We start from the raw sequence: 70,034 nt of genomic DNA, 5'->3' as shown, positions 1-70,034 counted from the left end.
GTGTGTGTGTGTGTGTCTTTATGTGCGCATATGTGTCCTTTTGTCTTGTTTACCTTTCTGTTTCCATGTCCCCCCTCCTCATGTTCATTCCATGTTTCCCCAGCCCATCATGTCCCTCACCCTCTCTCATCCCCTCTCACTCTCTTGTGCTCTTTCACCCTTGGTTCCTTGCTCCCTCGCTCTCTCTCTCTCTCTTTGTGTCTCATCTCCCTTAACTGTTTCCATGTCCCTCTCGTTATCTTCTCCCATTATCTTCTTAGTCCATCTCGTTTCCCTAAGTGTTCTGTTCTCCCAGCTCCTGTGTCATGTTGTGTGAATTAGTCTGCATCTTAGTGCTTCCTGTTTTACTTACAGTCTCCTGTCTGGTGTTAGTTACCTGTATTCTCCAATTCAATTTTATTTCTTCAACATTCCAGCAATAAAGCTGCCTGCTGCATTTTGCGCCCTATTCTGCCTGCTTCATGCAGCCAGTCCATGACACTTAGGAAATATCTATATGAAGTTTTTCAGAGGTATTTCCTGTTTCACCATATTTCTCTATGGTGATAGTTTTAGCATTTTGCTTTTTGTTCTAACTAATTCGCAATCATCCAATGACAGTCCACATGGTGGGAATCATAAAGGTTTTTAACTGGGGGAAAAATAGAACATTTGCACAATGACTGCTGACTACCTCCACTGTGTCAAGACGACGTCCCAGAACAGAGCTGGTCTTCTTCATCAGACTGTTCAGTTTCTTTCATTTACAATTATTACATTTAATTGTTCCACTGATATTTTGTGTCATCAGATCAGAATGTATGTATTCTTTTTATAATTCAAGTCTATGTAGTAAACAAACTATCTAATACATTATAGCAAAATGTGGGTATTTTAGTTACAAGATTGCAAACATTTAACATGGTATTAGTCTTATTAATCAATCAAAAAATAAGTCCAATCTCTAACTTTCCTGTGCTTTTAAAAACATATACTGTATCATTTGTGTTGTTTTTCACTTGTGTGATTGATTTATTGAGGTTGGCAGTACCTAAAGAAGCAAAAAAGCCAGGATCATTTTATTACAGTTACTCTAAAGATCAGAGCAAAAACAAAAATACTGAGTGAGTCAAAACCAGGACTGTAAAATCTTTGAAATGTTCTTTGAAAAACTGCTGAGCACAAACTGAACCTAAGAAATTTTTTGTGTTAATGGAGGTTTAATAAAAGTCAATATTAATAATGATAATAAAGATCAGTTTAAATGCTGACCATGTTGAAGAGAGTCGTTTACATGAGTTTCATTCTGGTTGACTCCATGATTTGTGGAGGAGCCCGGACTGTGACTCTCAGACTGGATCGACCTAAAACATGAAATAAAAACAATAAACTCAAAAGTAACTGATGTTTGTTTAAAATAATAATAAAAAGTATTTTACCAACCTGGTGAAGCAGGAATCTGTGAAAGAGACATATGATAAGTCTCAGAGTTTAAACAAAGTATAGAAATTTAATTCTTCTTTGTCAGCCTGTTCAGTTTCATTCGTTTACAGCATTTTGTGATATATAAATTGTTCCACTGATATTTTGTGTCATGAGATCAGAATACATGTATATGTGTGAATAATTAAAGTGTATGTAGTAAATAAACTCTCTAATACAGCATGAAAAGAAGAGGCTCTTACACTTGGACTGTCAGCGATACAACAAGAGCAGGAGAATAATAATGAGAGAGACTCCACAAACCAGTCCAACCATCAACCACACAGGAGATGAAGAGCTGTCAGCTCCTGACACAGTTACTGTAACAACAAACAATAATTAATTATTAATAAAGTATAATTATATGGGATATTTTACAAAAGTTCTCCCAAAAAATATCCTGGTGACTTCAAAGCTTAAATAAAGAATCTGTTGTTATTTCTCTGTCATCAAAATTATTTGTAAAAATACATCAACACCTGCTAATCTCTTCTAAACTCCCTGACTAGCTCTGGACTGAGGAGAACTCACACACAGCAAAACCTTTGACAGAACTGCACCTTTTTTACATGATGATCTTGAGGAATAACACTTTGATGACAGAGATATTGAGCTTTCATTGGTTTATTACAAAAAATATATATAAAATACTTTTATTTATATATATAGAAGTATAAAATACTACTGTTGTCTGCACGTTTGGAGAATCTGGATTATGAAGAGATCGAATGAAATGAGACCAACAACAAACAATATTTTCCAAATAAAATTACTTCACATACAGCAAAGCTGGGACAAATGTTCATGTGACGTCTAAATCATTCAAATCCAAGAAGTAAATGTATAATAACATACTCTGTACAGTGATGTTGACTGCACTGCTGAACTCTCCTGATCCAGACTCACACCAGTACACTGCAGTATCTGACTTTGATGTGTTGATGTTACATGTGGATCCAGTCATTCTCCTACAGTCAGAGAGTCGGCCGTCCTCAGAGAACTTCCTCACTCTCCACTCAGTGAAGTTTCCCTCACAGGTCAGTGAGACAGAGTCAGAGGTGAAGTGTTGCACTCTGTCAGGACTCACTGTGAGAGACGCTGCTGAATGAACATCTGGAAACAACATGCAGTGAAGACACAAAGCTCACAGACGTTAGGATTCAAAATATCACAGTGAAAATATTCCTTTGTTTTTTTTTTTCTCAAGATCAGCAAATAATTCAATGAGATTCAGTATTTATTTGGTCAAAGCCAATTTTTTGGATTGAACACATTATATTTTTAGCACCTTTATATCAGATTCATGGTTCAGAATTTATTACGACAGATCACCAGGAATACAGAGAACGTGCTCAAAGCCTTTCCATCTTCACCCTCAATTTGAGGCCACTTTGATGCCTTTTCGATTAGTGTGATAGCGACCTTTTGCTGGTTTTCATATTTATCTTGAAGCAGCTCCAGGGCGCTTTCATAAACCCAATGTTCAGGCATATGCTTCACCTGATCACAAGATTTGCCTTGGGTATGCTACTCCAGAAAGTAGAGCTTGTCTGAGTTGCTCTCAGCAACACCAGGATTCATCCAAGATGCAGACCTCTCTATCTGTTTGGCTTCCTGGTGTGTTTTTCACATTGCCATGTCTGTTTTCATCATTCATCGTAAAAAAGTCAAGATATGGCATTACTGTAGGTCTGGTATCACTCACCTTAGCCCCTTCACGTTATTCATAAACTTTCATTTTGGCAGCAGACACTGCAATAGCTGTTTCAATTTCCAGGTATCATGTCTGATATTATTTTACACACCAAAAGCAGAAAATGTGTGAAGGAGCTGCTGGAAACCAGCACTACCAGGACTAAAGACCCTGATTACACAATGTGGTTCACAGGAGTCCTGCCAGTTATGCAGCCAGTTTTACAGACTTTCAACTTTCTTCCCGAGATCCTTAGACTACGATGACCCGGATCACTGAGAACCTTCACAGTATATCCTTGATTTTTAACATAACACTCAGTGATGCAGCCAAGACCAGAACAAAAGTGACCCATTTAGACTGCTTTTTAGTTGCCTTGTTTTCCACTGAGTTATCAATTTTCTCAGACACAATTAAATAAATGATCATTTGTCAGAGCAGGGAGGGCCCCATTTTGTAAATTAGTCTTCATACATGTAGTGTTTCATGACCAGTTAAAGTGCACATGTTAATGATGCAAAAAAAATGGAACATCTGAATATTCCGCAGTTATTTTATTTGACTTTTAATTTACTCCAAAGAAGGCTTGTGCATGTGATTCATTTTTATACAAAAGAAGACTTTTTCCTACCTAAAATAATGAATAAAACCTCATCAGGCAATATAAACTAACAAAATAAAAATCAATATAAAGTAAGGCTTTTCTTAGTGAGTCAGTGCCATTCAAACAATCAGAAGTGTACTTACAGAAAAAGCCTATCTTGCAGAGCAGAGAGTGCCCCATCATCACATCCAGTCCTGCTACACTCTGATCCACAGATAATGTGAAAACAGTTTTACTGCAGAAAATGAGAGAAGTTGTGTTTAGTTTAGGTGTTAAAAGACTTTTTCCAGAGTTTCTTGTTCTGATTGGTCTCTCTGTGTTTCCTTCCCTTTTACGCAGCTTCTATTCACTGCAAACATAGAAGCTTGTTCCTTGTGTTGTCATCTTTCACTTTGATATACAAAGCTGTTCTGTTGCTTTAATTCAGGGAACATATTTTGTCAGGTCGTTTTTGCAGCGTCCATTGGATCATTGTTGTGCTACAATATTCCTCTTCCAGCAGACTGGGAGTCACTGGGATTGAATGAGACTAAAATATTGTATGTATGTATGGTATGCTTTTCATTCTGTACATGGTCTTTAAATTTCTTTAAAATATGCACTCATTCAAATTACTTTCTGATTTCCATGAAAGTTATAGGAATATAAACAACTGACCGAAACATTAATTCAATTTGCTTCCCACCAGACATTTCCCAGTCAAGAGCAGAGGGTCCTGTGCAGCCTATCCTTAGGGTTTTCCCCAAGACACAACATGGACACAGCAAGAGGGCATTCATTTGTGGTACAGAGACTACACATGGTTAGAGCACTCCATCAGTAGAGACTCTGGCAGAAAGTGTTCAAGAGGAAATAAAAAGGGAAGTTAAACAAAGTTGGGAGTTAAGTGTAATAGCTGATAAAACCAAAGACCTTCAGAAAAAAGATCAAACGTCACTGATCATCAGATAAACGTTTCAGAGAGGTCATACATGAGGGCTTTCTTGAAAGCTGACAGCTCAGATGCAGCAGAGCTCGCTGCTTTGATAATAAAATGACTTGAAAAACATGGGCTATAATATCGCAACAACCTGGTTGGTCAGGGCTCCAAGCACTTTACCCTCAAAGCATCACCTTTTTGCAAAAAGATACTCTTTTTTCCTTTGCTAATGTTTTTTTATTTAAATGTTGATGACTTGGCCAACCAGCTGAGGGGCGAAACACTTCTAGACATTGTACAATTACTAGGACCATTCGAGGAGGTGTTTCATAAATTGTTGAGCCTTGGAAAAATAGTCAATAGTCAAGGAGTTATTACCAGCGAGCAGTGCTTCATGTGAGCGCAGCTTTTCAGCCCCAGGTTTGATTAAAAATCATTTACGAAGAACAATGGCACATGAGCGTTTGAATCATCTTGATGTCATGGTCAGGTGAATCTGTGGTTAGGTTTTGGTTATTCTTTATTTTGGTTCTTTGTCATGGTTTTGGCTTTTGTATTTGGTGTTTCTTAGTTATTCTATTGCACCGCTGTGATTTTCTAGCATTAAGGTTTTGTCTCTGCGCCTCTCTCGTGTTCCTTGTGTTGTGTCTTGTGTTCCTGAGTTGACGTTTGCGTTATTTCCTGTTTTACTTTAACGGTCCCATGTATTATATCTAATTAATCCCAGCTGTGTTTCCCTCCTGTTTCCCGTTCACTCATTACTCCTTTGTATATTTAAGCGCTGTGCTTTCCATTGCCCTTTTCTGCGTCGTACCCTCGTAGCTGTGTGGTTTTCCTGTGCTCAGTGTTCTCTAGTCTTAGCTTAAGTTTTCCAGGTTAGGTTTTGTTTTGTAGTATCCTAATGTTTAACAGCAAAATAAAGCTGCCTTTTTAAGTTCATCCCTGTATGTACCGAGTCCTGCATTTGGGTCCTTCCTCCTGCCTGCCACAGCACGACATGACAAAACAACATGACCAAGACATGGAACCAAGGAGAGCGATCTGACCCGCATCCTAAGACTGTGGAGGAGAGTTTCCCATGTCTCGGAGACAAGAACAATGTCTGTTGGGATTAATGCCATCGAGGCAATTCTTGTAGTTGAACTAAAGACCTGTATGGGGTTTTTTTGTTTTGTTTTTTTAAAGTAACAAAGGCAGCAAATAAATTTAAGGTTAACTTTATTATCTGTTGATATATCAAAACAAAGCAGAAGCTCGTTTATTCTGAATTTTTTGTCTTGCTTTGACATGTATGTGTGCAAATGCACACTGAATGTCACATTGATTAAATTTAAACACAATAAAAGAAAAATTAACAGATGATTTGAAACACTGACTGAAACACTGCAATATGATATATGTAATATTGATGTTTGTGTTGAACACTACATATTGCCAATCCAGATCAGTTTAAAAAGCAGAACCAAATGTAGATCAGGACTCAGTACTAAACAAAAGTGACCTTTATGATAAAGCTGAGCGCTTCAGGCCACAATGGTAACAAATGATGAAAAGACAGTTATAGAGAACTGATCACAGGAACACAAACACTTACCTGTGGGGCATAACAAATGCTTCTGTTTGGTCTCTGTTCAGGTTGCAAAGGTTTTGACTTATACAAACAAGAAAAACCAAAATAGTAGTTTAGTAAATTGTTTACACAGGGTGAAAAACAGAGGAGTGAGATGGAGACAGGAAGTCAGGTGCCTGGTATTTTTGGTCCAGGCCATACATCTCTATAATATACACATATCTATATAACAACTTCAATAAACCATGTGTTGCTTCATCGTGTTAAATACTTCACTTATAATGGGACCAAATTGTCAGCTCTTCTTTGTACTAGGTTTAATAGCAAGAATAAGACATTAGAGTTAACAGGTTTTTAAATGGGTTTTAGAGCAGTGGGTTGATGTGGATGTGCGTGTGTCTTTGTGCATGTATGTGCCTGAGGCCGTCCTCAGTTCGTGCTGGCCTCTGGTATGCTCAGCTTTTTGGGTGTGGGCGCTCTGTCTGGTGCTTTCATCTTCTTTCTGCTCTCTTTCACGATCGCCCCGATCGTGGCTCAAGAGTTGGGAGTTCGCCTTGTAATCGGAAGGTTGCCGGTTCGAGCCCCAGCTTGGACAGTCTCGGTCGTTGTGTCCTTGGGCAAGATACTTCACCCGTTGCCTACTGGTGGTGGTCACGGGGCCTGGTGTCAGTGTCCGGCAACCTCGCCTCTGTCAGTGCACCCCAGGGTGGCTGTGGTTACACTGTAGCTTGCCATCACCAGTGTGTGAATGGGTGGATGACTGGTTGTGCAAAGCGCTTTGGGGTGCTTAGGGACTAGTAAAGCGCCAGACAAATACAGGCCATTTACCATTCAAGGGGGTTGTTTCTTTATCCGTTGTGCTTTGTTCTTTTTTCCTCATTTCCTCCTTTTTATTTTCCTTTCTTTCTTCTCCTTTCCTCTTCATGATCTGCACCTCCCAAATGTCCTGTCTGACACTGTTACACTACACGTGCCTGTGTAGGTTCTCAGTCATTGAAGTCATGTTTCTCTAAGTAGCTTGGGGGGGGAAAGTGACTGGACTTGTTTCTTGAAGACGTTTCACCTCTCATCTGAGAAGGTTCTTCACTTCTAAGGTCAAATGTTGGAAAGTCCGAGACTTTAACCCCTAGTGGGAGTGTCCCTAGGAGGGTCGTTGACTCACTACTGATCATGGGCCTTAATAGAGTTCGAGAATGTGACGTCATTTCGGGGGTAAAACCGCAAAGGATTGTAGGTACAAGTGGCTAGCGCACGAGCTATTATAAGACAACAATCACACAGAGATAAACAGAGACAGAGAATGGCAAGAAGCTGTTGTGTTATTAACTACCATAGCCGGTCGCATGACAGCCATGGGAAGCCGACGGGTGAAGAGATCGTTTTTTATCGGATTGCTTCATGGAAGAAAAATTGTTCAAGTCATGTTTCCAAAGTCACGAAGAGGCGACGGAGGGCCTGGATTGCGGGGTAAGTCCCGAGACACACCGTCCTACAAGAAATCCCTTTCACTGGAAGGAACAGTGACTATTGCTGCCCTCTCTCTCTTCCAGTACTCCGGAGCGAAGAGACAGACAGGGCAGCCGGGGACATCGCCAGGTTTTCTGTGCCCCGCTCCGATTTGAGCGGATTTTAATGCTGTCGCTGATGCCGCTGGACTTTTAGTGTTGTTTTTATGTTTTAAGTTGGGCAGCACACTAACGTCTTAGTCTGCTCTGTATGCTCGTATGGGTCTAATCCTTTCACTCCTTTGATTTTTTTTGCCTCATACCTTCTTTTTGCCTTTTCGTCAAGTCTGTCTTTGTACGGACCTGCTGTGTTGTCCTTCGTTTTGTTCATGTACTGTTTTTCTGCAAATGAAATAAAAGTAGGGATTAAAACGGCAGAATGAATGGTTACCAGTGCTGGAAATGCTAGCACTTGATGCAGTGTTTTGATTTTTCTGCCTACAATGCAATGCGCACAAGTCACGTGGTCTGTCGATCTCTATACATGAGCCAAGGTGTGAGAAGAGGTGTGGGTCATTACCAGCAGAGGTTTTGGGTGAAGCCATTGTGAGACCCTGCCTTACCTTGTCATTTGACCTAATGAGATCACACTGACACAAAATGTGAGTGGGCGTTTAGGCAACTGGGAAGGGATCTCAAAACTGGAAGTGGCAGACAGCTGGTTTTGTGAGACACCCCCTCTGTTCAAGGATGATCATTCACAGTGGACATAGATGGCTTATTTCATTCCCCTTTCAAACCATCTCTTTTCTCTGTCCAAAATGTGAACTTTGGCATCTTCCAGAGTGACCTTTATCCTTTAGACATAGAATATAGAATGCCTTTACTGTCACTATACAGATGTACAATGAGATACAGAGCATCTCCTACTCAGTACAAACATGTAGGGGGGGGGGGGATCTTCTGTGCTGCCGTACCATACTGTGATGCAGTATGTAAGCAAGCTCTCAGTGGACGAGCAGTAGAAGGTCACCAGCAGGTTGGAGCCCAGTTTTTTGTTTTTGTTTTTGTTTTTATTTATGCAAGTTTCAAAAATGTTTACACACAGTCACAAACAGCAGGACAGAAGAACAAAGACAATAAAGAGAGCAAAATGAAAATCAAAACCAAAAACAGACAAGAAAAAAAAAATGGCCAGCACTTATTAAGAACAGCAGAGAAGGAAAAAGCAAATGGTATACATGTCAGTCAACTCATAATTCAGTGAGTCCAATCCACATTGAAGATCGAATCCAGAGATCCAACACTAGGAGGAGCCGATTCATAGCAGGTATGGGCAACAGCTCAGAATAGTAATAGTTAAGACAACGTAGTCAGGACCCAGGTTGTGGACTGTCTTTCTTAATGTGATCTATAAAGGGACCCCATATCTTCCTGAACTTCTCCATGGAGTCAGATGTAGACAGTGTTGGGGAGTAACGGAATACATGTACTGCCGTTACGTATTTAAAATACAAAATATGAGTAACTGTATTCCGTTACAGTTACCATTTAAAAAGGTGGTATTTAGAATACAGTTACTTTGTTGAAATAAATGGATTACACGGCGGTATTTTCCTGTTTCATATTGTCGCAGGTCAGGACTGTTTGGGTTTTGTTTGACAGCTACGTTCTGATGTTCCAGGCGGCAGCGTTACGGTTGACACGCGCTCTCTCTGCGACTGTGTGTTTCCTGGATGAGAGAGCGCCTGTTTGTTGTTGTTGGAAGTTTAGTTCCCTGCCTTCTCTGCTTTTGTTTGTTTCGACTTCCACTGTAAATAAACTCATTCACAGTTACTCAGTTGTCAGTGCCTGCACTTGGGTCCACACTCCTCATCTCCTGACGATCTGCCTCGCATATCGTGATAGTTTTATTTCATTTCATTTTATTTTTTGTTGCAATAATTGGACTACAAGAAATTACTTATAACCATTGTTTTGAATATGGATGTTAACCGACCGGGTATGGAAATTTACAGTTTAATGAATCAAATGTGCTATTGAGATATTTAAGTATATTTCATATCTTTAGTGTTTGATATTCTTTTTCAAGTGATTTCTTTTGGTACTTTTTGAATAATAACAGTGTAGTGTGTTATTGGTGGAGGTCAAGAAAATATTGTTAAACTGACGAAATGTACTTAAGCTTTTAAATATAGTAGTACTTACTGCAATCTGAGGCAATTAGCTTTCTTAATTTTTTAAAATTTTGTGTGGCATGTTTTTGAGCTTTCAATATCCAGATGTTTGACTTTTGTTTAATTAAAAAGAATTACAAAAGTCAACAATAAATACAGAGTTTTGCTAAACTGAAAAAGAAACTCTGTTGTACTCATTTCTTTTAAGTTATATCAACACATTCCAATGGGAGACATGAATGAAAATTTTAAGGCTACGACTACACTAATCCGGATAAATTAAAAACTAAAAACGCTCCGCATCCACACTATCGTTTTTGAAGAGTTGTAAATCCACACTGACGCTTAAGTTCCTGTACTGCTCATGCGTGAAATGCAAGACGATTCGACCTGCGACATTTCCGTCTGCCGTTTATTTGCTTATTTGCTTTTGAAACGTTGCGGCAAAATTTCAGATTTATCCACTTTGGAGAGTGTTTTCAAAAAGCTCAGTTTTCCTTGACCAAAAACATCGTCTCAGTGTGGACAGTAGAGAAAAACATGTGTTTTCAATTGAAAATGTATTAGTGTGGACATGGTCTAAACTCTTTGCTGACTTTAAGGACACCCAATTAGGATAACCGCACGTTTAACTCCCTCCTCTTTGACTCCCATCACCCTCTGGAACACAAACTTGGAGTAATTAGGACCCTACACCACCGGGCAGAACATGTTCCCTCTAAGCCTGAAGGAAAAAAAGAAGGAACACACACATGTAAAGGAAGCACTCAAAACGTGCGGCTATCCTAAATGGGCGTTCTTAAAGTCAGCAAAGAGGCACAAAAAAGAAGATCAGACACCAGCGAGGGAGGATAAGAAGGACAGACGCAACAACATTGTCATCCCCTGTGTAGCCGGTGTATCAGAAAAACTCGGGAGAGTTTTCTCCAAGCATGACATCCTGGTGCATTTCAGACCCAGCAACACGCTCAGACAAAAACTGGTTCACCCGAAAGACAAAACTCCAAAACACAGACTTAACAATGTGGTGTATGCTGTACAGTGGAGCGAGGAATGCCCAGACCTCTACATTGGAGAGACCAAACAGCCACTTCACAAGCGCATGGCACAACATAGAAGAGCCACCTCCACAGGACAAGACTCAGCTGTCCATCTGCATCTTAAGGATAAAGGTCACTCTTTCGAGGATGCCAATGTTCACATTTTGGACAGAGAGGACAGATGGTTTGAAAGAGGAGTGAAAGAAGCCATCTATGTCCACTGTGAGTGACCATCTTTGAACAGAGGCGGGGGTTTACGACACCAACTGTCTGCCATCTATAATCCAGTTTTGAGTTCCCTCCCCAGACGCCTTAACGCCCACTCACATCCTGGGCCATCTGACCTCAGGAATTCGCATGATAAGGTGGGGCCAGGTTTCACAATGAGCTCACCCGAAACCCTGGCTGATTGGGACCCACACCCAGTTTCACACCTTGGCTCAGGCGATTAGAGGATCATCAGGGGGTCCTTTTGTCCCTCTGCGGGGGGATACTCCCACTAGGTTTAAATCTGGGACTCTCCACCATTTGACCTTAGAACTGAAGAAGCTTCTCAGATGAGAGGTGAAACATCTTCAAGCAACTTAAAGAAGTCCAGACGCTTTTCTTTGCAAGCTCCTTTGACAACCCAAGAGGAGTAAACGATGTTTGGGCAGCTTTTTCAAAAAGGCTCCGCTCAGCCTGGCCCAGCTGCCCTCACTGACAGAGAAGTGATTGAAATAGAGCTTAAGAGTTACCTGCAGGCACTGGATGACGAAGGAGACGCTGACCCACTGGATTGGTGGAAGTTGCACCAGGCTAATTTTCCCAGGGTGGCAAGCCTAGCCAGGAAATACCTTTGCATTCCTGGCACGAGTGCCCCCTCAGAAAGGGCAGTCAGCACCAGTGGTAACATAGTAACATGCCACCAATCTGCACTGAAGCCCGAGACTGTTGACAAACTTGTGTTCCTGGCGAACAACCTCTGATGTGCACACAAGGACCATAAACACTGATGTTTTGTTTGTATTTGTGCTACATATTGCAAGTTTGAAATTTGTTGTTCCCTATTTAACAGACAAGAAACCTGTTAAACTTAAAGGGTTTTCAATTCAAATATGTGCAGCTCTATTTTTGTGCAATATAAATAATTAATCAAGACAGCAGGAATAATTGTAATGTTTATTTATTTACATTTTGTACTTTATTTTAAACAACTTAGAATTTTGTGTTTTAGTGATATTTTACCTGCATTTTTTTTATTCAAAAATGTTTGTGCATTTATCTTCATTTTTATTTGTTATTTAAGAATTTTGTTTTACATTGTTTGGAAAAAAGTTGAAAAGTTTTGCAATTTAAACATTCTTCTTTAAGTTTTGCACAATAAATGTTCTCGAAATGGCATTCTGTACGGTTTTGAAGTGTGTTTATTATTCTGCAATGTATCTGGTATCCAAGTATGTTCAGTCATTATGAGAAGAGATATAAGATAGATATATCACAATATATCGTTACCGCACATGCTTCAAATTATAATGCGACATAGATTTTAGGCTATATCGCCCAGCCCTAGGAGACGCCCCCTAGGACAGCAACATCAGCAACATCACCTGATGTTGCTTTCATCTATCACTACGGCCATCTTCTTCTGTTTGTATACTATGTCCGGTTGGTTAGCCATCACAATTTTGTCCGTCTGTATCTGGGAGTCCCACAGGATCTTAGCACCCTAGGGGGTGTCTCCTATGGGCTGGGCAATATAGCCTAAAATCTATATTGCGGTATAATTTGAAGCATATATATATATATATATATAGATATATATATAGATATAGATAGATATAGATATATATAGATACATACATACATACATACATACATACATACATACATACAAGAAATGTTTATCGTTTAAACTTTCATGGCTGCAGAAAAATATTCAGTAACTTCAGTAATATTCAGTAACTTTGTGAGCGCTTGCTTATTTTCCAGCAAAGATCTGAAGTTGAACTTGTGGCCTTAAAGATTTCATTTCAACTCTGTTGAGTTGGAAATTGTGACACCTTGTGGACAAATACTAATAGTGCAGGTTAGTGCTTTACAAATGCTTTACACGTGGAATTCTATTAGCATTGCATTCCATATAAATGTTAAAAATAATATTTCAGTGTGTGCTGGTTATTACAATAATTGTTTATATTCATCATTTCTATAAACATATTATATCTTAACAGTATTTCCTGAAAACCCTCTCTTGTCCTGTCATTTTTGCATAACATTTAAATTTACTGTAAGGGATTAAACAGCAGCGGGGAATACATTTCATCACAACAGATGTCTGTCTGAAAGTGCTGTAACTAAGTTTAAAGATGTAAATCTTGAAAATGATGAAAATCTTAGAAATATGGTATCTAACCAGATTCTTACTCTGGATGGCATTACCATGGCCTCCAGTAACACTGTGAGGAACCTTGGAGTCATTATTGACCAGGATATGTCCTTCAACGCACATATTAAACTAATATGTAGGACTGCTTTCTTCCATTTGCACAATATTTCTAAAATTAGAAATATCCTGTCTTAGAGTGACGCTGAAAAACAAATTGATTCATTTATTACTTCTAGGCTGTAATTCATTATCAGGAGGTCCTAAAAACCGAAAAGCCTTCAGTCTATCAAAATGCTGCAGGAAGAGTACTGACAAGAGAGAGCATATTTCTCCTATATTGGCTTACCTTCGTTGGCTCCCTGCAGAATTGAATTCAAAATCTTGCTCTTCACATACAAAGTCTTGAATAATCAGGCCCCATCTTAATGGTCTTATAAACCATATTACCCCATTTATACACCTCTACGCATTAAATCATTACTTATTATTAATCTCTGGCTCTCATCATCTCACCAAATCAGCAATCTCTCCTCACTGCCCTCCATTAATAAACTCACCTTCATACTTTGGAATAACGCATCTCTCCCTCTTTTACAGTGGTCCCCACTCCTGTGAAGCTTTCTCCCTGCCATTGCGGTGACCCCTGTGTTAAATCAGCTTTTGCTTAATAGAAAGAAACTGTTTTGGGGTCCTCTTTTGCACACTGACCTTATGGCCCTGACGTCTGGCAGCTTTAGTAATCAGAATCATGATCTGAATTCATTGTAGAGCCAAATATGTTTGCTTTTCCAAGTCAAGCTTTGTAAACACTACATGCTCCTGTTTGTATTTTTTTCTTTTATTCAGTCATTCTTTGATATTATTATTATTCATGATTATGCATGTTATATAGCAATGCAAGAGGAGACAGGAGCATTATAAGAGAAATGGAGATTGTAAAAAGGACAAAGGGTAAGAATAAAAGTCAGAGCACAAGTAGAAAAACACAACGAATTACCAACTGCTGTACCTGCAAGAGAACAATCCAAGTAAAGCACCTGAGTGAAACAAAAATGGACACACAAACCAACAATTGCATGTGTGTGTCCATCCCAGCCTCCTTTTCATATTGTCTTTTCCATGTATTGATTTGAAGACATCATTAGGATGACAGACAGTACCACAGTTTATTTAAATGTGTTCTGAATACAAATCTTATATTGCATTATTTTATATACAATAAATAAAATAAAACATTTTTATCACTGAAACCTGATATTGCTACCCCATTATTAGTGTACAAATCTTTAACTATGTGTAAGTAATGTAAATACATTGTAATTTCAAAGAAAATTCCCATTAATTTGAGTGGAATTACACTCTTAGTCAAGGGCCATATCATAAAGTGTTTCCAAACTTTATCTTTATCTTTGCTCTCAGGCTCTAATATTGTGAACCAAACCATATTCTACAGACTACGCTTTAAAAAGCCAAACTGTAATTAATTCATCCACCTTAAGGAAGTGTTTTCCTGCTGACGTGGGTGAAAATTGGTGATGAGATTACAGACTGACATGTTTTAATCCTTGCACAACAAGTGCTTTTGACTCTTTTCGCCTCTCTCTATTGATATTTGTTTGTACTTGTCATAGAACACAAAGTATTACAGCAAATACACAAAACCAAACAGTGAAAATAACCATCAGAGTCCAATTCTTAATGTTTTCATTTTTAATCACTATGTGGGGAAAATACATCACAAATCATTCGTCAGTGGTACGATTAATGCTGCATCCACTTTTTGCACTGATTTTTGACATAAACTGATATTTTATCTCGTTACTCAAAAAGTTATTCAGAAAGATCAGCAATCGTCTGTCTTCTGATTCTACTTCACTGAAAAACATGGCATTTTTATTTAAAAAACAAAACAAAACATATTTACCACTTTATATGTCCCCAAAGTGTTATTCTACTTCTACATCTACATGGTGGTCTTTCTAAAAGATATCAGCCTGTTTCAAACATGACTGGCATTTTCTTGAAAATGTGTCAATTCTACACCAGATGTCCTTTTTAAAGTTTCATGAAAAGTCAACAGGAAAATTTAAAGCCATACCAAAGACCTTATGGGAGACAGTTTGGCCAAAAGGTGGTGCCCTGCATCTACTTGACTCTTACCTACTATATTAAAACCTATTAGAGACACATTGCACCACACATAACATTTATTCATTGTGTTGCTGGGGCCAAACCTGTGGAACATCTGGACCAATCGCAAGTGGCACACAGACTAGGAAGCATTGTGCTGCCAAATCACTGAATCTGTGGAGTAACAAAGAGAATAGTATTACCAAGAGAGGGAACCTTTAGGCTCAGGTTTCACAACAGTGCCAGAGCAGCATGTGCAGTACAGTACATGATGATGATGATGATGATAAATGCCAGAGCCAAGTGGAGCTTTTTTGAGAGCATTTATGTTCTCATAACAACTCTTGATGTTTTGCTGATATTACATATTTGATATTTTCCAGGTGACTTCCAACAGCCAAAACAAAGTTCATATCATGTACAGAGAACAATGAAAAAGAAAAAAAAATGTATATTTGCACGGAATAAGAATATGCACAAAGATAAAAAGGGGCTGAAAATGGCATGGCTACTATGAACTTATTCATAGCATTGTTTTCAATTTCACACCTGAACTCTGCAAATTAAAAAAAACTTCCTGCTTTTAAAAGGTTTTTAGTGTTCAGAGATAAAATGGTATACTACAAAGATGAATATTTCAATTAAAAGTTGTGACAACATAATATCCATTTACTTTTCAATAAAGTTTCAGTCCCCTCCATGAATCGCTACCTTATCGTGTTGGAGAGGTTTGTGTGTCCCAGGGAACCCAGGGGGTTTGTTGTCAGGGAGCTAGACCCCAAGGTAGGGGTCTCCCATGGCAAATTGGTTCTGGGCTAGGGACCAGACAGGAAAGGGGGGTTGCACCGAATCATAGTTGTTATTAATCTCTGTCTCTCTTTCACAGCATGTCTTTTGTCCTGACTTCCTTTTCTCACCCCAACCGGTCGCAGCAGATGAGCCTGGTTCTGATGGAGTTTTTTTCCTGTTAAAAGGGAGTTTTCCATCCCACTGTCATCAAAGTGCTTCCTCATAGGGGGTCATGTGATCGTTGGGTTTTTCTGTAAAGAGCTTTGAGGCGACTGTTGTTGTGATTTGGCGCTATATAAATAAAACTGAATTGAATTGAATTGAGTTAGGCCATCTGAGAGGGGCTCGGAGCAGCTACTCCTCCACATTAAAAGGAGCCAGTTAAGGTGTTCTGGGCATGTCCCACTGGGGGGAGGCCCTGGGATAGACCCAGGACACGCTGGAGAGATTATATCTCTTGGCTGGCCTAGGAGCACCTTGATGTTCTCCCAGAAATTATCAGTAACAGGCATGATCTAAATAAGTGGTGTGTTTTTAACACAAGGAAGTCCTACTTGATTACACAGCATCAGTACTGCCTCCTGCATGCATGTCAAACAACATGTGTCAGATAGAATAATTTATATTTATTTATTAAAACACTTTATAACCAGAAATTGCTTAAAAGGACAAGATTCACTGCCACTAGGTTGTTCTGGTTAAAAATAGCACCTCAAAAAAATACTTAATCAATTTGGCTAAAGACAGGCCACGTGGGGAGGCAACCCACAGGGAGGAGTGCCCAAGGGGTGCCACCAGTTACTCACCCGTGACGTCGCACTGCAACCTAAATGGTGCTTTATAGTTGTATCCCGGCGTTTACACTCACAATGCTTAAGAGGGAACCTCACCAAACGTGTCTACTAAAAGTTTCACAGCCAAATAATTTTCTGGGGAAATTAATCCGATCTGCAACGCAAATGTTATCGTCGCCATCTACGACAGAAATGAGTCCCAAACACTTAAATCCTCTGATTAGACAACTAGGGGAGGGGTGAATCTTCATGCTGCGACACCATGCAGGAAAAGAAGATCTACAAAAGCAAGCTCACTACACCTGCATTATGTCCTCAAACAAAATGCAGACATGTAAATGTAGTTCATAAAAACAAACAGAGCTTCAGTCTAATGAGATGCATCTTATTCAGTGTATAATGTTTATATTCATCATTTCACCCTGTCAAAAAAATAATAATATGTCGAATTATTATATGCACTATATATTTTTATAGTGTGCTAAATAAAAAAGGTCAGCAGTTAAGACTTCCGGATATATTTTTTACAAATAGGTCACTCTGACACATTATTATTATGTATTGTTATATATCATTATTATGACACATGTCAGAGTGTCACAGTAAAGATTAATAAGCCTAAATAACCGTGATGCAGAGTCCAGTTTTCATCTTCTTGTTCTTCGTGGTCTCGTCTTCATCATCTCCTCAGCAGCAGGAGTAGCACTGTGTGGATGATGGACGTGTTTGATCCCATAACAGCAACATCCGCCCTCAACACCACCCGGATGTCACCAGCTGAGGAGAAGCAGAGAGCAAAGCTTATAACGGTAAACACAGAGAAAAGTCAGTCAGTTTGAGTGGAAACAGCATCAGCACAGAGATTGATGAGTGATTCGTCTGACTGCAGGGCCGATCGATATACTGTACTTTATTATATTTTTATTATTGAAAATGTGTTAACACCAAAGGAATTTCTCAGAAAGGCGAAAGTTGCACATCTTTGACTCTTCACAGATTCTGTTCTTCAGTTTACAGTGACGCTCTTCATCAGTGTGGACTTCCCTCTGACATTCACCTTCACAGACGGACCTACCTGTGCTCCAGGTGTATTCTCCGCCCACAGAGGTCCTCCTCCTGTTACCTGGAATGTCGCGCCTCACTTTGGCACACAGTCTTGTGCAACCGGAGAGTTACAGCCCCGTAACTGAAAATCACGTGATTTCAGTAAATGAAACCAGTAACCGCGTGTGTGTCCGTTGCCGCTCACCTGTGGAGATAAACGTGGCAAAGATGGGCAACAGCGAGACAAAGAAAAGAACGACCGCAGACTACACAGGACCCCAGAGCAACCAAGCGAGAGTTAAAAGGAGCTTAACTTTAAATCCTCAGAAGAGAAAACAGTCCGTCCGACTGAAAAACCGCCCTGCTAGTATAGATGGAAGCACCGGGCTTTGGGATGATTTTGATCCCTCAAGGCGCAGATACTTGGAAACTGACCTGGACCTTTACCACGAACTGCAGAACCATCTGGAAAATGCACGGCGGAGGATGAGAGATAAGGGCAAAAAAGACGTTTCTGGAGGTCTGGACGTCAGTTTGGTGACTGGAGAGGAGAAATGTTACGACCCAAACGACACCACCCTTACATTTGTTGAAGGAGACGATGATATGGACTGTAAGTAGTCAAAGAACCAGATAAATACTTTCAGATTTGACAGCATGGGCTTAAAAGATTTTTATAAGTTAAGTCTTCCTTTTTGTCTCATAGTTGAGGGCAGAGATTATAAATCTCTGAGAGCCCGGATGTCCTGCGGTCATTCTGTCACCCCCATGTCTCTCACCAGCTGGTGTCACCAGTTGCTGGACCAGGTACCACATGTTTATTATTAATCAGATTCTGAAGTATTAGTTCTCCATTGTCTCTATTTGTCCTTCTTGCACATTTATCTTCCCAAATTTCCACATAAATTATGAAATTTATTTTACATAATTTAAAATCTATTTCTAAATCTATTATAAACTCATTGGCCAATTTGTTAAGTACACCTTGTTAGACTTGCTTTTGCCTTCAGAGGTTTTGAAGGAAAAGTTTAAAAGAATATAATTCGACAGGTGGAAACATTCCTTGGATGTTTTGGTCTATATTGACTCAACAGCATCACACAGTTGCTGCAGATCCTGTGATGGGAATCTTCCATTCCACCACATCCCAAAGTACTTTATTGAATTGAGATCTGGTGGCTGGTTGCAAAATGGGCAAGAAAATATCCCATGTGGATTGTGGCCTCAGTTTCCCATTCATAGCTGGCAGGTGTGGTCTTCTGCTGCCCATGTGCTTCAGGGTTCAGTGTGTGGTGCATTCAGAGATGCTCTTCTGCATAACTTGGTTGTAACAAGGGTTGTTGCCTTCCTATCAACATAACAAAGTTTGGCCATTCCCCTCTAACCTCTGACATCACCAAGACATTTTCACCCAGAGAACTGATGCTCACTGGATATTTTCCATTTTTTTATTCTCTGTAAACTCTAGAGTTGGTCAGCAGTAGATCAGTCCGTTTGGCACCAAAACCCATGCCACTTTCAAAATCAATTAAATTAAATTTCTTTCTCATTCCGATGTTCAGTTTGAACCTCGGCAGCTTGTTTTGACCATGTCAGCATGCTTAGATGCAATTAACTGATTTCTTTTTGATCCCTCAGGGTGAGAGCCGATTTGTGTGCGGCCAGCCTGACTGCAATGCTGAGTGGTCACATGAAGAGGTCTGTAAAATGGCTCTTCTGACTCCTGAAGAAATCAAATACTTTGAAAAAAAGATGCTCAGCAGCACTGTCATGAATTACCTGGAGGTCAGCGATGTATCAGCAAGCCGTGGGAAATCGTGAACACAACATCGGCGTCAGGGATGTGAGGAATGTGGGATCCTGGCTGTGCCTCAGTCTAAGCCCATTCAAAAAGGGGCTTACTGGTGGTGCATGATGGCACTAAGAGTAAAAACATTTCCTGTCCTCGCTGCAGGGTGGAGCTCTGTTTTGCTTGCCTGAGGCTCACTGCAGACCGTGCTTCACCTTCTAATGCTTGTTCACTGGTGTAGCTCGAGGACAACCCTTTAAAGCAGGCTGTGTGGGCTTCAACATTTAATGGTTTGATTTTGTGATTTCAAGAAATGAAACACGTTTTGTACTTTTCTATTATTTAAAAATATCTTTTGGATGCTGATTTTCTCATTTAAATGGGATAAGATAGACAGACTCTGATTAGCCGCTGACAGTATTTGAAAAAGGCTTGAAAACTGATTAGATAGGTCAAAACCTAAGACTGGAACCAGCTGCGTTTCCAGTCCACTGTGACTTTTTTATATTTTCTCTCTGATGACCTCACTCTGACGCTGCTCTCCTCTCTGATCTAGCCACAAATAAAGAGATGATATTTATTAATTATAACAACAATACAACTTTTTATTTTGCTATTTTTTAAAGCAGTGAGAGAAGAAGTTAGAATAAACATTTGTGGTAATTTAGCAAAAACTAATTTTTACTAATAAAGAATATTAGTTGTTAAACTAGACCTCTGTTCAATACAACCTGCTTGTGTCTCGTTTTCAATATCCCTGTGTGCCTGAAAGCATAAATACATGTATGAAGACAGTACGGACATGTGTTTGACAGTTTCTGATTAGCCTGTGAAAGAGGACATCAATGCTTTCAATTCTGTGACACAACATTAAGCTGGGAAATCACTGCGTCCACCTTCTGGTAAATATAAAGATTGGGATAAAGGGCTACTTCAGAAATTGTCTTTGGTTCATTCAAATGTTTAAGCATTATTTATTTTCCTTTACTTGTTTGATACATATTATGCTAAATCAATTTTTTTCTTTAATTGTTTGTCTTTAACAACTTCAGGCATGTGCATCACTGTGCAAAAGTCTTGAACCACCATAACTTTTGCTCTCAGCTTCTGTTGGTGTGACCCAAACTATATTCTACAGGCTGAGATTTAAAAAGCACAAGTTTAATTCAATCATGTTCGTGTTGGGTCACAGCACTAGGAAGCAGCAGCTTTCTGCCAAACTGGTTTCAAAGTATCTGTCAGTTTGCCAGCAGGTGTTTGTTCTGTCACGTCCCTTCGTGATGAATGACAACAAAGAACCTCGAGGTGGGAAAACAGGCTGACTTTGTGTCCTGTAAGTCTCGGCAAGTCTGGGCACGCGTTTTTCCAAGGAATGTCATGACATTCATATCTACATTTGCATCTTGTGGAAATAATATGCTCACTTACAATAACAATCACAGGTCATTTTTCATCTGTGTCACTCCTGTGAGATGACAAAACTGTTCTAGAGGAAGTGTTTTAAAGGAAATTGCTCGTTCGATTCTGCTGGATCAGCAGTAAGACTATCTCTAAATTACTGAACCTAAATGTTCAAAAGTAAAGATGGGGATAGTTTGGAGGTTTAATCAGTGCAAAAAAATCAAAATACAGTTAAAAATTGACAATTTGTTACCATATATTTGATTATTTTACTGTTTACCCTCATCCTCTTTGAATTTACATTGTATTTAATGCCATAAACAAGTGTAGGTTAGAGAAATATCCATGACAGGGAAATGATTTTGATGGACGAAACTAACATTTAGTCGTCAAAATCACATTTGACAAAAATGAAAACTGATTTATGGAAGTATAAATCCAGCTTCTCCATCTCTGTGGCTTGGGTTTTCCCCTGCTGATAGAGAACTCCACAGCGAGACAATCAAAGGTAGAACATAAAAACACCCCAGGAAATAAAAGTAAAAGCAGTTTTTTAATTTACTTTAAAATTAAAAATTTAGTCTTTGCCCATTCCTAAGAACAGGCTTTCTACAGATGACCCTGCTGGTCAGGGGCCACCATGCGTGTTCTGAACATACATGAGCGACATTTCCAGCAGGACACCATCAGTGCAGCCAGCAGACACGCTGCAGCAGTGAAGCACAGCGCTGTGGATACAGGTGGGTCTGTGGGTGGTCTGAGGGGAGACCAGGTCCCATCATGGGCTGAGGTAGAAATCTCACTACACAGACAAAGAGAAATTAAAATGAAGTATATGTTGCTTTAACAGACGCCGGGGCATGTTTGAAGTTGTACTCACCATCTGATGCATGCAGGAAGTGTCCTGACATCATCTAAGGGAGGAGTCACATCAGGGTACAGACATAACCTCCTGTCAGGGCAGAAAACTGCACCATTGTATCCTTTAATCTGATGCAAAAATAAATCATTTTTATACATATGAGATGTTGACTGTATTATCCATTAGGATGTTTTTATACCAAGATGCTCTTAATCATATAAATGTGGTAATAATAGAAACATCTGTATGAATGAAACAGTTTAAATGCACAAAAACTGCAAGTTTTAACTCTCTGAATTAATGCTCATCCAAAAACACATAACACTGTAATAAGCCTTTATGTTATTATACCTGAATGTTGCCCCCTGCTGGACAGTCCACCCACTCAGAGCCAAACACCTGGATCTGATACCTGTTTGGTCCGGTACACCTGTGCCTATAACACCGGCCCTCCACAGAGCTGCTGACCTGACTCTGGTTCTGAAAGACAGACGAGAAGTTACAAAGGATTCAAAAGAAAGGGTGAAGAGAGTACAGGGGAGGACCACACACACACACACACACACACACACACACACACACACACACACACACACACACACACCTGTGTGCTGAGGCTGGAGAGAAAGCATCTGCTGTCAAAGCCAAAACTCTCCCCGCTCAGTTCATCTTCAGCTGTCCACCTGCTGCTTTCTTTTTTCCAGCATTCACTCTGAAGTGCGAGATTCAAAACGTGTACTAAAGATAAATACATAACAATAATAATAATAATAATAATAATAATGTCCTCTCATCTTCAGTGTTTAGTGTGAATGCACGAAGATGCTGAGCTTACTCCATTCTGCAGGGGTTTATACACTCGACAGCCCTCCAGGTATTGGTCAGTCTGGCACTCCCCCTTGTGGAGATGAAGAAAATGACATCCACGTCCACTGAGTACAAATAACACAAACATTTAAGACAAAGTGACAGAATTTCTGTATGAAAATATATGTTAACACTATTACTTTAATTTACCTTCCAGTGCAGAAGAAGGATGAGGAGTTATCTTGGCAGGTTGACAGGGAGCCAAACATGGCTCCTTCACCTATTAATAAGTCATAAAAAAATGTTTATTATTTTAAAAGTATGATCACAGAGTGTCTATGTTCAGCTTTTGTTAAGTCTCCTGTTATGATGATGCAGTTTTCAGTGCATTTTCTTCATATTTCAGTTTCCTTACCGTCTCCCCAGACCAGACTCTGAGCCCGGCTCAGGTCGACGGTGTACCACCCCGTGTCCTGTAATGCAGCTAAGGTCACTGGGTCGATCCGAACTGTGCTAGGATCCCCGAGCACTGCCGACATAATGGAGCCCTGCAGGATCCGGGACTCCCAGTGTGAGGACACCCTGCCTGGAGCTGCGTCCTGAGGGGTGAAAGCACCGTTAGGTTTCCTTTTTAGTTTGTTAAAGTTTTCTGCACTTGAAGCTGTGCAGTACCAGGTTCTCCAGTGGCCCTCCCAGCTCCGGATCGCTGGACACCAGGTGCTTCTGCAGGGCTGAAATGACGGACGGGGTGTAAATCCTCATGTGGCCGGATCCGTCAGAGTGACTCGCTTTGCCTCGAGGAGAACAATCAGCACCCACTGCAGGATCCAGCAAAGAAATCGCTGATAAAGAACCACCTTCTGACCAAAGCATGTGATCTTTAATGAAGGTCAGACTCAATACACTCTAACTTATTTTAATGAAATAGTTTTTTTCTTCATTTTAATCAGATTTGAGTGTTCTTCTTTGTGCGTCACCACTTAATATTTGCATTTTTAATTCCCAATTTTTGTTCTTCGTCCACACTTTGCACAGTTTCAAAGTAAAGTAAACACACTTTTGAAGACACCAGCGCATGTGTGGTTAAGTAAGGATGAATGCTTATATAATATCAATCGTGGTTAGATTTTATTATAATAACCTCACTCACACACATTAAGAAAAATGAATTTTTACACAATTATTACACACTCACCATGTGTGGTTAAATTACAGTTAAAAAAAGGATAAAGTGGTGTAAATGATGTGTTTAAAAACCTTGGGAAGAGGAGGAGGAGTAACAGTCTCTCCAGGTGCTGAAGAGATCCTTAGAAAATCCAAGTGCATGGAACAATTCATGAATGACAGTCTGGAGAACAGAAGAATATAATCTGTCATCATGATCCATCCTTCTCTGTTAAAACAGCCACAGAAACCTCACTTTTCACATCATGTATCCATAAAAGTAATCGTACCTGTACTGTAGTCTGGTGGCTGTATGTGGCTCCTGTCAGCCGGTCCCTGCAGATGACCACCACCCCAGCTACAGGTCGCCCGTGACTGTCCGTCTGGCAGTGAACAGCGTAGGCCAACACACTGGGCTGAGGAACAAGAAGATACACTGAGGAGGACGTGAAAGCCATGTGGGCGAAGTTTAATTTAGACGCTTTAAAAAAAAAATTCTTATAAGAAAGTGGAGAAATATATGATCAAATAGAGCAACAATTTACTGCTGTTTTCAATCATGAATAGAAACTTAATGAAGAAATGTCAAAATGTTTTAGGACTGCTGGGATTTGAGTGGAAAAAAATGAAGTAAAACTAACTTTCAATGGTTTTATATCAAAGATTTTTCTGTTATCTGTAGGTTTGCACCTCTGCTCTGCACTTGTCTGTGTCCTGTACATGGAGGTAAAGCAGGAAGTCGGTATCAGGGACTCCAGCACCTTCAGGTCTGAGAACAGTCCTTTTGTGTGAATCGGCCTCGGGGTAAATATCACATCCAGCCAGGTGGTCGTCTGGGATCTACTGATGTTGGTACTGTATTATTCAGAAGCAGCAGTCTAGTACATGCTGTGTGTGGCAGCAAAAACATTTGATACTCACGGTCGCATCCAGGCAAGTTTCATTTCCGTAGTTTTTGTTGGCTCTACCACACCTGGGAGAATAAAAAGTCTGCTTATTTCCATTTATTTGAATAAGTTAACAGCTGATAGAGCTCAGAGATACGGGATAGTACGAGTGAGCAAATACAAACCTGTTGGTGACTTTAAATACATAGTTACTTGCACTAATGTGTACATTTCCTTTTAAAGAGTGAGAGCATTCATTAACTTTGAAACATGGTGCGTTATCCTGCTGGAAGCAGCCAACAGAAGGTTAGCAACAATACTCAAATGATACTCAGCTTTTATTAAAAAGTCGTCTGGATATTTTCTCTTTTCTGGATAATTATCTGTAAACTCTGGTTTTGTGGTTTGTGGGAAAAATATAGAAATATTTAGATAAGCTGCCTGACACCAACAACCATGCCACCTTCAAAGTCACTTAAATCACCTTTCCTCCTCGTTCTGATACTCAGTTAAATTTCAAGAGTGCCTTTTACCCATGTGTACATGTCTAACTGCATGTCATATGATTGGCTGGTTGGATTTTTGTGTTGTATGTAAAATAAGAATATAGGGGAAAAAATCATTTTAACGACTCAAATCTTGCCAGAGATGTTTGTTTGAGGGACTGGAGCTACACTCGTGTGCACTTACCTGTTGTAGTTGATAGTATTTGAATCCCTCCAGAGAAACTTGCAGTATTTGTTGATGTCTCTGCTGAGCAGTAAAGGGCCCGGCACTCTGTTCACTGTTAAAATGTCAGCAGATTATGAGAGTGTGTGTGTGTGTGTGTGTGTGTGTGTGTGTGTGTGTGTGTGTGTGTGTGTGTGTGTGCGTGTGTGTGTGTGTTCAGATCCGAGATTTACTATATTGTCACTGAGCACTACCTCAAAGACACAATGCAGAATGAAATTACGCTGCACAAGCTCACATAAAGACATAAAAATGTCAGTACAGTTTAGAAAGAGGCAAGAGTAATAAATAAATGAATATAAACTCAGTGTTACTTATTTAAAAAACACAAACACAAATATTCAGTTATCGCACAAGACAATGTTGATTGCAATGAAATTTCTTTGTTGTCAGATTTGTGGAGTGTAATAATCTACAGCAGCGGTCTCCAACCTTTTTTGCGCCACGAACCGGTTTATGCCCGACAATATTTTCATGGACCGGCCTTTAAGGTGTCGCGGATAAAAACAACAAAATAAAACTAGTACCGGTACCGAAAAAAATAAAATTTATTCATAACACACGTGAAAAGACCCAGGAAAACCGATTAAACGATAAAAACGATAACAAAATAACGCTGAAAACTGATAAAAACCCTGAAAACCATACATTTCACACCTGAGCCTCAACTCTCGCGGCCCGGTACCAAACGACTCACGGTACCGGTCCGAGGCCCGGGGGTTGGGGACCGCTGATCTACAGCACACCAGCTGTTTCTGTTCAACAGTCACCTGACAGTAAAGAAGACACCACTCTCACAGCTTCTTCCACCGCTGCCTCCAGCCTTCCTTTCTCAGCCTCTGATAGGCTGTCGCTCTCTCTCGGAATCCAGGTCCGGATCCTCATTGGCTGTGGTGAGGTAGGAGTAGGTGAGCCAGATTTTCCCAGGATGCTCCTCTGCTCCTCTGACCTTCTGAGCCTGAGCTCCTTGGGTGGGCTGTCTGTAGCTCTGACCACTCTGACCTGAACCTGAAGCTCATCAAAGACGCACCTCTGCAGGGCTCCTGGGAGCTCCACCACGACCACCATTACAACCAGCACCATCCCCACCCAGAGGTTCGAGGATGGAGGGGAAGCCATAATTATGGTGGAAACCTATTTCAGGGTAACAGTGAGGAAGAGGAGATGATGTAATGTTTCAGATGGCCGCTGAGGCTCCCAAAATATGGCCGTGAATTTATTTGATTTTATTTATTTCTGTCATTGTGTCATGTATTTGTACTGATTATAAAAAAGGATCAATAGTATTATTCTGACAATTTGGGGTTAACTGTAACATCATTAACTCCAGCTCCTCCTCTGTCTCCAAACCATACATCATAGCAAATCTTGCTGCCATGTTGCAAACAGAACAGTTAAAATAATAAAGTAACTGTAAACACCGAGTTCTTCTGTCTGCAGCTTTGAGCTTTCTTAGGTCAGTAATGACCAATCAGAGGTCCACAGAAGCAGCTACATGGATAGATTCACTCAAACTATTTAAATAATAGTAAATTACAGTTTAAAACTTTCAGAGTCTCTAGAGAACAAGTTTGGGCTGGCACGATTAACTAAAATAAATACTTCATCAGTAGAAATAGTTAAAACAAACAAATCAAGGTTTTGAGGTTTCAGCTCACTAAAAGCTGGCTAATAGCTGCAACTGTTTAATAAACATACTGAACAGAAAGTGGTTACTAAATGAAGTGAAAAGCTGTTAAAGAAGAAAGTAGTGAATGGAAATCATAATGAACAGCTATGGATAAGCAGTTGAGTTTGCTAAGCACAAACACTAAGCAGTAAACAGGAAGCAGTCCAGATCCTGTTTGATGCTGGTTCAAGTTTAAACATGAAAGGCAGTGATGAAGAAAGAGTGCATGAGTCAATCTGACAGGGCTCACAGAAAGGTTGGGAAACCTCATCATGAATAATCTGAAGTAAGTAAGGTTTTTCCTCAAACAGGTGTGTAACTAGACTGTGTGGTGCAGGGTTTTGTAGAGTGTGAGGTCTGTTAAACAGGAATGTAATGCAGAGCGTTTAGATCTTGCTTTCTTTAGATGTAAAGGAGATTGAGTCATCCATCAGGCCACAACAGAGGTTATCGCGTTGAAACTTGCACGTGGGGTGCTGTGTAGAAAACCGCTTCAATAATTAAATGGAGTCAGTATTATTACCTGGTAGACGGCTGCGACCTCAGTCCATCTGTGGAGTTTCAGAGCTCTAAAGTAAAAGCATTTTCCTTTTATCCTCCAAACCAGAGCAATGAGCACAACTTCTGCACCCACCAAGAACAGCTCTCTCCTTCTCTCTGTGGGGAGTCTGTGTGAATTACCACAGATCCTTTGAATACAGAGCACAAAGAAACATCTCTGACATGTCTCACTGAGGTGTCAGGTGGCACCCCCACAGCGGATATCCCCAAAAAGAAAACACAAAAAAGACAAAAAAATATAAAACTAAAAGTGCAAATCGTTTAATCTCAGCCATATTTTTTTACTTATATACAGTGAAGTTGACCCAAATAACCCCCCCCCCATTTATCTGTAAATTTAAAACTGTCCCTCCCCAAAAAATACATTCAACAAAGCAAAACAGGAACAATTTAAGGAAACAGAGACAAAACCTGCTAAAAGAAAAAAAAAAAAAAAAGACCACAAAACTCGTAATAATAATAATATTAATATTAATATTACAAATGGCACACCACAAGTCTGCTGAGTCGAAATGTGACCGAATGCTGTTGAGTCTCGTCAGATGTGAGGTTCTTTTGTGAATTTGGAGGCCCCCCCTCGACCCTTTTTATCACTAGGGTGCCTCATCTTCCTGTGCACACCTACACACATCATAAAATCAGGCACCAAAGAGATTGTCTTTTGATACGTTTGCTTTTTGTTTTTTTGAAGGTTACATTCATTCACCGGGGGAAGAAGTATTTAAACACGCAGTAATGTTGGAATCGATGTGCACTAGAACGAGTGTATCCAAAAAGTTATTGCCAGCTTGAAGAGTACACATGCAGTTTTTTTAAATCCGTTTTGGAGTGAAGTCACCATGACGACGTGAGGAAAAAGTGACCCTCATTGTGTGCGTGTGTGTTTCTGCATGCAGTGTGTGTTCAGGAATTCTCAACATCCTTGAGGTCTCTGCAGGAGGCTCCTTAAAGGCACTTAAAAAGGGGGGAATTTGTTTCGTGATATATCATGAGACTGGGTTCAAGTGAAGACACTCCTCATGTGCAATCACACTCCGCTGTCTACGCGAGACTAAAACGCAGTTGCATTCACACAGTCGCAGTCACACAAACACAACAATTTCCATTATAAGAGCTATAATCATTCAACCTGACAGTAGCCTGCCTCAGTATCTGGATAGGGAAGATTTTTCTGTGCAAAAAAATAAAAGTTCACCTTCTACGTGCAGCCCAGCGTTCAGTAAGTGCTCACGCATAATACTCATCTGCGCTTCTTCATCGGCCGTGCCGTTCGTCTGCATTTTCTTAAGGAAGTCTTTTTTTCTTTCTTTAAAAATACTCTATTCATATATGTCAGCAACGCAAAGCGATTTAAAAAAAAAAAAAAAAGGCACCAGACTGGCACAGAGAGGAAGAGTCCCACCGCCGGCCGCTCCTGTGTTTCAGTTCAAACGAATGTGGAAAGACTGGTGGGAGGTAAAGTAAGAGGGAGGGGGTGGGAAGGGGTGGGTGAGGAAGTCGTTCAGGTGAGCATGGGCACGTCGTCTTCTGAAGTGTTGTCCTCCGAGAGGGGGATGAGCAGCACATCGTCGTCCGAGGAAGAGGAGGAGGAGGAGAAGGAAGGCGAGGCAGAGAGGGGCACGTAGTTGGTGGAAGAGGGCGAGGCTCTGAAGCGGGAGATGCTCAAGCCTATCGTGTGGAAGATGGAGGCCAGAGATGGGCTACTGGGAGGCACGGCAACAGGGGGAGTGTGGGGGGCGTCCACAGGTGGAGCTGGGGGTGCGTAGGGAGGGGGAGGGGGGAAGGCGACAGGAGGAGCTGAAGGCAGTGGCAGTAAAGGAGGCGGAGCTTCCAGCTGGTGCTGCGCTGGCTGTGCCAACAAGCCGAGTTTCTGGGCCACCGGCTGGTTGACCGCCTCCACGGCTGATGGGGAGCTCGCGGGCGTGGAGCGAGCTGCTTCTTGGCCTGATGTAGCGCTGTCTGACTGCTGCTGTTGCTGCGCCTGCTGCTGGTTGGAGCTTGACGACTGAGTCTGCCTGGATGTTGATCTGGGGATCAGACCCCACCTTCTCATGCGGCGAACAGCCCGGCGGATAAATCGGGGCCTACGTCTGCGGTGTGGGGAGCTGGCGGCATCCTGGCGAAGCAGCTGCAGGATTCCTCTCAGAGAAAGAGTCGAGGTCTGACAAAGACACACAGAGCAGATTGTCTCAACTACCTTCAGCAGCTCATGTTCAACATCCTAAAATCCTTATTAAAAATCATCAAACCTGCTGAATTTATTTACGCGACACTAATCAAAGTTTGAGCTTAGTGTAGGCGGCTTCAGCTAATCCCATCAGGCAGAGCCAGCCACTTTATCCCTCCGCCTCCACTGCCTCAGCTGTCTCACCAAGGACTAATAAAAGAAGCTCAGAGTAAACTTGCACAGTAACAGCACATTAGTTTCATCTTAACACTCCTCCAACTTCAGCCCACATCCAGCTGAGGATCAATAAGGCTGCTATAGATGAGCTTTAAGACAGAGAGCACTACTACACATTAGAGTGTGTGGTTTAATGTAGTAACAGCTATCGGCTTTTCTGCGTTTAATTACATTTATTAAAGCCCTTAAATCAAAAAGCCTTCAATAAGATGTTGATTTGTAGGTTTTAACACATTAATTAAAATTGAAGTTAGTTAATCGGTTTTTCCTGCTGAAGTTTCAACACTTGGGTTTTTTAAAAAACGCCTCTAAATGCCTTAAATGTATATTGTAACTGTGCAGGACAGGCTGCAGTCAATCACACTATAAACAAATGAGCATGATCTAAAATCCTGATAGGATCCTGGATTGGTGAAATCCTGACAGGTGCGTCCATGCAGGCAGTTAAAAATCTCTGGCGCTCTGCTCTCTCACCTCATTGGGGTTTTCTATGGGGAAGTCCTCGACTGGGGGGATGATGCCCTGTGCGATCAGCTGACCGTAAGAAGGCGGGGCCTGCTGCTGGATGAGCTCCGCCTCGTGGCGGTTGATTGGCGCAAACATGCTGTGAGAGAATAGAGGCTCTTTTAGATGCAGTCACACACATTGCAAACTTGCAAAGCACATTTTGTTTTTGTTTTGAAGCATCATGCAGATCCACATAAAGTATACAAATATAAAGTCTAGAAATAGATTTGACTCTAAGAGGTACTATTAAAGGTTAAAAAAAGGTAAGCTTTTAATACACTGCAGGTTATTGGTTCCTGTTGTTGTACATAACTCAAGCATTTAGCTGACAACAACAACAATGAACAGGCTGTTTTTTTGTTTTTGTGTGGAGTGTACTGTCAGTGTCGTAGGAGGCTGTGCTATCCATCTGAGAGTTACTGTCTGGCAGTTCTGGCAGCAATTAAAGCCAGAAGTTAGGAAAACAATGTCTGAATCTCCTGACTCATCATCTGAGATTATCAGCACAATATATGAGTCAGTCTTTTCTTCTTTAAAAGTGGCAAGAAAGCCTCATTATGCTTCATCAAAGGAACGAAAATAAACTAAAGCAGCTACTTTGTAGAGCAGAAGAGCTTCGGCTGCAAACCTCAAACAAAAACGCAGCAGAACCATTCAAAGACTTACCTGTACTCCCTCGTCCTGAGCGAGTACAGTTTACAGGTACAGCCCATGGCAATGACCAGAAGTAGTCCGCAGACCAGGCTGCCCACCGTTGCCGCGGTGATGACCTTGCGGGGCAAGATTACCGTGCAGTTGAGCTCGTCTGTGCCGTCCTTGCAGTCCACCTGGCCGTCGCAGCGCCAGCTCTCATACACGCACCTGCAGAGGGAACAAAGAGCCGTTTGTTACCAGAGCAGCCTGGAAGAAAATGAGTGGCAGGTTCAGTTTCACAGAAAACATCAGACGCCGCCTTAATTAAGACTCACAATAAAACCACAATGCTGTAAACAAGGAGAAGTGAAACAGGCTGAGTTAAAAGGATCCCTACGCTTAAGCTCAAAACTTTCCCATACACACTTTGTGCTTTTGTTACAGAGTGAGCTGCATTTAGAAAAAGGACGTTGGCCGATTTTAAGACACTGTGGCTTTTGATAAAACATGCAAACAATGGCAACTAGTTAACATTGCACTATTGCAGGACTACACAATAAATAGCAATAGCATCATTAAAAATAATCACAATAATGTAAAACCATAATAAATAGCTGTATATAAATATAACCAGTATCAATGCTTTTTGGAGGAATGCAGAATCTCTACTGTCAACATTGCATATTTATTTCCTCATACGTAACTCTGTGCCTGTCACACACTGCTGCAGGATGGGTGATATTTCTACAGAAAAACAGCAGAACCACAAAAACCACAGCAAAGTCAATTTAAACTCTAAGATGGTCATATGTCACATACAGACACGCCCGAGCCTGAAACTCCACCAACCTGAATGGTTATGAAACAAAGCAAAACAAAAACAGCAGCACCCGTTTCCACGGTGAGTAAAATAAGCATGTAGAGGGTGAGAACGCCCTCTGACACAAACCCTAGTGCACCTCCTTACTCCTTTTATGTTGTGTGTGGACACTGACCTGTCGCTGTCACAATGAAAGGTCCCCGGCTGACACACGGTGCAATCCCTCTCGTCGCTGCCATCAGCGCAGTTCAGCTGGTAGTTGCATCTCTCCGTCAGTGAGTAGCACTGCGGTTTGCTGGTCGCTGTCGTCCTCTGTCCTGCCATTCCACAGGGAAAGTGATTCGGACTGCAGTTCCTGCAGCCCTCCTCGTCCTTTCCGGTCTCGGGACAGTCCCACTTCCCATCGCAGTGTTGCTCCTGTGTAAAACAACCTCCTGCCGCTCCCCCGCACCGACCTTCCCACGGAGGGCAGTAGCCCTTAACATGAAACGTGGCGTTAAAGTTGGAGTTCTCTGTGCCAAGAACTCTTTTATACACCACTGACATCACGCCGGTGTTGGATTCAACTTGGACCGATTTGGAATTGGAGGAGCTGGTAATCTGTGAAAATGCAGAAGGGTTTTCAAAAAAAATAAAAAAAAATAAAAAGAGAAAAACATTTGCCAGTAATGAATGTTTGGGTTGGGAAACTCACGATTTTAATAATGTCTCCTTTGCCTTCCTCTCTGTTGTAGATAGTGAGTCGGTCCCCAAAAGCTAGCGTCAGCTTTTGCAGTTCCAGACTCAGCGGCCTGGAGTCCTCAGGATCCAAAGTCCAAACACAGGACTGACTTTGACCCTGACAAGCTGGAGGGGAGAAGGTCCCATAAAAGGTCTGAAGAAGCCCTCCACAAGGACAGTCACAACCCAGTTCGTCGTTGTCATCAGATTCTTCATCAAGACACTCCACCTGCCCATTACAGCGCCAGGAGTGGGGAAGGCAGCGACCCCCGTAGCATTTAAAAGATGTTTCTGGGCAATCGCCTTCATATGGATCTGTACAAAGGGAAGAAGATGAAGGGAACATTTAGATAATAATTGGGGGGAAAAAGAGCTGGAACTGCAAGCAGGCACATGTCAGGACGTCATACCTCTGGCATAGTTCAACAGAAATGATGACACAGGGAACATATGAGGGAGGAAGTGGTGCATCACTGTAATATTTCCCCCTGGGAGCTCGATTGGCTGCGGCAACTTAGAGCCACACAGGATGATTGGATCACCTCCAGCCGATGAGTTTATAGACACCCATTCTTTCTTACAGCGGACAGAAAACTGAGAGAAGCTGTGGAAAGATTTGCAATAAGAGAAAGTTTGTATCAGTGAACAGTTTCTCAATCGCAGACACTGCATCTCAAAAACTTTTGTTTTTGTCTTTATTTCCATATCTGGGTCATTCATTACTTCATAAACGATAACAGAAAATGATCAGGCAATATTAAGTATTTATATACTTTTAATATAGCAAAAACAATCAATGCATTGCACATCTGGTATATTTACTCTGCTAATAATTATCCCAGGTCACCTAATTTGCGGTAAAATAATTGGGAGTCAATTATTTAACGTCTTCGAGCTTTCAAAGTGTCATCTCCTTTATGTGCCACCTTTGAGCATCTGTACCTGAGAACGATCGGCTCATCTTCTGGACCCGTGATGATCCAGCCGTCGGACATTGAGCCGAAGCAGAAGGACCAGCTGTGGTAAACAGAACTCCTGATCACTCCCACCTTATCGTCCACCACCTGAAGGGAGCGCCCACAGTGGGCTGTGATAAACACAAGAAAGTAGAGTTAATAAAAGCAGTTCCCGGTTTTGCGAATAAATTAAGTGTTGTTGTTGTTTGATGTTGAACCTGTCAGGTGTGAAGAAAATGTAAATGTAAATGTCACTAAACCATGAATGGTGTTGTTTATTATCACTGTGGGCTTGAGGCATATTCATTTTCATAACATGATGAAACATGCAATGACTGGTTTTCCTTACATGAGCTGAGAGCAGGCTCAAAACGGCTCCATGCTGCAGAGGAAATAAGCAAAAGGAGAACAGAGCAGGTGCTTTATTATCGCCACTCACACAGACTGTAAATGCTGTATGACACGAAAAGTTCAAACATGACCTTTGGTTGATAAACATTTCAAGCAGCCACCTAAGAGAGATACACAAACAGCCAAAAACTCACTCACCTGTTATGCAGAAAACCAGGAGGGCAGGGAAGCTGTAACTGATTTTCATTGTGGTAACGTTTCTTTTTTTTTAATGTTTAAAAATGTTTTTTAATAAAAAGTTAAGAGGGGGGGGTGGTAAAAAAGAAATATTAGAAAAGTGCCATGGCAGGAGGTCTTGTTCAAGAAGACTTTGCCTGTAGAGAAAAAGAAAAGATGAGTGAGACACATCTTTGATCTGGGTGAACGACTATCAAAGTTTGGCTGGACGACAAATGAGAAACACAAAAACATCTGAGCCAACACTGGCTATTTTAATTTGTTTATTATCCATCGTAGTCATCGTAAAATAGCCATTTCCGCAATCAAATCCACAATAACTGCTTCTCTGAAACAATCAGCTGTCAGCAGCAGTTATAATGAGTAAGTTTTTAAATTAAGGAGTAACGTTTAGATGCTCCATTGTTCATTAGGCGTTTGATGTGTTTTCATGCCGGAGGCACTTCCTCATGCAACCCCCTTCCCCAAAGGGGATTTGTATCTCCTCCTGGCATCAAACCGGCAATCTTTCCCTTGTTAGGTGCAGGTGTAAGCCACTAGAGCATGTGTTTAAGAGTAACTTAAACTATACTGTGAGTAATGCATACTGTAGATATAGCAGAATATAGTCATATGTAAGCTGACGGTGGAGCAGAATTAAGTGTCATCCCTGGACTGAGTTTATAACTAGTAATAAACTGGGCGTCCATCACTTCTTATCTTCATATAAGGATTATAACATTTTTAATTCTATATTAATATTACACATGCTACATTTTATAAACTTCATTATTTATATTGAAAATGGTTTAAAACTACCTTAGATCATTTGTTACAAGGTACTTTTAAGATAACCACAATTACAAAAATGACAGCAGCGGAAAAATGCCTCTGCGTTATGCAACACACACACACAAGCACCAGCATGTATTAATACACACGAAAATAATCAGTTACTGAGGAAGTATCAAGGCAGGAAAACTCAGCAAAGGCCCCTTGAACACAGATGTTATTTTGATCTTTATTTACACACAGTCAGACGTAACACCCGACACACACAGCGATTTCCTCCCCGTAATCTTCTCAACAATGACGCCAGAAACGCTCCCATTTCCGAGAAAAAAAACCCGTGAAAACTAACACCTTCCTCCCTTCTTCTACATCCCACTAAGATAAAACTATACCGAGATCGAGTTCTGCTTGATTAAAGTCATATTTATGTCCATACGTGTTAAGATTGCGACCACAGATTAGGTAACGCCACAGTTTCGGTTTGGAGAAAGGAGCAGCTGCTCTCCTTTACAGCTTTAACAGCTAGTTCCCAGCCTAGCTAAAGGCTAACGCCAAATCTCACTGCTCGCGTCGTTTAAAGGGCATTTTTCAAAACGCGACACCCCCATAAAAGCTCTGTGAGGACAGCACGAACGGCTTAAACACACAAACCAACTAAAATATAGAGTCCAGAAGCAGAAATAACACAAGTAATTCATAAAAAAGTACAGAGCCCTTACCATGTCGGTCGGCCTTTCTTGTTGACAAGTTCGAAGCTACTTCCGTATATCACAACTCGTGACGTAGGGCAGGGAAGGCGGGGCTTGTCATGCTAAAACCGGAGCCGCTGAATGGAGCTGCAGGTTTACTACAGCTTTAATCCTCATTCATAAAATATGTTTCTCTGTATATATATATATATAATTTTAAATATCAAGCGGTTATACTGAATTTAAAACAAACTCATAGTGTTTTTTAATATAGCAAATTAACGCGTATCTACAAACTACATTTGCTGATTGGACACGGTCTTAAAAGGTGAAATGTGCATTTGTTAACACAAGGTGTCAGTATCAGCTGTCACAAATATCCGATACCAGGTTTAATTCATAAAAATGGAGTCTGATTTGAATGAACTTTATTCTACTGCCAAACTTCACCAGTGATGCTAGAAGAAACAGAGCAGTGAGAAAAGTTTATTTATACAATACAGAATAAAATACAATTATTAAAATAGGATGAATAGATAAAACTAAATAAAGGCAAGCCTGAACAAGTGGGTCTTAAGTTCCTTTTTAAAGGTATCAACATGAGTCTGTCCACGAGTCTTATGTCCAGTGGAAGCGTGTTTCACAACTGAATTTAAATGAAAGGAGAAAGAAAGTTGATTGATTGAGTAATTAAGTAAGATAAGATAAGATAAGATAAGATAAGATAAGATCTCATCCCTGCACTCCAGAAGACCTCGTTCTCCATAGCAGATACTGCCTGCTCTGACCTTTCCTGTAGATGACCTTTGTGTTGTTAGTCCAGTCCAGTTTATCAGTCAGGTGAAAACCCAGATACTTATATCAGTCCATGATCTCAATGTCCATTCTCTGGATGTTTGCTGGTGTATGTGGAAGATGTCTGCAGCTGTAGAAGTCCACCACCAGCTCCTTGGTTTTCCCATTGTTGATCTGGAAGAGGTTCTGTTGGTGCTAGTCAACAAAGTCCTCGGTCAGTTTTCTGTACTCCCTGCAGTCCCCATCAGTGATGAGGCCAACAATTGCTGAGTTATCAGAAAACTTTTTTAGAAAGCATTCGGCAGAGTTGTAGAAGTCTGTGGTGTTTATGGTGAATAGAAATGAAAATATGCACAATGAAGTCCATTTGTGCCAAATCATATCCAATCAAAGAAAACCCGAATGACGTGTCTCCCTGCAGATGTTAGATTTTAGGCCTGTGACGTCTAAGTCATCATCAGGAGTGACCATGAGCAATCATAACATTTCATTTTGTTTATTTAAGTTGTTGTCCCAAGATCTGGCAATCAGAAAGTGAAGAAAACAGAAATCGGAATATTTACTTTTCCCCCAAAAAACAGTCTGGTTAGGGTTTGGAGCTCGTGTCAGGGTTGTCACCAATGATGGTTTAGACCTCACATGGTTAACTTGTGTGTGTGTGTGTGTGTGTGTGTGTGTGTGTGTGTGTGTGTGTGTGTGTGTGTGTGTGTGTGTGTGTGTGTGTGTGGGAGTTAAACACACCTTCTCTTGCAGGGCGGGTTACTTCCTCCTGCCTTTCCAGCATACCTGGAGATAATGAACTCACTTGTCGGTAAGTGCTGTCTGCTATTTAAGACTGAGGAGATCTTTCAGTCGATGCCTGATAGTTGAACTGGAAACAGTGAAGTGAAGTTGGCTCCTTCTTCAGTACTTTTCACACTCTCTGGTTTTTGTCTTCTCCTCACCTGTATCTCATTTCTGCACAGGAATCCCAGCTGTGTCTGAGTCAGTTATTGAGAGTTTTCCTCTGGAGATGGATTCATCTGTGGGCTTGTTCGCACTGGAGTCCTGGACCCACCAACTTACTTTCCTTCTATTGTCAGTCTTGTTACTTGCTTCACTGAAAATAAACACGCTGTCTTTAATCCCTCAGAGTCCTGTTCTTTTTCTTCACTCCACTCAACTGACTCACTTCACTCTATTTTAAAGTAAAATCTTGCACTTTTAACTCTGCTGTTGCACGGCTGCAGTGATTTCCAATCTTGTCTAAAGCATAACAGTTTATGCATAGAGCATAAGCTTGACAACTTCATTCACAGCACAGAGCTAGTTTAAAAATTTCTTGCATCAAGTTTGAAACATTGTTTTGCACACTTTCACTCACAGCTGGAGATTTAATGAGGCCCCGAACAACATACAGGACACATGCATTCATCACGCTCAACAAAATCATAAACTGGCAATTTTGTTTTAAACAGTCTTTTTAAGTATTGTGAATTATGAGATCATACAACCACTGCTGTGAAACTAAAACCCCACAGCACACAAGCCCACTCTCAGTGAGTAGGAGCACAGCATTTTCTCCTCTTGTCTGGCACAGAGGAGCACAAAGAAAAAAGGAGGAGGTCCAATATTAAGAGTTTTTTTTCTCTCCTCAAAATGTTTGGAAACTATGCAAGTTATGAGAGGGAGAAAAAAAAGTCTCAAGTGTTGCTCCCAGTTCTTCTAACTTATCTGAAGGAAATGTTGCCTGATTATCTTGCCTTCAGTCACACTCAGTAACAGTCTAAATGTAAAGGAGACCTTAAAATCATTGCATATGTAGCCTTTTTTGTTTTTTACCTATTTTGAACTTGCAGGGACTTTTAGGTGGAAATCTTAATCAGCTAAATGTTAATGGGTGAGGCATGCGCATTTAAACACAACGTGAAACGTGGCCTAACTCTTCTCCTTAAACCCAGACCGTCATGCTGTCCTTGTGTTCACTCGGGACCAGAGATGGGCATATACTGTAATGGGCAAGATACTGTAATCTGATTACTTTTTTCAAGTAACGAGTAAAGTAAGGGATTACTATTGCATAAACGGTAATTAGATTACCGTTACTCTCCCGTAGGAACGCTGCGTTACTGCGTTACTAAAACCGTGATTTTTTTGCGAGAATGTCTCATGACAGTGATGTAAGCGAGTGCTGTTCGTCACAACAGCTGTGTGCAGATCAACACACCTGCACCAGAGCACACCTCCGCCTACCCACTCCTGCTTTACAGGTGAAAATAGAGCAACAGGACCGCTAGTTTTTGATTTTATTTATTTTCTGCTGTGTTTTACTTGCATCTATTTGAAAGACTGAGTGTAAACACAAAAAATATTTTATTTTATGTGCTGGAATGTGCAGAAAATAGGTTTAAATGTTAAACTAATTTCTTCAAGTCAGAGAATGGTGCATATAATTAAATGTTTGCTTGATGCATAAAGTTAAAAGATTAAAACTGATAAAACAAGTTTAAAAAAAGAGACTTTTCCATTTGATTACATTTTGTATGATGGATTATGCAGAAAAAGTAGAATTGGGCTGAAAGCTCTATCACTTTATCACCTATTCAGGTTGTAAATCGTGTTTTTAAAAAGTAACTAAGTAATTAATTACTTTTGAAAATAAGTAATCAGTAAAGTAACGGGATTACTTTTTTGGGGAAGTAATCAGTAATTGGTTACTGATTACTTTTTTCAAGTAACTTGACCAACACTGCTCGGGACATTGACAGACATCTCTGCACATGTTAACTTCAGCCGGTGCCCAAATCTTCAGCTTCCAAATACAGAAATTAACATTTCTGCTTCATACTGATACTGAAAATGCATCAGGAGTGCGACCTCAGTGTTTTCAGTTATGGAGCTTTTATTTTCGTAATCACTCCCTTAAATACAAAAAAATAAATAAAAGTGTAGTAGTGTAGTAATTGAACTTCCTTGCGAAGCGTGACGTTTTTTACTGGAGGAGGACCTTGAAGAAAATGACACCCCCCCCCCCATTTTCCCTTCTCTGTTGCTCGCTCTCTCCACGTCCACACACGCCACAGGTAGTCCTGGTATAGGGGAAAGGGAGTCAGACTGCGAGGCTTTAGGTTGCAGCATCTCTCTTTCCCTTTTCAGCCTTTTGCTTTTGTTTTTTGTTGTTGTTTCGGCTCCGACTCTGCTGCGATCGTTTCTGTGCGTAAAAGTTGCTGACTGCCCTGAAAGTGTCCATGCGGATACGACAAAGTTTTTGTGCCACGTTTTACAACGCGGAGTAGCATCAGTCGATTTTGTTTTGGAGTTTTTTTGTCCTCCCTATTCAGGACGGATTTGTGTAGAGTGAAAGCTTCCTTAAATCTCCGACATAATCTCCAGATATCACAATGATACTCCGGGTCCTCGCCCTGGCCTGCGGTCTCTGCTGCTTCGGTCTTACCTCCGTCATCGCAGACGTACTAAAAGCCGAGGTAAGTGAATTGGAAGTGCATTTACTTCATGCAGTGCACATTTATAGAGGCTACACGTTCATTTCTGCATGTGCAATACGAGCTGCAGCGTGTCTGCATTTTCAGGTGTGTTTTCCTCCCACAGTACTCGTGAAACTCTGTCTGTGTTTGCTCACTTTTTTTGAAGAGTTGAGGTTTCTATGTACTTAAAGCACGTATTACCAATAACTGTATAGTAATCTATTACTGTGACACTCCAATGACCTTTACTCCCTATAACTTTATAATTTTTAGTTGGTTTTTTTTCCACTAAAAGCTGCCACAGTTCATGTTTATTTTCTCCTCTTCAAACAGCCTGACATTTTTTTCCAAGAACTTCCCAACCTTTATTTTTCCATCCAGGGGGAAAGAAGCCATGAGTCAAAAGTTTTCAGCAGTAAGTGGCAGAGACCCAGCCGTGCAGTGGCTGTGTACAGTGTGGAAATCTCAGCTGAGCTGCTTTGTTCTGAGAAAAAAAAAAAAGGGGGGGGGGGGGGGGGTACTGTGGTGGTACTAAGGGGGAGGGGGTTAATGGTTTTCATTTGCCTGCACAGGCAGCACAGATGGGAAGCTGGTGAGGCCGGACATGATGCACAGAGGTGTCAGCAGCCTGGAAATACTAAGGAAGAGTGCAGCTTTCTTCTGAAGAACTTATTCTGCCATCAGATCTCCAAAATAATTGAGTTCAAGCACCGTGGGTGGCTGCAGTCTCAGTCCATTTATGCCCAACATACCTACTAAAAGTTCCAGTTTACCATAACATCATCGGTCAAAAGTACATTTATGTGACCATTTATGGTGCAATGTCCCGTGACATTCAGGCATGCTGCAGTCTACCATCCACTTCCTATAACGGACAGGATGCACCATTTATAGATTTTAATGTGAAATTTGAGTCATCCCAATTGTGCAAAAGAAGTAATTTCAATTTACGAGAGTGTTTTGCAGCTCTGTGCGGAGACGAGAAGCACGAAGGAGGACCTTAGTCACTGACCACAAGTTGCTGGCGTGTGAGTCAAGCCAGACAAGGTGGATAACTCAGAGTCAGACAGTTTATAAGACGCCGCAGGCTGCTGTCCCGTGGCGAACACGGTGATGAATGTCTGTAAACAAAGTGAGAAAACACGGCTGTGTACTTCAGCGTCGCCTCTCACAGCTAGAAAACACCAACGTAGCGATGTATCAATAACCCTCAGTGCAAAAAGAAACACGATCGGGTGAATTGCGGCTGTCACGTCTGGCGATGGAGGCTGTGCACACAGTTTTACTGTCAGACACAACAGTCAGCCCTGATGGAGAAGAAGGATAAGTTTTAATTATAGGTTGAGGATTACATCACCTAAGATCTGTATATGAAACCTGTGATCAAACAGGAGACTCATCTGTGTGGAGAAAGTAGAATAAACTGCTGCTGGAAAGATATGAGATGCAAAAGACAAAATAACAAGTGTGGAAAAACCAGAGCAGCAAAGACAAAATAACAAGTGAGTGACATCAGTGTTTACTTGAAGTGGCTGAAGATCCTTTTTTTTGGGGGGGGGAGTAACTCATACTGAGTTTACGGGAATTTTGTGGTTTATCAGTGTTGCTCAACATGTTAACATCGCTCTGACAAACTAATCCCAATTTATCCAAGCTGAGTGAAAAGAGAAGCCCGGCTAACAGAGAAGTAAGACTATGCTCTGAAAATTAAATCACTTCTTCTGAAGTACCCAGTTTTCCTTCCACCATCTGTTTTCATTCTCCCCCTTTTTTCTGCCTTCTCTATGGATTCTTGACTTAAATAAAATGCTTAGTTAGACGCTGTGAGCAGAGGAAGTGGGCAGCAATGAAAACAACAGACTCTTAAACAGGATCTCTCCATTCTTGACTTTAAAAAAAAAAAAAAAATCTGGAGATTTCCTGTTGCCATCTGGAGACGCATGTCTTATGATCCTAGCAGCGGGTTTGTACAGATCTGGTCAAAACACATCTGGGTTCAATTCCCTTTATCTTGACTGGAGCCGCTGTTGATGTAGCATCAAAGGGAAACCCTTGCTCGAGATCTGCTGCGTGCTGCTTTGACAGGCCGCAGCTGTCACCTAAGAGATGTCAAAATAATCAGCTGCACCAGGCCTAATGAGAAACTGATGGACTTCAAGAGAGAGCTGAGGGGCTATCTGTGCTGACCGGGCTAAGAATATGGTCCGCCGGTAGAGGACATCAAAGAGAAATAGTTAACTGTGACGCTAATGGAGGCTTCAATTTAAGCTATTTTTAACTTAAAATAGATGCAGTTTAAAACTGCACTCTTACTGGTTTTGGTCTCAGGTGTACAGCTGATTGAAGGCCAGATGTGCCAAGACAAAACTGAGCTTGAAGACTTATGAAAAAAATTAATAAATTGCAGTACTATTTGACATATAAACGATTTTTAAACAGCCGTTTTACGTATGCTTTGGAACAAAACCTTCATTTTTACATTAAATTAAACACCTACACGTTACACCTGCAGGAGCTGCAGCTTCGGCCATGAAGCTCCTGGTGCACAGTCTATGTGCTGATGTTAATGCCAGAGGAGCTTTGGAGCTCTGCAGTTACTGATTAAGCAGAGTGTCTGTGACTTTTACGCACTGTGAGTTGTTGTGGTTCCTAAATGCTTCCACTTTGCAATAATTCATTGATAATCAGCGTCTGTTGAGGTGACGGCGGAATATCTTGGAGAGAAGAAGTTTCAAAAGCTGACTTGTTGCAAAGGTGGCGTCCCGTTACAATGCCACACTCGGACTGAGAACGATTCATTCTTCCACAGATTATCGCAAAAGCAGACTGTGTGGCTAGATGTTTGATTTAATACACCTGAATATAAAGATTCAGAGGTGTCTCCCAATACTTTTGTCCACACAGTGCAAATATTAACTACAGTTGTAACAAAAATCGAATAAACAGTCTAATATGTTCCCTCTGAAAATACGAAAGAGAACTTTAGTAGAACTGTGCTGTGGTGCAGAGTGTAGAGACAGTTCAGTAAATATTTCTATAAAGCTGTCGGGCATCAGTATAATAGTGTTTCACCATAACCAAAACCTCCGGTGAGTGCATTTTATGACCTGTTTGACCAGGAAGACACATGAAAGCAGACAAAACTTTGCACGGCGCTGGTGTGAGTGCTAACTGGGTCAGAGACGCCAAGAAGTGAAGCAATGAGAGGTTCAGCCGCTCATGAGCTGAATTCTCAGTTTTTTCCATTGGCACACGGCGAGAGGAACAACTGACTCAGTCCCTCAACTTTAAATTCAACCATACTCCTAACCTCTCTCTCTCTCTCTGTGTCTGTGCCCACTCTCTGCCCTTAATGCTTTTACCTTTCCCTCTTTAATGTTAGTAACTCTGCACTTTAAATCATCTTCTGCTGCCCTCATTGCTCTGGTCAGTCTGTTTTTTTTCACTCATCCCTGCTGAGATTTTAAAGACAGGAAAATTTAGTCTTCATCAATAAAAGTCAAAGAGGCAGCGTTTAGTGTTTTAGCAGCAGTGCGGTGGACAGAAGAGCGTGATTTAGCATCGTTTATAATATAAATATGTCCGTGAAACTCACACCATTGTCCTTCTTGTTATTGTTGTCTATTTTTTTTTATTGCACAAATAGAAAAAAAAATCCCATATGATGCTTCTTCCTCTGAAGAGGAAGTGTCTTCATCGCTTTGTTTTTGACCACAAGAACTATAAATGCTCCTGGAATTCTTTTCTTAACTCTAGTTCATGACATCTTGAGGAAGTTGTGGTTGGGTTTACGTATGTGTGCGCACCTCCAGTCTCATGAGAGTGCACCCACATGGCGTGTGATGGGCAACTCTACGTTCAGACACAATAGAGATCTTGTGTTGATAAGTGGAAAAGTTCCTGTTGTGAGTAATGGTATTTAAATTGAAGAATATAGGCCTAAAAGTAGAATGAGTAAGAGAATCTGTGATCACAGAAGCAAAACTTACCGCACCTTTGAGTTCCAGTGTGCCGCTGTGTCTTCGTGGCAGCATTTTGGCTCCATATGGGGAAGACTTTACAAAGAAATGACAAAAAAAATCAGATTTTTGGCTTCAAAAAAGCGGGAAAGTGTAAAGGAAGAAGATCTCTGACCAACAACAAAAAAGCAGCAGTGGTGACCAGGCGATAGCCACAGTGCCAGTATTTGCAGTTTGAGCTCTGAAAGATAAGAGCATCCTGTCTCAGCACAGATGTTTCCAATGGAAAGGGAATGGGATGAGTTGCTGTGACAGCTCAGGCATTGCAAAGGATATCACATAGGTCCATCTCTGTGTGCTGCATCGCAGAAAAATAACCTTGCGTGCTTTTGGGTACAAAACTGTGAGACTTTTCTAAAGATTGTGAAAAGAAGCCCGATGAATTGTCTCCTTTGATAAGATGACGCCAAGATAACTCCATCCTCACAATCAGGGTTTTTTTCTGCTTTAAAATGGGCGTCTGGAAGCCCGATTGGTCTGCAGAAAGTCCAGGCAATGAATCTGTAATACCTTGGTTCATAGAAGTCTGGGCATTTTTCTGGTACTTCTGGCCTTTCGATGAACAAAAGTGTATTTTATGACGTAAGGAAATGAAGCCTGATTTTAAAAATGATCAAAGCAAAAACTTCTTTAGTTGGTGCCAAAACTGTTTATATGGAAATGTGCATATAAAGAGCAGGGAGTTTAAGGTGCTGGGATACGGGGCTGCATGAGTGCAAAAGGTGACTGCCAGGCTCCACAAGCTTGGCAGAAAAAGAATATTCCAGCAGGATAACGATCAAAAACACACTCCCAACAGCACTCAAGAGTTTCTGAAGAAGAAAAAGCAGCTATGAGTTTAAAAGTATGTTTCCTCAATTTCAGGGACTTGCTTCGAACTTAATACGTGGCCATCTAATTTACAGTGAAGGGTAAAACTGCTGCTGAGCATTTTAATTCTATCTTTAATCTGCAGATTGTTGGAATTACAGGATATCGTTGAGAGAACACCTGCCAAAGCCAATGATGTAGATTCAAACTTAAATGTTGTAGCATTTCTGCGTTTTTCTTCAACTCTTCTGTGACCAGACACCACCAATGTCCCAGCAAACATTTCAGTGCTGAATAACCAAGTCATAATCTAGTCATGGTTGAAAAATAGTTCACCTGGACACTTGGAATATAGAAAATAGGAAAAGTTTTCTTTTAAAAAATTAAGAATAATGAGTCAAACTGATACCTTCACTTTTTGGGCCTAGACTTACTGAGCTAATTGTACCATTAAATCATTTCAGATAAACAAACTCCTAAGCACCTTAAACGTGTTCTTGATTTTATTTACTTGCCTGTGTACTAACCCTATTATTTCTCGTTGTTTAAAAAACGACGAAAAATGCATTTAATTCCTACTTTGCCATCATTTGATCTGCATTTTTCTCTTTTTAAGAAACAGTCTGACCCGTTGATCTGTTGTACTGAGAAACAACATCAACATCCATCTGTCTACGGTTCAGTATTTGGCTTCTTATCACAACCATATTTGTTGGGATACTTTGTCCTCTCTCTTTAATGGAGAAAAAAATAGTGAAAAATGTCACGTCAGTTCTGCCAGAGCCCAAAGTGAAATGTTTTCCTCATCAGTCTAAGCCCAGCAGATATGTAAATGACACAGAAGAAGAGCAAAAACACCATGGGAGCTGGAACAACTGCATTTTAGGCAACTGAATCAATCTATGATTAATTATCGATAAAGCGACAGAGTGGAGCTACATCGTGCAGCTTTGCCAACTTTTCCACTACGTTGCATCAGTTGTGTTTCTGTGCATTATATGTTCAGACCACACGTCACTACACGGGCTCAAAGGTGTGTTTACCAACCACCAGCAGCAGTACTTTGACCACACATGGCTGTGTAGCCAGGTAATTGGCTACCCACAGGCCAACAATACCAGCCATGTACAAATCTTAATAAATAGAAGCTTTGATGGTGGCTGTAAGGGAGTTCCACAGAGGCGAGGTGCATGCTGGGATACCTGGCGCTCCGACCGGAGGTGGTGGCGGAGTGTGGAGTAGTTTGGGACTAGAGGAGAGAAGTGGAGGTCCTCACAGTGTGGGAGAGACTTTCATGCAGTGGAACGGAGAGTGTTTTTATAGAAGCAGACGCTTCACCGCACTGGAGCCACAGGGCACACTAGTCGTATTTAGTGGAGAGGCAGAGAAAGTAAATTTGGTTGGTTAGTAAGAGAGTCAGAGGATAAAATACATTTACTAGATGTTTAAATAATCCGACTGAATATGCAAAGATAGGGAGAAGGGGGATAAGTCGTCTCTCTGCGGGTTAACATAAGTGAACCTTGTTCTCTGGCCTCTCTGCCCACCACATGACTAACAGTAGCTGTGTGTGCACAGGCTGTGGATGGCCCAGTTGTTGCCCAGTTGCTCCTTTTCCATCCATGGTTTGCCCTTCACTTGCTGGAGGCAGGCTTGAAGAGAAAACCAGGACATATGGTGGAACAAGAGAGATATCTGAGGTTTAGATGACGCTAATGAAAGAATTTGGGGTAATTCCACTGGCTTAATTTGTGGTGGGGATAAAAATTTGTTTTAACTCTGTGTGTGCACATACATAATTGGAAACACACACTTGAAGATGCATTTAGCTTCAACAAGGGAGTCAGGAGATGATGAGTTAGCTACAACTCCAGTATCTGATAGTCAAACGTAAAGCTACAGCCTTTTTAAAATGTCACGAAACTGACTTAAGAACCTTTTATCAACACCAGCTGTGATGTTTGCTCATTAGAATTTATATAAACTAGCTCCAGATTACACTTTACAGTTAAAAATTACCTTCAGCTTACCAGCATACTGTCATCACAGTATTAACAGAACATAGTGATAAAACAACATCCGCTATGTATAGTGACAACTTTAAACTGCTTATCCAGATCTTTTTTTAGCTAGCTATTTCAACCGTTTATCCTTGTTAGCGATTTTGTTTTCTATTGTCATATTTTTAGCTTGCAATTGCAATTTATTTTTAGTTAAAATTGATTTTTTATTCATAAGGTCAAGTATGTTTATTAGCATTTTTATTTATTTAACCATACAGTTTTAAATGCGCCGGGGTACTTGAGAGCAGTTTTAGCACTTTCTGTATTGGCTAACAATTTAGCTATTTGTTTAGCTAGCTGTTTCAACCATTTGTTAGACATTTTGACCTTTTTATGTTGACTCAAATTATGCATATTAGGCTGTCTATTTATAGCCAAACATGGTTAAAACCTTGACCTCATTTCCCTGATCAAAATAGTTTGTGGTCCATGATGGCATAGACTAAAATGTGGACGGATGTTGACGTTGTTTCCGTGTCGTGCAGAGATCTACGCAGAGGAGTTTTTAGAAAGCGAGAAGCACAGATTACTGCCATAAAAGGATTAATACATCTATCTTTTGTGGCACAAACCCACTCATACAAACAACCACACCCACTGTCTACCATATCGTGTGTGTTATACATGGCTGTGAACCTTTAGCTCACCTGGTTGAGCAGGCAACCTATGTACCATGTTAATTTATTAACATTCATTTACATCTAAATTCAAGGCAGCGTTCAGGAAGTACCTTAAACCAGTGTAAGGGTTGCTCAGCTCAGCTTTTTAGTTAGTTTAGCTTCTATCTACAAATGGGTAAACAACTACTTACTGTCAGCTACTACCTATTAGCTCTTTGACTTTTTTATCTCCTAGCAAGTAGGAGTGCCATCGAAGGTGTCATCTGACTTTTCTCCCCTTTCCCCCATTGTCAAACTTCTCCATTACAGTGGCCCAGTTTTTGACCACCAGCAGCAGGCAGTGGAAAGAAAAGACCGACCTTTAGTGTGTAAAGATAAACAGTGGTGGTTTCGGTTGGCAAGAGCACAGATAGGCAGACAGCGAGGAGGACAATAGACACAGACAGTGGCAAAGGGATCTTAAAGTTAAAGCTTTGAGGAGCCCAAATGTTCCTGTAGGTGTTTTTTTTCCAGCCTCGTGACAGCTGTATTTGGCAGCGATCGTCTAGACAGAGTTCTGGGTCATTGTGACAAAGATGACATCAGTGTTTTATTTGGCTTTCAATTCCTCTCTCATGCCTCCTTATGACCCCACAACAAAGTTTCCCGTTACAAGTCCAGCAGAAATCAAGGGGACATTTGAGGGTTTGATGTTAGCTTTAAAGAAACCATAAACTGGATAATGTCACAGTCACATGAAGAAAAGACAATAAATTTAGCATGCTGAGTTACCTCAGCGTGTGTTGGCTGCTGAAGAGGGAGGTTAAGCAAGACAGCATGGCACACAAAAACCCACTCATACACCCACACACACCCATTATCTGCCATATAATGTGTGATGTACAGCTGAACTAAGAGAAGCAGGTCCAAACAAGCTCTGAAAGTTGACTTGAAGTAGACAAACACCCACAGGCTCATACGGGAGGCCAGTCCCTTCTTTTCTGTTGACTAAGATGTTTTTTGATGTTTTCAGGTGGTTTTAACTGTTGTTTTTGGCCCGTCTGACTAACTCAGAGAGAAAGTAAAACAGAAAGATTTCAACAGCAATTATATGCCCAATAGAAAATAAAAGTCTCCTATAGCAACAATATTATTTTAGCAAATAAATTAATTTTTTTACAAGCTTGAAGTTTTCTTTTTTGTGAGCATGCCTATTCGAGCACACTCAGCACTTACGCTACACTCACTCATCAGTAGATTTCTATGGTTTACGCGTAGTGGGAGTGTGATTTTTCAGTTCTTCTTAGATGAAAATACTGCAGTAATAAAGGATGTTTTGGTGTTTCTAAAGCAGCGTGCCCACAAACTTTCTTACATTATAGAAATATGTTAATCCAGCTTATTGTCTGTTTCACAATTTGTGTTTTCTTTATGTTTCAGTTACTTATTTCATCAAAAAATGTGAAAAACATGCATTTGTGTGACTCAAAAATCACAAAGTAAATTACCAATCAAGCTCTCTGTCACTTAGGCCAAAAAACTAGCAGTCGCCAACCCCCACAGCAACACGTGGTCACGAGGGAAATGTGTTTTCTCTCCGTAGTTGGGGAATAGTTGCCAGATGTCGCTGGGTGTGACTGCCACATTTGCCATTTGCATCAACGATGCTGAGTTGTCTGCAAACACTTGCCAACTACTTGCCAACCAGTACCAGTATTTTACCACTGAGCAAATTTGAAAAGATACAACTTTTATTGTCTTTGTTTCCAGTTTACACTTTTTACAGTTGTCTGCAAGTTAATATCTTCCATGCAAACTATGGGCAACTTCCATAACTGACATGTCTCATTTGTACCTAAACGTTACGTGTTTCTTGATGACAAAATTACACCACTTTGAATGAAAATGCTCATGTTAATAGTACTGAATTTCTAAAACTAAATACATACAAGACAGTTCTTCTTTTCAGTAAAGCATCAGTGTTCAGCTTAGTCCAGCTAGTCAGAAAATGATTTGTGCATTAGAGGTCTTATTCAACATTTATTTCTCTCTGTCTCTCCATCAGGCTTGGCTGCAGCAGTATGGCTACCTGCCTCCAGGTGATGTGAGAGCCCAGGCCATCCGCTCACCAGACACCATCAGTAAAGCGATATCCGCCATGCAGAGTTTTTACGGATTGACCGTCACTGGCTCCATAGACACCAACACAATAGAGTGAGTCCTGGTTTACATTAAAGATAACAGCTTGGCCTCAGATTATTACAGGTGAATAGCGGACTGTCACATTCTTTATACATTTTTGGATAGAAGTGGCTGTGTGAGAAGCTAAAACTGTCATTATTAAAGACTTAATAACCACAAGTTCTTCAGAGGAGTCCACATACTTTCTGGATTAAAACTGAAAGTGTTACCTTTGTGTTTCCAGGGCGATGAAACGGCCACGATGTGGCGTTCCTGACAAGTTTGGACCAGTGCTGAAGAGCAACCTGAGGAGAAAGAGATATGCTGTGCAGGGTCTGAAGTGGGACAAGTCTGAGGTGACCTTCAGGTCAGAATTCACCACACTATTCAGTGATTTGGTTTTACTTTACAACTTGCATATAGAATCGGATTTATTCTGGAAATATGAAGTGTATTGGGTTCTAGCTCAAGAAAACACAGTGACTAATGCTAATCGCAAATTGTTATTATTGATGTAAGCTGATTCATTTCTCTTTGCTTCTCCAGCATAGAGAACTATACCCCTAAAGTGGGCCAACGTGCCACGTTTGACGCCATTCGAAAGGCCTTCAAGGTGTGGGAGAGCGCCATCCCGCTCACCTTCAGAGAGATCCCCTTCAGTCAGATCAGAGGCTCACCTGATAAGTACGCAGACATCATGCTCTCCTTTGCAGAGGGATTCCACGGCGACAGCACACCGTTCGACGGCGAGGGTGGTTTCCTAGCTCACGCTTATTTCCCCGGTCCAGCCATTGGTGGGGACACGCACTTTGACCTTGCTGAACCTTGGACCACTGGGACGGTCGATCAGGGAGGTAAGAGAAAGAAGAGAAGTGGGTGAAAGGTTGAGAAGAAGAGGACAAGACAAACTTTGTGTATTGCAGATTGTTTGAAATCATGAAAACGATAGTTTCAGGACTTTGAACAGAGCTTTCGGCAACATTCTGATCTTCTCTTTCAAGGTAACGATGTTTTCCTGGTTGCTGTCCACGAGCTTGGTCACGCTCTGGGTCTAGAGCACTCCAACGACCCCGCTGCCATCATGGCCCCCTTCTATCAATGGTTTGACACCGAAAACTTCCAGCTCCCTGATGATGACCGCAGAGGAATCCAGGCAATTTATGGTGCGTTGGTTTAGTAGAAGAAGCAGGCATTTATTTATTAATGAACCAACTTTTTTGGTGACACTAATACTTTATGAGACTCCCCTCTTTGAGGCTACTGGGTCACTTTTTTACAAAGAAACCCCATCAGTCCCATGGCCTATAAGTAAAAAGTAAACAGTTATCTTGACATCACTTGTCTGTTTTGTAAACTGGAGTTTTTAAAATCTGCTTTTAGAGGCAAAAGGTACCATATTTATATGTAAAGTTAGAGTTCTTCTTAATTAGCTAACGCTAGCAAGCTTAATCCATAAACTACCCTTTATGGACAAATAATTGGGCCGCCTACACGTTGCACCTACGGGAGCTGCTGAACCATGGAAAAATCATGCCATGAAGCTCCCAGTGCACAGTTGGTGTGCTGATGTTAATGCCAGAGGAGCCCTGAACTCTGCACTTATGGAGTCTGCAGGGTGTTTTTCACTGAGCCCGTTCTGTGACTTCATGTGGTCTTCCACTTTGTGGATTCATTGCTGTGATTCATGAAACTTCCACTTTGCAATAAAACCACTTACAGCTGATGGTGGAATATCTAGGAGTGAAGAAACTTCACAAACTAACTTGTTGTAAAGGTAGCATCCTGCTACAGCACCATTGTCAAATTCATTGAGCTCTTTAGAAAAACCCATTCATTTATAAAAATTTGTAAAGTGGACTATATGGCTAGAAGAGCCGATGGGACTGGCAACACCTGAACTCAAAGATTACAAGACTGCGTGGCTCACCCCCTGAATTATCTACACAATACGACGCTAACAAGTAAAAACTAACAATTAAAACAATGTCCTTGAAAAAATATGTCTAAATAACAAAACCTTCTTTCACTGTGTCAGCATTGTTCTTTTTTAGTTAAATTTAAGACGAATATTGAGTAAGTGCAATAAATCATCATTTTAAATACTGCAATATGTAGCAAAGCAAAAAGAAGTTCTAAGCATAATTAAAAATAGATTTTCTTTTCTTTTTTTTTGCGGTCCTGCAAATTAAGCATGTTTCACTTCTCTCTCTGATCACAGGATCAAAGTCTGGGGCTCCTCCTCCTCCTCCTCGTCCCACTAAACCCTCCAATCCCGACAAGCCAGACCACGGCCCTGACGTCTGTGATGGACACTTTGACACCATCGCTGTCCTCAGAGGGGAAAAGTTTGTATTTAAGGTACAAAAGACGGTTTCTTTGAGTTGGGGCAGTGCTGTGTTTTCAATAATATAACCCAGCAGATAAAAATGTACAATCAGGGCTAATTCTGAAAAATCAACGTTTTAATCGATGTTAGAAATATTGGAAATCTTGACTACAGCTTGTAGAGGAATCGGAATTACAATATTTTATTTATCCTTAAGGTTACAAAATGTAATAATAGTAACTATGTAAACTAAATGAAATAATACACTACATCACAAAGTTACACAATATAAGAAATAGCTCTTATATATACAGATAGCTCAATTATAATATCCAGAATATTACGGAGATTAAATATATTTGATTGAAAGTTTACTTTAAACTGTAAATCTTTGTTATTTTTGCTGTAGACGATGTGCAAAAGGGCATAACTACATTTCTTATGTCGTTCAGTGGTACATTTGGGTAATCTCAGAAGTTTTAATTATTAATGATTTGGTTGTTTAATGGGTCGATCGGTTCCCGTGTATCTTTTCAGGACAAGTGGTTTTGGCGTCTGCGCAACCACAAGGTGCTGCCTGGCTACCCGATGCTCATAAGCCACTTCTGGAAAGGCCTGCCATCAAACATCAATGCCGCTTACGAGAGAGATGATGGAAAATTTGTCTTCTTCAAGGGTAGGTTCCATATGGGATCAGTCAAGAATCAGATTTATGATGACTGCATCGCTGCAGCTGTTGCATGTGTTCTACACTCTAATCTGACCGAAATGGTCTGTTTTCAATCTTTGTTCTTTTTAACTTCCAGGTAGCAGATACTGGGTTTTCAGTGAGTCCACCATGGACAAGGACTCTCCAAAGAGCCTGAAGGAGCTGGGAGCCGGTCTGCCCGAAGATAAGATCGACGCCGCTCTCTTCTACACGCCAACAGGACAGACGTACTTCTTCAAAGACTCTCAGTGAGTTTTCCTTTTTATTCCCCGTTTGTTTTACTTTGTTTCCTAAATGAGAAGAAACCTTTCTCACAATATATGCAACCTTATCTGTTAAGGTATTTGTAACTTTTTATATCATACCAAACCTCTTTTCAAATCTGCATGTAATGTTAGGTGTTAGATTGATTAAAAAAAAATTAGTTTTATACTTTTAATTCTTGTTATATCCTCATGAAATGGGTTTTACTGTGAAGCCCCATAAAACAGTATTTGTACACTTAAAAAATGATTTGCTTTCATAAACATGAATCACTTTAAGTAAAATCCAACAGAAATATGTCAAATCAAAGTTTTATTTATTAAAATAATCAATCATTAAGGAAAATATACCTGAATGTATAGCTATCAAGGAAGTTTAATTTTACCAGCTTCAGTAAAATTTAACGTTTTACCTTGTGCTTTTGTAACACACTTACATGTATTCCAGTTAAAGGATCTAAGTTGAACATGTAACATGTTTCAAACATGTAAGTTAAAGGATTGTGGGCATAAACACTTTGCGAGCTCATCTGTGAACTTGTTAAAAATAAGCACTACTACTCTCATGCTGTCTAACATACACACAGTTGCAGATGGGCATGAGAGTTGATTTTTACCCCAGCAGTAACTGTAGGTTTTGTTTTTTAATAACAACATAGAGGAAATATGTGAGGGCTGACTTGCATCAAAGCTCCGAGACATCTTAAAAGATCAAATTCCAGACCTAACATTGGTTTTATGATAAAATACAAACAGTTTCCTAATTAAAGGGGAAAAAAGTCACTATGAAGCGTCTCAGTAATGTGTTGAGCCGCTGACGTCTGTGTGAACAGCAAAGCGTTGACCTCTGAGTCCCTGAACTCTGCTGCAGGGATGGAGCACAGTCCTCTCTAAAGATACTCCCTGTGTTTGATGGTGAGCACTGTTTTTATATGCCAGTCCAAAATCTTCCACACATGTTTAACTGGGTCGAGATGCTTAAAAGGCGTTAACATGTGATTCACAGCACTGTCATATTTTCGCTCAAACCAGTGAGTGATCATTCGTGCCTCGAGGACGGGGCTTTTGAAATCCTGGAAGAACCACACATGTTTCGTCATTGCCTCGAGGGCTCAAGTTTTTCCTTTAATCGGCCACCAATCTGCACATCTTGAGGCCATATTTAAAAAAAATTCCCACTTGTAAAGAGATGGAGCAACCCTTTAAAGCCTGATGTAGGAATACTGCCTATAATATGATTTCGAGTTTGAGTCCTCTGCTCTGCCTCTGTTGCTAGAAGTGCCCACTCGAGGCCGTTTCTTTCTTGTCTTTAATGTTTCCGTCATTTGCAGATATTACCGTTTCAACGAGAAGACTCGCAGAGTGGACAAAGATTACCCGAAGCCCATCAGCAAGTGGACCGGTGCACCAGATAACGTCAAAGCAACCATCATGAGTGAAGATGGATGTAAGGGTTTTTTAATTTGCTGCTTTCTTTTTGAGATCTCAGATGCACTCGTTAGATTTCTGAAACAACAATAGTCTCAGAATTAGTTTAAGAATGAAAATTATTAGATTGCAGCTCCATAGTTGACACTTAAAGAATTTCTGTGACCATTTCGGACCCTGTTTCCACAGCTTACACCTATTTCTACAAAGCCAACAAGTACTGGAAGTTTAACAACCAGTACTTGAAGGTGGAGTCCGGCTACCCCAAGTCCGTGCTCAAAGACTGGATGGGCTGCGAGAACGAGGACCCCAAGAAGGGTCGCAAAGAGTCGGATTCGGAGAGCTGGGCCAATCCCCTGGCCGTGGTGATCCCCGTCCTCCTTCTGGTGCTGGTTGTGATCACCCTGGGAGCGCTTTTGTTCTTCAGGAAGTACGGCACGCCCCGACGCCTCCTCTACTGCAAGAGATCCCTGCTGGACAAGGTGTAGACAGAGCAGCAGGTAGCTGACAGACTGCCGCAGAGGGACAGAAAGAGACGGAGCGAGGGCCGAGCGAGGATGGAAATCGAGAGGAGGAAGAAGAAGAGAGAAACTGGAGAAAAACCTGAAGAAATGAGAGACAGGAGGGGGACATTTTTTAAAGTTTTTATGGGTGGTTTGTAAGTGCCATAAAAAGGGGAAAACAAAACAATAAAGGCCCTTGAAACTGAAATCAGGAAAATGTATATTTGTATGTTAACTATTTACGTGTACTGTTGTGTGTTGAGAGATTAAGAAAATACCCACAGTCTCACACAGAGGAGGGAGATATACAAAGACTCATCCTCATCAGCAGCTTAACCTCCCACCTCTCCCCTCTGTCCCCCATCTCATCCCATCCTTTCCCTTAACTGGACGACTCCACCTGAACTGCTGTCTGACTCACTTATAATTCTGAAAACTGTGTTTCTGTTTGACTTTTACCAAGAAATTTGTCTCTGGTAACAGTGTTGGGATTTTTTTGAGGGGGGAGATTTAAAGTTTCAACATGACATTTTCCTCTTAAATCAGTGTTTCGTTTTTCTTTTCCTTTTTAACCAATAACAAGGCTACAAGGGAACTATGACCTCAGTACATAATAGTGATTTAAAGCATCCACAGCACTGAGAATAAATCCAAGATTTCAATATTTTTTAACACAAATGACACAAAGTACTAATTCTGTTTTGCAACGTTTACAATAACTGAGCTTTTTTCATCTAAAATTGGTGTTTATGGGGGTGAATGTTCATATTTGTTAATGAAAGGTACTTGATGCAGTCGGTACTGACAGCGCTCTCTCCCTGTAGCTGTATGTAGTGGCTCTCTATGTAAAAGCACATTTCTTGTGCACAGTGTTAGCTTTGATTGATGCAGGCTTAAACATGCACACACGTGGGTTTGTAATTCAAGCTTCACACCGAGTCTAAAAACCGAAACATGAACACGAAGGATTTTGTTTTACACTCAAACTTACAAACCAAACTCAGTGCAAGCAGTCAGATGGTAAAGATTATGTTTTTAAATGTGATGCTTTATCTCTCTTTTTTTTTTTTTTTTTTTTTTTGAAGTACAGTAATGTTAAATACGAGCAGAGCTACAACATGGTGCAATTTTTAATTATGATTGTTTTCATGGAAATTCTTGTTATTATAAGTATGATTATTGTTATTATTGTTCTCTTGGAAAAGTTTGAATACTTTTGGTTTTCTTTGTTTTTGCGCATTGTCATTTGGAGTCCTGCTGGACAGAGGCATAACGTGACAATGATGGAAATGAATCCCAGTTTACATCCAGTGTGAGAAGAATTAGTTCAGATCAGGGGGGTGAATGTGAGATATGGGATATTTTTTTTTTATTGTAATACCCAAAATAACCCAGATGTTGGCACAAGCAACTCTATTTATTAATGCGAATGGTGCTTGATTTTTTTTTTTTTTTTACACCAGTCAAATCTAAAGATAAATTGATTTAATTCATAACAATGATAATGGTAATTATATTTATAATGATGATTTTATCAATAAAATTGAACAAATACTTTTTTTCCTGCCTGTTCACGTTTATATTTCATCGGATCGAGGGGAATTAAACTCTTTTCTACATTTTCCCCATTCTGCACGCCACACTTGTACACAGTTTTAATAGTGATACCGGTAAAAATGAAAGTTTACAGTAAATGCCAAGTGTGTAGCTACTAGCCATTCGAGTAAAAGGTAAATGTAACCCAGAGGACACTTTTGTAGGTAAAGTAGGGTCAAAAAACTGAAGCACTGAGTGGATCTGAAGACTGTGAAGCTGCAGCTGTGAAGTTACTCAGAGATGTGATTTAGTAGTAGAAACGGTCAAAATATAAATAAAGGAAGTTAATGACAAAAAAATGTTCTGTTGCATTAAAGAGATGAAATTGTTAGCAAACAGTAGGGTTAAACTAATAAGCTCAGCAGAGGCTAGTTTACAGTTTAAGTATCTGGTGAAAATTCTGAATGAAAAGATGTAAATGATCAGCGTCAGAGGTTGAAATTTCAGGCCTACAGTGCAGTTAAACAAGAGACATTGTTGGCTTGTCACACCAGATGAATGAGATCTGCTTTATTTAGTGGTAGCTGAATGTGATCACTGATGGTAAGTCCACATCTGAGCATCACCAGGTGGGCTTGGTGAAGTCAGGTGTGTCAAACATATGATCACAGTGCTAGAAAATGCTTCACCCACAGTATAATCAAGCCCACGGGAAGGCTTTGGAAAACGTGAAAATACTGAATATTTAATTGACAACGAGACGCATGATCTGCCATAATATACCAAAGTAAACTAAATAAACTCTTAAATGACAGAAAATGGAACCTTGTGTTTTTATTGTTTTGTATTGAATAACATTTATTTATTTATTTTACTATTGGTTGGTTTCACAAAAAAGGGTATCAGTAACATATTACTGATATTGCGATTCTTTTTCTAAAAACATGGCATTGATTAAATTCATAGTTACATTTTACACTGAATGAAAGGGGACCACTCTGTTTTTGTTTTTATAGGTTATAAGACAATAGTTAAGATCGAGCTGAACTCTATTTGGGCCCTTTGCAAAGTGAGTTTGACAGCCTGTCCAACTGGCCCGGCTTTAGAGGTACGTCAGTAAACAAGGTTTGACAACAGCAATCAAAATGTGTGCCAGCTGATGCCATATTATTTCACTGCCATGTCTCCTACTAAATTTGTCTTTCTTATAGACAAAACTGGTTGTTTGGGAGGGTTACATCATTCCTGCTGCCTTCAGTTTCAACTTCTGCTGTCTCCAGATCAACATCTGTGGTTTTCTCCTCCTGTTTTTTTCCATTTCATTTCATTATATGCTCTTGTGTGGGACAAAAACAGTCATCAGAACTGAACTGAGGTGATTACGCTCTTACTGCAGTGTTTCTGTGTTTTCATGCACAGCCTTAGAGAAAGTGAAAAAAGCTGTCTGATTTCCGTTGTGCACAACCATCTAAAATCTGTTGTAAGTATCCATATAAGCTCTAGCCCTGAGAGAACAAACGCTGTGGACTAACACAACAAACACCTCAACCTACAGTAAGTGTTCTCTGCAACCTTCAGAAGCAGAGAAAACACAGCGCGGTGCTGGGCCTTCAGAGGAGAAAGGGTTAATAAGCAGAGCGGCACGAAAACAAAGATGGGGAAAAAAGAGAAAAGACAGAGAGAGATATGTGTGAAAGGTCATGTGTCACGTTTGAATTGATAAAGGGCTTTCACCAGGTTTGAGCCTGCTGCAGGAGAGCCTGGTGCAGCTGCTGGAGGGCTGCAGAGGAGCCGTCTGGATACAGTTACACCGCTGGTTGATTTGGACCCGGAGCCGGCAGTCATGTGTCGAGGAACGAGCTGGAAAAAATGATGGAACGGTCACATTTTTCAGAGAAACGCTTTCCAGCCGAGCATCTGGTATTCTTGAAACATCGGCTGCAGCCTGCACATGCGTGTGTGTGGATGCTGCACCTCTTTGTGTGTGTGTGTGTGTGTGTGTGTGTGTGTGTGTGTGTGTGTGTGTGTGTGTGTGTGTGTGTGTGTGTGTGTGTTCGCATTTAAAGGTAACGTTTTCTCTTAAAACATGCCATTAAATACACAAATAAAAACAGTTTTACAGAAAGAAAAACAAGAAAAAGAAGCGAGTAAGTCAGCTGAGAAGAGGGAAGGGATGGCCAGAAATTATCTCATAGGTTTGGGGATATGATTCCCTTTGCAAGTTCCTCTCCAAAAACATTTTTTTTGCAAGCAGCCTCCTCCCCGTCCCTTAATTCCTCTTATTTCCTCACCCGCTGCAAAATTGTTCTTTTTATGAGGCTGCAGACTCGAACCACCCCTCCTCTTCTTACCACAAGTATCTCTGGTCTGTTTTTGCTCTTTCTTCCTCCCCCCTTACCCTTTTTTTCCTCTCTGGTTTAACTCTTCACATCCACACAACAGAAAATGGTAAATAACAATAATGATGGATTAACCACAAACTCAAAGCAACATAAAATAAATTTCAGGAAAAGCAGGTTGGTATGAGGAGCCCGACTTAAGGAGAATATTTAAGCGACTCTGACCTCGCCTGTTTTACTTTTAGTTTTCAGCACTTCTATCTGCGGCCCTGTTTGTGCATTTTGTTCTTTATGAATGCAGATTTTGTTGAGGCCTTATCTATTTTAGGTTGTAATCTGATAACTAGCTTAATGTTGTTTTTAAGGAAAACAAAAGACAGTAAAAAGAGCAATATAGTCCATGTAATGCACCACTTCCTTGTTAAGTCGAGCTATCGTTGGTTTCTTAAAGCTGCATTTCTTCTCTTTTGGGGTCATTGTTTGCTGGAGAAAGAAGTTGTCATCACAACACTGACAAATCACTGCATGTTGTAAACTTGTTAGGGAAAAAATTGTTTATTTATACATCCAGCATTTATGCAGCAACACTCTGGGCTCAGGTTTCATGCAAACTCGTGATTATAAACCTCAGTTTTGCACGCCAGCATATCAGGAGGGGAAATTTGGGTCTTTAATCTGTTAAATGTTCTGTAAACAAAACTCTAAACAAAAAGAGCAAAATGAGAGAGGTGGGAGTAAAGTTTGATAGAGAGCAATGCACATTCAGCAGGGACGTTACAGAGTAGTGGCCCACCCTGAAGTACATTTCTGCATAAATGTGGTACCTACAGTCGCGGTAAAAGGAAAGTATACCCTCTTTAAAATGCTATATCAGCACAAACACCTCATACCAACTGTCAGCACAGTGGTAGAGGCATGATGGAGCCGTGGGACCTGGCCACCTTGCAGTCACTGAGTCAACCACAAACTTCTCTGTTTGCAAAGAGTCGAACATGAGGCCATATTTGCCCAAACTGGGTCAGTGATCACAGGGATCCCAAGCACAGCGTCATATTAACAAGAGAATGGCTGAAAAAAGAAAGAATGAAAGTGTCGCGATGGCCCGATTAAAGTTCAAACCGCAGCTTGATTGAAATCCTGAGGTGGGAGTTTAAGCCAGCTCTGCATAAATGACTGCAAATTTCAATGAACAGAAGCAACACTGTAAACTGTAACTGGATCAAAATTCTTCCACTGTGATGTGAGAGACACAAAAAACGTATTTAAGTCATCGCTGTTATTGGTGGATCTACAAGCAACTGAATCATGAGGTTTTTCACACACTGGTTCTCTGTTTCTACTCTTCTCAAATTCATTAACTAACCTGTTGTCTTGCAAAGGTTGTGTGTTAGTGAATGAGACCCTCTGCTTCACTTTCAGGAGTAAACCTGACAGAAGTAACCTGACTAACCCCTCGGTTTCCACTTTTTTTCTCTGCACATCTGCTCGACCTTTTTCCTCCTCCTCTGGCTAAACTCTCTGTCACCTGCTGTTTCCATTTGTCTCAGTGGACTTCTCTCCCGCACTCTGTCGACTTATCCAGCTGCTGCTCTGTTCGAACAGTGAAGGATTTGTAGATACTGTGTGGGAATGCTTCCTGTTCCAGCAGACAAAACATTAGGCTTCAGTTACCCGTGCACTTATCCTAAAGTTTCTATTGTGTCTTATACAGATGCAATAACAGAAGCAAGTTAACTTCGGGAAAGCAGCTGCATTTAGATTTTTCATTTATCGTGCTATAAAACACAAAAGCTCTGTCTGTCTGTTTGTTTCTTTGTCCGCAAACTCCTCCTACATGATTAAGAGTTGAGCTGCTAAAGGTGGCACACAGGTACCTCCTAGGCCCCTCAAGGTCCTTATCTATATCAGACATTATGAGTTCATCATGTTGTTTAGCAACTACCTACCAGTTTTTTCTTTTTGCTTTCATGCAACTACAACGTCTCACGAATGCATTCTGTGATTTTAACTTCATGACAGTCTCAGTTTTGTCTGCAAAAGCCAAATTACACATTACAAAAAACAATGTTAGCGTGTTGCCTAGCAACCACCCAGCTGAGGGCTAAAATGACTCTTTGTTTGCATTTTTGCACCTATAACAGTGTACGACAGCACTGCGTCGTTTTAAGTCAACATGCATTTAAGTCAACATGCATCATAGCGGTCAACACCACAAACAGGTCAAGCAATACTGTAGCATGGGAACAAACTGCCTTTAAATGGATTGTTCATTTTTTTATATATACTTGTTGGCACGGTTAAAAAATAAAACCATGTTATTACATAGAAAATCTAGGACGTTACTGGCGTGTGCTGAGCAAGTAATGATCTTCAAAGAATTGTCTTAAAAGGTTGAATAGCCAACTATTTAAACCCCATTAAAGTCAAGAGATGTTTGACTGGTTATGGGTTATAAAAAAGTCAATTGTGTTACTATTTGTTCTGAAGAACAAATGGTAACCTTTAATTTCCTGTTCGAAGCATCCATCAGAAAATGGGTCCATTGTGGTCATAAAGAGATGGACATGGTCAGCAACAATACTCAGGCAAGCGGTGGTGTCTAAACAATGGTCAGAACAAATGCTAACCTTTAATTTATTATGATTAGTAGATTAGAAGGGCCCAAACACAGGACACAAGTGGCAAAGGTCAAGAACAAATGTAAGCTTTAATGGTTGAAACCCAAGTCTACTGAGATAAAACAAACCTTAAAGGAAACCAAAGGCCAAAATGAAGTCCAAAAACATAGGGGAGGGGAAAAAATCCAAGGTATGGAGACAAAGCAGGAACAAAGACTAACTAAACTGGAAGGACCGACCAAATGAAAGAAAAATCTGAGAATGGAAAGATAGAGCCATTTGCGCAGAAGATTGAACACAGGTGAACACAGTTAGCAACCAGCAACATAAATCAGGCAATCAGGATGGACAGACAGGAAGCAAAACTGACCCAGGACACCAAAGAAAACAGCCCTTCAAAGTAAGACAGGGGAAAACCAAAGGAGGCACAGATATAACACAGGATAAAGAAAACAAAGGGTTGATCCATAGACAGACTGAGACAGAAATGATGACTACGGCTACTGACCCTAACACCAAAACATCAGTAAACACATAGAGCAAAGCCCATCACAAAAACAGCCATAAAGTAAACAGTGACTGGGTAATAAAACAAGAACTCACTGTAGAATAATCACGAAATTAAAAGCAGAAATCCAAAACTTCAAACACTACAGCAGAAAATCTCACCAGCAGTTCACAATTAAATCTATTAAATAAGAATTCAAAACAGTGAAACAAGGCCACATTTTGTGTAGCAGACATTTTTCTGGTTTTTCCTCCTGTTAGTCTCGTCAGAGCTCCTTTGAATTATTGTGGGGATCTAAAACTCCAGGTTAAGAACCACTGCATACTGCAAGTAGTTATGTGGCTTCAGTTACTTTAAAGAGTGTCAGATTAACAGTGTCTTCTCCCTGTGCTCCTTTTAAATGATACTGCATATGTCCTGTGCAGTTCTAGGCAAACTGTGGTGGTGCTCCCAGACAGCTCTACATTTTGGCCTGGGAATCAGTTGTGTTTTTGAGGTGATGCCATCTTGATGGGCAGACACTCAGAGGACACAGTTGTGTTTAATGTATGAGAAAGATGTTGCTGATAAGTTGCAGGGATTGAAAATGCAATAAAGGAAACAAACTGTGACAAGCAGCACATTCTTTCACTCCGTTCCCTTTGTTTTGTGAACCAGTTTGGATGTCTGTTTGGAGCTGCTGCAGAATTGACTGCCAAGCATCTGCTCAAAGTTGTGTCCGGTCACAGAGAAGGATGCACATGAAACCTCTGGCAGACATGTTGGCTTCCATTCTTCTTTCTCCTCCCTTTTCTCTCTGTCTCTGTCTGTCAGCCATTTTAATGCTGAGCTCATACAGTGTGGCTGGGCGGGGCAAGACCAACCATCGGGCTCAGCACTCCTTCTCCATGCCAGGCAGGAAGTGGCCAGGACAGCTGCTTGCAATTCAACCTGGGACTTTGTTTGGGTGACCTACATTATGACTTCTACTCTAAAACTTCAGTACCACTTCTTTGTCTCTCCTTTTTCTCCTTCTGCTGGTTTTCAGTGGTGGACAGAAACTCGCTCACTCAAACCATATCTGTGCCCAGCCAAAGAAAAGCAGATAAACTGATCGGAATTTAAAATTTGCAATCAAAGCTTTCCTCCATATCCCAAATGTGCTCTACTGGACTGAGGTCTGGTGACTGTGCAGGTCATTTGAATACAGTGAACTCATTGTCATGTTCAAGAAACCAGTTTGAGGGTTATGACATGGTGTGTTATGTCAAAGTTGTTATGTGTTATGCATTCTGTGATTTTAACTTCATGACAGTCTCAGTTTTGTCTGCAAAAGCCAAATTACACATTACAAAAAACAATGTTAGCGTGTTGCCTAGCAACCAGCCAGCTGAAGGCTAAAATGACTCTTTGTTTGCATTTTTGCACCTATAACTGTGTACGACAGCACTGCGCCGTTTTAAGTCAACATGCATCATAGCGGTCAACACCACAAACAGGTCAAACAATACTGTAGCATTGGAACAAACTTCCTTTAAATGGATTGTTCATTTTTTTATATATACTTGTTGGCACGGTTAAAAAATAAAACCATGTTATTACATAGAAAATCTAGGACGTTACTGGCGTGTGCTGAGCAAGTAATGATCTTCAAAGAATTGTCTTAAAAGGTTGAATAGCCAACTATTTAAACCCCATTAAAGTCAAGAGATGTTTGACTGGTTATGGGTTATAAAAAAGTCAATTGTGTTGGGGGGGGGGGGGGTAGATCAAAAGAACAAATGGTAACCTTTAATTTCCTGTTTGAAGCATCCATCAGAAAATGGGTCCATTGTGGTCATAAAGGGATGGACATGGTCAGCAACAATACTCAGGCAGGCGGTGGTGTCTAAACAATGGTCAGTTGGTACTGGGAGGCCCAAAGTGTGCCAAGAAAATATCTCCAACCCTACAACACCAGCAGTCTGAACTGTTGATATAAGGCAGGATGGAGCTTTTCTTTCCATTTGTCTGTTTGTCTGTTGTTCAGTTTTAAACTGTAGCCTCCGTTTCCTGTTCTTGGCTGAAACAGTGTGTTTCTGCTGCTGTAGCCCTGCTTCTTCAAGGTTGAACATGCTGTGCATTCAGAGATGCTCTTCTGCATACCTTGATTTGTAACAAGTGTTTATTTGAGTAACTTTTCCTTCCCGTAAGCTCAAAGCACGCTGGTCATTCGTCTTCGGCGTTGACCACTTTCACCTGCGGCTCACTGGATGTTTTGTCTCTTTCAGACTATTCTCTGTAAAGAGATGGTTGTGTGTGAACCGACAATCATACACTTTCAAAGTCACAAATCAATTTTCTTCCTCATTTCGATGTTCAGTTTGATCTTCAGCAGGTGGTCAAAGGGACCATTTTTTCTATATAGGTGTCTGAATTTTTTTAATCACTTATATCAGGAACATTTTAATAATTAATTATAGAATCGGGATCTATTATTTGGATTAAAGGTTTGAAAAATGTTTTTCACACCTTATTTCACTTGTGCTCGATTAGAAAGCACTGCATCCTTTTCTCTTAGTAAACCTGGCTGTATTTCTACAAAGCCACAACTCAAAAACAGAATGAATGTAGTCACTTTGGCAAGAACAAGCGAGTATTCTGTTGATAATTTTACTATTTCTTTCCCTCTTTGATTCCAAATGAGTTTTGTTTTTACACTGACATGCTGTCATTTTATTTAAGTACATGTCCTGATTTAATGTTTCACTCCTCCAGCTTCAGCCCAACCTCAGCTTTGTCACCAACAATTCCCATAAAGCGCTGGAGATGATTTATGCCGATGCTTCTGTAGCATGAAGGGCAAACAAGTTATACCACGGAAGCCGCGTGGTTAACTGTCCAACTAGCAGCAAACAAGGATAATTGCAGCCTGCGGGGCCAGCTCTCTGTCGTGTACATTCAGGATACTCAGACTGTGTAATTTTGACAAACATGCTACTAAAACTGCCCCACACCCCCACATCACCCAGGTCAGGAAGCGGTCTCTGGGACAAAGTTGCTGAATCAGACCCTCCACAAACTAACCCCCCTCCCCCCAACCTTTTGCCCCTCCAGGAAGTATCTGCCCTCCTCATGTCTGGTCTCCGGCTGAAGCTACAGAGGTCTGTCAGCTAATCCTCAAATATAACCACATCTGTCTCATCCTTCAAGCGCCCACCTTTTCCTTTATCCTGTAGCCCCTGTAACCTCACCTAACACCCCCCCTCCAAACCTCCTCTTGCCTCTCTCCCTCCCTCCATCCATCCATCGCTGACTTCTGCACAATAAGCAACATCTGGTTCTCATTTCCACAAAACCAAAACAACACAGGGAGGAGAGGAAGAGGGGAGGGGGAGGCTGGGAGGAGTCGAGAGGGAGAGGCTGTTGAGGAGAAAAGACATCCATGTGAAAAGACAGTGAGTCAAGTGAAAGAATGAGGAGCTCCATTTCTCACTGCCGGTCTTTTATGATCCAGGTGTGAGGATGTGTGTGTGAACTTAGAGTCACCTTGCTGAAATTTCTTACACCACTTCTTTTTTTTTGTCTGTTAAGTCCCTCTGTGGTCTGCACCACGTCCTCCCACACTGTGACACTACAAAGAGTCAGCTCCTTTGGTCAGCTGTATGAAAACGTTAAGACACAGAGGAGGTGGGGGGAGGTTCAGAGAAAAACTTCCCATCTTCCACGGAAAAGAATCTGCAACTCAGCGGCTAGCAGCCCTAATTACATGGGACTGTGCTGAAGTCTGCACAAGACCCGGGCAAAGAGAGAGACGGAGGCAAAATGTGAGGAAGGGGGAAGAAAGGAGGGTGAGAAGACAGGCACGGGGGGGGGCTTACCTCATTTCGTAAATACTGAGTTTACAAGTCAAAGTCGCAGCGAATTAATGCTGACTAAACAAAGGCACAGCTGCTCCTTTTAACAGCCAGGGTTGGATTTTGTGCCGTCTCACACGTTAAAACAGATTAAGGTCGGTGCAAATCTACCAGTGCTGAAACTCAACCGTCATCTTATTGGCTTTTTTAAGTGTTTCTGCATCTTCATTATCCACCTAAAAAACTTTGAGTCAACACCAAAAAGATCACTTTCCAAACTTCTTGCCAGAAACTCGCCTGCAGCCGGATAATCGTCTTTCCAGGCACCAGGCTTGCAGGAAGGGCCGATGAAAACCCCAGATTTTCCTTTTCCTTAGTGCATTCCCCAGGAAAAATAAAGAATGTGATCTTTTGACCATAAAGCTTACTGTTATCATCAGACCTTGTGCTTTTATAGCTTGGATTTTCCTTAAACCTTATCTCACACAAATCAGTGTTTTAGTTTGGGGCAGGTCTCCCAGAGCCACTCAGGACTGAGGGGTTTGTCAGCTAATAACACGGTAACTGCAGCGTGCCACAGTGTGAACCCCTCGCTCTGGTCCTGTATCACTGCTGCTTTATGTGTGCCAGCTCCTCCCTTTCTACTGCCAGCCCAGCAGTACTGCTCTGCGCCCAGCCTCAGACAAAATGGCGTTCGAGCCAGCTTGCGTCCTCACAGAGGAGAAATGCTGCATTCTAGTGGAAGCAGATGCACATGAGCTGAGATTTTACCACAAGGAACCACGAATGCATGACAAAGTATAAAGAAGAAACATTTTATTGCATGAGTAGAGAAAAACACAAATAACAGAGCAGACGAAAACCCATCATAAATACATCCATCATCCCGAATATCAGCATGGAATATCAGAGTTAGGATAGTCGGTCTCTAACTTTGAGATTTCTTCTTCATTAGTAGTTTCCCTTTGGGTTTCAGCAAAAGAGACTTTTTGTGCTCCTCCATTCTTTTGGCCTCCTCCTGTTTCTCCCTCCACGCCTCCATCCCTCGGTCCACCTCCGAGTTCAGCATCACAATACGTCTCTGAGAAGAAAAAGAGATGAACAGATGAGTGGGAGTGCTAAAGACGATAAGGAGGTTTTTATGTGACACTCACAGATAGAGCTTCTCTCTCTTGCCGCCTCCTCAGCTGGCCTTTCATTGGAGGTGCCGGCCGTCCATCTGTGCATATAAGAAGACAAAGTTGGCACAAAAGCAATCAGCTGGTGCAGCTTTGTCAAATAATTTCAGGCAAAATGCATTCAAAATTTATCAGGATAAGAAGGAAAGAAACACAAAGAAACTCACACAGATCAGTATAAATTAGCATGGCTAGCTCAGTCAGTTACACATGACCCACAGTCTCTGTGGCGCAATCGGTTAGCGCGTTCGGCTGTTAACCGCAAGGTTGGTGGTTCGAGCCCACCCAGGGACGATGTCTTTATGCTTAGAATTCAAGCAAAATTCTGTTCACACAATTTCATTGTACATGCACACGACGATAAAGAGCTATTCTACTCTATTCTAATCTTACATGGTGCACCACCTGAGGCTGGTTCCAAACAGTGCGTCGGTCCCCACACGCTCCCACATTATAATGTCCACCTGTGTTTACAACCTGGTATTGTGGATAGTTTCTCTCTTCAAAACAGCAAATCACAGTGGTGATTTTTTTTTTTTTTTTTTTACATCTCATCCACCAGGATACTGCTGTAGACTATTTCTTCTGTTTTCCTTTATTTACATTTTAAATGATGTCCTGTAGATGGTCCACAAACAATACAGCTTTACAGATTTTTATTTTTCTCTATAAAAAAATATAAATACCTGCAAACGACCAATCAGGCAGATCTGTCAGAGGCCCGTACTCTGTGCCGCTTCTAGCAAGTCCATGTCTGCAAGATAACACACGCTTCAATAAACCTGCACAGTCTCGTTTTTAAATGGTTTTCAGTTGTTACACATTTAACCTGACTCCATCCCAGGTTCTTAAAAACAAAGAAAAAAATTAAACATCTGCATTTCTCCTCGTATACTTCATGCTGTTGTGATGCTGTGAGTGCAAACTTTATGTGTTATAATGAAGCTGCTGCTGACGACCATTCACTCCTGCCTGTGAGGCTGCTGTGAGGGTGTCTAAAGGTTTTAATTAAAGGTTTCATCCAGTCGATTAATCCACATTCAAACAGCTGAAATCTTTATTTAAATGACAGTGAACTCACTCTTTCCGCCACTTCTCTCCAGCCTGGACTCCACACGTTGTGCTGAACTGTCTGCTCGAGTACCTCAGCACTGAAAACAACATCACACACAAACAGTCACCTACACGAGCCTGTTTAATCAGATATGTGGCGTTTACGAGCAGGTACACGCACTGTTAGCATTAGCATTAGCTTTGCTCGTCAACATCACCGCGTTGACGCCGGTCACTCGCACAGGCAGCGAGCCTGGTAAAAGCAGGTTATTACAGCTACCACACTCAGCTTCAGCGATGAAACCGACTACACACACACAGGGAAATATGCGAGGATAACCTCTGTCTCACCTGAGCAGCACAACGTCCTTACGGGGGCCGCCATGTTGCCTGCACAATTTTGAGCCTACCGCCAGGGGGCGCCAAAGACACACCGAGGTCCTGTTATTCACTTTGCCCCGTCATTCTTGTTTTTACACATCTATCAGTAAAAATCTCAAAATGTCGAATTACTATCTATAAATAGTGACAAAATAACTTGAATCCAAATTATATTCTTCCTACTCGTGGATTATGCTTTTTTTCCCCAGTTGCATAAAAAAGCTTTCATGAAAAAAGTATATATAATATATTAAGCCTCGTTTTCCTCATTTATAATAATGTAATTTTGAAATTATGGATTTTTTTTTTCCATTCAGACAGTGATTGATGGGGTTGGGAAGCTCATCTTGTAACCGGAAGGTTGCCGGTTGATCCCCAGCTCTGTCTGTCGTTGTGTCCTTGGGCAAGACACTTCACCTACCGCCTGCAGGTGATGGCCAGAGGGGCCGATGGCCCAGAAGCAAGGCGATATGGCAGCCTTGCTTCTGTCAGTCTGCCCCAGGGCTGCTGTGGCTACAACTGCAGCTTGCCTCCACCAGTGTGTGAATGAGTAGTGGAACTGTAAAGCGCTTTGAGGGTCTCGAAAAACTATATAAATGCAATCCATTATTATTGACAAGCAGCAAGACAATAAGACAATCTATGTGTCCAATAAAATATATACAAAAAATAAACGAATTAAATAAAGAAACTACTAAATTAATTAAATTAATTTAACGGCGGCACGGTGGTTAGCACCGTTGCCACACAGCAAGAAGGTCCTGAGTTCAATTCCACCATCAGGCTGGGGTCTTTCTGTGTGGAGTTTGCATGTTCTCCCCGTGTTTGCGTGGGTTCCCTCCGGGTACTCCGGCTTCCTCCCACCGTCCAAAGACATGCAGCTTGTAGGGATAGGTTAATTGGATAATCCAAATTGCCACTAGGTGTGAATGTGAGTGCGAATGGTTGTCTGTCCCTGTGTGTTGGCCCTGTGACAGACTGGCGACCTGTCCAGGGTGTACCCCGCCTCTCGTCCTATGACAGCTGGGATAGGCTCCAACGACCCTGAAAAGGATAAGCGGAAGCGAATGGATGGCTGGATCAATTTAACACATCTGAATTAAAATACATTCAAATAAATTGGACAGTAAAGTGTACATGCATAAAAAGTAATTTTTTTTAAATTTCAACTGTTTCTCAACAATTGTATTTGAAATTAGGGGAAAGCACACATGAAGTATAACTAATTAAAACATACTTTCAGGACTGATGTTCCCCCCTTACAGATGAAAATGTGACCTTAAACGAGCACGCACAACACCACATGGTGGGCTGTGAAAGGATCCTGGTATAAAACCTTGTTGGGGCCTTTTAGTAATGAGCTTGCAAGTATGCTTTAGGTCCCCCAGCTTCCTTCACTAGTACAAAGACATGCATATGAAGTTAAATGGTTCATCTAAAGGTTTCCGTGGATGT

At 41.0% G+C, this 70,034-nt stretch overlaps 5 protein-coding genes and 1 non-coding gene across 6 annotated transcripts; 3 read left to right on the top strand and 3 right to left on the bottom strand.

Moving 5' to 3' along the window:
• Positions 1–18,118: 18,118 nt before the first annotated feature.
• LOC146391153 (uncharacterized) lies at positions 18,119–20,041 on the top strand. Its single transcript, XM_084924004.1, has 3 exons — positions 18,119–18,647; positions 18,741–18,841; positions 19,673–20,041. Exons 1-3 carry the CDS (start codon positions 18,119–18,121, stop codon positions 19,853–19,855), a joined length of 813 nt encoding a protein of 270 aa, XP_084780130.1. The 3' UTR covers positions 19,856–20,041.
• A 492-nt stretch (positions 20,042–20,533) lies between these two features.
• cirop (ciliated left-right organizer metallopeptidase) lies at positions 20,534–28,072 on the bottom strand. The gene is made up of 14 exons (XM_084924005.1): positions 26,444–28,072; positions 25,635–25,728; positions 24,979–25,030; positions 24,748–24,897; positions 24,348–24,473; positions 24,151–24,241; positions 23,566–23,711; positions 23,309–23,492; positions 23,104–23,173; positions 22,922–23,018; positions 22,691–22,798; positions 22,438–22,566; positions 22,105–22,214; positions 20,534–22,026 (listed from the first exon to the last, which is right to left on the bottom strand). Exons 1-14 carry the CDS (start codon positions 26,790–26,792, stop codon positions 21,834–21,836), a joined length of 1,899 nt encoding a protein of 632 aa, XP_084780131.1. The 5' UTR covers positions 26,793–28,072; the 3' UTR covers positions 20,534–21,833.
• A 76-nt stretch (positions 28,073–28,148) lies between these two features.
• Positions 28,149–36,085, bottom strand: lrp10 (low density lipoprotein receptor-related protein 10). The gene is made up of 10 exons (XM_084924003.1): positions 36,022–36,085; positions 34,493–34,668; positions 34,293–34,325; positions 33,930–34,074; positions 33,398–33,591; positions 32,962–33,302; positions 32,443–32,867; positions 31,481–31,675; positions 30,782–30,911; positions 28,149–30,064 (listed from the first exon to the last, which is right to left on the bottom strand). The coding sequence occupies exons 2-10, from the start codon at positions 34,539–34,541 to the stop codon at positions 29,405–29,407; spliced, it is 2,172 nt and encodes a 723-aa protein (XP_084780129.1). The 5' UTR covers positions 34,542–34,668; positions 36,022–36,085; the 3' UTR covers positions 28,149–29,404.
• A 3,733-nt stretch (positions 36,086–39,818) lies between these two features.
• Positions 39,819–56,708, top strand: mmp14a (matrix metallopeptidase 14a (membrane-inserted)). The gene is made up of 10 exons (XM_084924002.1): positions 39,819–40,250; positions 49,807–49,955; positions 50,167–50,289; positions 50,469–50,776; positions 50,924–51,085; positions 52,141–52,280; positions 52,786–52,928; positions 53,059–53,205; positions 54,552–54,667; positions 54,838–56,708. Exons 1-10 carry the CDS (start codon positions 40,167–40,169, stop codon positions 55,134–55,136), a joined length of 1,671 nt encoding a protein of 556 aa, XP_084780128.1. The 5' UTR covers positions 39,819–40,166; the 3' UTR covers positions 55,137–56,708.
• A 10,060-nt stretch (positions 56,709–66,768) lies between these two features.
• On the bottom strand, positions 66,769–68,634 carry mrpl52 (mitochondrial ribosomal protein L52). Its single transcript, XM_084924001.1, has 5 exons — positions 68,550–68,634; positions 68,227–68,296; positions 67,832–67,899; positions 67,122–67,186; positions 66,769–67,048 (listed from the first exon to the last, which is right to left on the bottom strand). The coding sequence occupies exons 1-5, from the start codon at positions 68,581–68,583 to the stop codon at positions 66,896–66,898; spliced, it is 390 nt and encodes a 129-aa protein (XP_084780127.1). The 5' UTR covers positions 68,584–68,634; the 3' UTR covers positions 66,769–66,895.
• trnan-guu (transfer RNA asparagine (anticodon GUU)) lies at positions 67,366–67,439 on the top strand. The gene has a single exon. It is a non-coding gene; the product is annotated as a tRNA-Asn (tRNA).
• Positions 68,635–70,034: the final 1,400 nt, after the last annotated feature.

This window comes from Perissodus microlepis, chromosome 3 (assembly GCF_051167445.1).
Source record: "Perissodus microlepis isolate ML-2025 ecotype Zambia chromosome 3, ASM5116744v1, whole genome shotgun sequence".
NCBI lineage: Eukaryota > Metazoa > Chordata > Actinopteri > Cichliformes > Cichlidae > Perissodus > Perissodus microlepis.
The sequence above is the reverse complement of the archived record's forward strand: the minus strand, read 5'-3'. Positions and strand labels throughout refer to the sequence as shown.

Excerpts from the sequence above, each read along its gene's own strand:
- cirop (XM_084924005.1), bottom strand. The coding sequence starts at position 26,792 with ATGGCTTCCCCTCCATCCTCGAACCTCTGGGTGGGGATGGTGCTGGTT. Across the intron at positions 22,799-22,921 it reads ATAAACCCCTGCAGAATGGA|AGTGAATGCTGGAAAAAAGA; the intron begins GTAAGCTCAGCA and ends CTCGCACTTCAG. Across the intron at positions 22,027-22,104 it reads CTTCCTGCATGCATCAGATG|TGAGATTTCTACCTCAGCCC; the intron begins GTGAGTACAACT and ends TTGTCTGTGTAG.
- mrpl52 (XM_084924001.1), bottom strand. The coding sequence starts at position 68,583 with ATGGCGGCCCCCGTAAGGACGTTGTGCTGCTCAG. Across the intron at positions 68,297-68,549 it reads AAGGACGTTGTGCTGCTCAG|TGCTGAGGTACTCGAGCAGA; the intron begins GTGAGACAGAGG and ends TGTTGTTTTCAG. Across the intron at positions 67,900-68,226 it reads GGAGAGAAGTGGCGGAAAGA|ACATGGACTTGCTAGAAGCG; the intron begins GTGAGTTCACTG and ends GTTATCTTGCAG.
- lrp10 (XM_084924003.1), bottom strand. The coding sequence starts at position 34,541 with ATGAAAATCAGTTACAGCTTCCCTGCCCTCCTGGTTTTCTGCATAACA. Across the intron at positions 33,303-33,397 it reads TCTGTTGAACTATGCCAGAG|ATCCATATGAAGGCGATTGC; the intron begins GTATGACGTCCT and ends CCCTTTGTACAG. Across the intron at positions 30,912-31,480 it reads CTCAGGACGAGGGAGTACAG|CATGTTTGCGCCAATCAACC; the intron begins GTAAGTCTTTGA and ends ATTCTCTCACAG.
- mmp14a (XM_084924002.1), top strand. The coding sequence starts at position 40,167 with ATGATACTCCGGGTCCTCGCCCTGGCCTGCGGTCTCTGCTGCTTCGGT. Across the intron at positions 40,251-49,806 it reads CAGACGTACTAAAAGCCGAG|GCTTGGCTGCAGCAGTATGG; the intron begins GTAAGTGAATTG and ends TCTCTCCATCAG. Across the intron at positions 52,929-53,058 it reads TTTGTCTTCTTCAAGGGTAG|CAGATACTGGGTTTTCAGTG; the intron begins GTTCCATATGGG and ends ACTTCCAGGTAG.
- LOC146391153 (XM_084924004.1), top strand. The coding sequence starts at position 18,119 with ATGTCGCGCCTCACTTTGGCACACAGTCTTGTGCAACCGGAGAGTTAC. Across the intron at positions 18,648-18,740 it reads AGGAGACGATGATATGGACT|TTGAGGGCAGAGATTATAAA; the intron begins GTAAGTAGTCAA and ends TTTGTCTCATAG. Across the intron at positions 18,842-19,672 it reads GTCACCAGTTGCTGGACCAG|GGTGAGAGCCGATTTGTGTG; the intron begins GTACCACATGTT and ends TTGATCCCTCAG.